General features: G+C 36.6%; 3 protein-coding genes across 6 annotated transcripts; 1 reads left to right on the top strand and 2 right to left on the bottom strand.

Annotated features, from left to right (window-relative positions):
• The first annotated feature begins 27633 nt into the window (after nucleotides 1–27633).
• On the top strand, nucleotides 27634–34083 carry LOC115977652 (UPF0481 protein At3g47200-like). 2 transcript variants are annotated; one of them, XM_031099660.1, is made up of 2 exons: nucleotides 27634–27747; nucleotides 32340–34082. In XM_031099660.1, the coding sequence occupies exon 2, from the start codon at nucleotides 32356–32358 to the stop codon at nucleotides 33724–33726; it is 1371 nt and encodes a 456-aa protein (XP_030955520.1). In that variant the 5' UTR covers nucleotides 27634–27747; nucleotides 32340–32355; the 3' UTR covers nucleotides 33727–34082. The 2 variants fall into 2 exon arrangements, with proteins under 2 accessions (XP_030955520.1, XP_030955521.1); XM_031099661.1 differs by lacking the exon at nucleotides 27634–27747 and adding an exon at nucleotides 31601–32196 and having other exon boundaries at nucleotides 32340–34083.
• A 13889-nt stretch (nucleotides 34084–47972) lies between these two features.
• Nucleotides 47973–49580, bottom strand: LOC115974107. Its single transcript, XM_031094321.1, has 3 exons — nucleotides 49476–49580; nucleotides 48719–48832; nucleotides 47973–48482 (listed from the first exon to the last, which is right to left on the bottom strand). Exons 1-3 carry the CDS (start codon nucleotides 49578–49580, stop codon nucleotides 47973–47975), a joined length of 729 nt encoding a protein of 242 aa, XP_030950181.1.
• A 2065-nt stretch (nucleotides 49581–51645) lies between these two features.
• LOC115977651 (cullin-associated NEDD8-dissociated protein 1) lies at nucleotides 51646–68484 on the bottom strand. 3 transcript variants are annotated; one of them, XM_031099657.1, is made up of 29 exons: nucleotides 68307–68484; nucleotides 67291–67384; nucleotides 66998–67167; nucleotides 65859–66069; nucleotides 64810–64975; nucleotides 63960–64089; nucleotides 63398–63512; nucleotides 62729–62886; nucleotides 62516–62639; nucleotides 62338–62388; nucleotides 62171–62253; nucleotides 61785–61869; nucleotides 61604–61705; nucleotides 61400–61498; nucleotides 59211–59321; nucleotides 59043–59126; nucleotides 58833–58973; nucleotides 57500–57592; nucleotides 57244–57365; nucleotides 56959–57121; nucleotides 56639–56878; nucleotides 55713–55961; nucleotides 55452–55628; nucleotides 55195–55341; nucleotides 54946–55062; nucleotides 53832–54000; nucleotides 53546–53623; nucleotides 53324–53462; nucleotides 51646–52172 (listed from the first exon to the last, which is right to left on the bottom strand). In XM_031099657.1, the coding sequence occupies exons 2-29, from the start codon at nucleotides 67327–67329 to the stop codon at nucleotides 52076–52078; spliced, it is 3660 nt and encodes a 1219-aa protein (XP_030955517.1). In that variant the 5' UTR covers nucleotides 67330–67384; nucleotides 68307–68484; the 3' UTR covers nucleotides 51646–52075. The 3 variants fall into 3 exon arrangements, with proteins under 3 accessions (XP_030955517.1, XP_030955518.1, XP_030955519.1); XM_031099658.1 differs by having other exon boundaries at nucleotides 67291–67366; XM_031099659.1 differs by having other exon boundaries at nucleotides 67291–67362.
• Between the last annotated feature and the right edge of the window lie 3605 nt (nucleotides 68485–72089).

The following is a 72089-nucleotide window of genomic DNA, read 5'->3' as shown; positions in this document are numbered from 1 at the left end:
CATTTCTTGCAAATCCTTCAATAATTTGTCAAAACATTTATCAACATGCTCATACATCATCTCTCTCTGTTGCAAGTGTGTTAATTTGAAGATATTTGCGACTCAAATGAGAAAGACGCTTTCCCACCAGCTCTTGAGCACTACCTTTAATATCAATGCCATCATAGTCCTTGATAGAATCAAACTTTGCATCTTGTGTCCCTCTTTTCAATACGTAATGGGCTTGAATTCTCTTAAAGTTTTTCTTGTCAAGAACTTTCAAAGCATGGGAATATAGAATTCCCAAAAAGCTAAACTTCATGCAACTACATTGGACTGTCGTTGTTGAGGCTTCGTATTTGACCAAGTGCTCTTGAGTTTTGTTTCGATATTTCACTTTGTATTTTGTGATAGAATCAAATTTACTAGCCTTATAAATAGTACAATCCACAATCTTCACATATTCATCTTGAAACATTTTGAATATTTATGGAGTGTACAACTTTGCAGCATGTCTCAATATCTCAAAATCAAATAGTAAAACTGGTGTTGTTTGCCTCATTTTGAACTCTACTTGTAGATCTTGACTTCACTTATCAAACGATACTCTAGAGTAATATCCAAAAAATTGCAAAAAACCATGTTTTGGCTTCAAATATTTATTCAACACATTATTCATTGACTCACTGCGTTGAGTGCTTTTCATATCAGCAGTGAACATATGTCGACCATATACCATACACCATTTCTCTTTCACATCAAATTTTTCCCACGACCATGGATTATCAATTAGATCATATGTCTCAAGCATGTTATTCCAAGCAACTATCCATTCATTTTTATCCTCAAAATCATACACACAATTACTAAGATCATTTCGAAATTGGCTTGATGAATTAAATATATGATGTAGACGCTTAGTAGCATTCTGATAAATATGCCACACACATAGAGGGTGATTTGATTCAGAAAACACATCTTCTATTGCATATTCCATTGCAGCAAATTGATTTGTAAATATAGTTCTTGGTTGTTTCCCTGACATTGCACTCAAAAATGTTTCAAACAACCATTTGAATGACATTATAATTTCATCATAAAGTAAAGCTACACCAAAGATAATTGATTGTTTATGATGATTAACCCCAATGAATGAAGCAAAGGGTCAACCATAAGAATTTGTTCGATAAGTGGTGTCAAATCATATAACATCCCCAAAGTGTCCATAATCAACTATAGATCTAGAATTAGCCCAAAATAAGATGGATCTTCTAATTGCATCCTTCTAAAGTGATCCATCACAACACAGCCATCTCCTCTCTTAAAGCCTCTCTACTCTTGGAATTTACATGATTTTTATAGTCAACATTCAAAAACCCAAGATTTTCATAACCCCCAACTTGCATGCTCAACAAATCTATGGCTTGATTTATTGATACCCCAGATTTTTCTGCATCATTCGCAAAAGCTTGTTGGGCATATGTAATTTTCCTATTTGATCTTAACATGTGTTTCATTGGAGAAGGAGAAAACTAATGATTATGTTGTTCGTGAAAAGAAACAACTTCTAACATACCATCCTTTTGAAGTTGACAAGTCATTTATGCTAAACAACCAATTCGTGAAATTGGGTGATGAAAAGATACCTATTCACAACATTTGTCAATAACTCATTCACCTTGTTTTGAATAGCAAAATGTTCTCCTCTTAACATGTCCAGCACTTCCTCGCCTAACATACTTTTCCTTACACTAAAGCCCATTCTATGAGTATATTGTTTGTAAAACTCATATGCACTATCATCACAATCAAATTTCATTCCAATCATTGGTGCCTTAATTTCCTTATTGTGTTTACTCGGAGTGTTTGGATTGCCATCTATAGGTTTGACTTGAGCTTTTTCCTAAATCCAAAAACCAATAAAAAGCAATAGTGTTGATAGTTTTTAGACCCCTTAAAAACACAATTGGATTAACCTAGGTAATTAGCCAAGTTGTTACTTAGTTCAAATTCCAAATCTAGGTTATCACAACCAAACAATCATATCATATATAACAGCGGAAATATAAATAACACAATGATATGATGACCCAGGAAACCACACCGGTAAAAACCTGGAGAGGATTTAACTTAGCTATTCTCAAGGTAAACCTGAATCCACTATGAAAGAATCAAAGTTTTACAATAGTGACTTAGACCACTAACCTCCTATTGCTACCCACCAGTAGAAACTTACTGACACGACCACGTGTAAGCTCCGAAACCACGGACTTCTTCTTTCTTGGATTCTCCAGCAAATACAAGTACACCCGCTTGTGTTTCTTTAAGTTCTTATGGCAACAACTGAATGATCATCAAGTTCTTGAACGAATCTCCTTCTTGATAATCCTAAGCTTGTGTAAAGAAAAGCTCCTCACGGATCTCACAAGAAATTTACACAAACAACAATATGAGCAACACTAAAACATGATTAGGGTTTGCCTTATATACCTAGGGCAAAAAGACAAAACCCTAAACATTTTAAATAAGCTAGGGCTGAGTTGGAATTCTACAGAAAACACATTCTGCCCGAATTTTGATTGATCGAGCCTAAGTTACGATCGATCAAACTAGGCCAAAATGCTTTATTAAATCTGCATCAACTTAAATCCAACTTTACATAAATGAACCAACTTTGAGCAAGTCTAAACACGACTAAACATCTTGTTTTGATCATGGTTTGCCAACAATACACATTAGAGTTCTAAATACATAAGATCCTAAGCCTTTAGAACCTAACAAATTCCCCCTTTGGAAATCTATAATAACACGCAACTAAAAGCTCAAAGTTTACAAAGAACAACCCTTTACATAAAAATGCTCATAAAAAACAAATACAATCCTAACTACTATCCATCAATTGCAAGTGTAGATAGCAGCTCTCACTCAATTCAACAGTCCCAAAAAGTGCCCCTCTGTCCAGGTAATCATATTTTTACCTATTAAAGATCAAATGGATCCAATAACTTCATGGTAAATTGGTAATGCTAGAAAAGAAATGCTTTGATTGGCAGATAAAACTCACTTGATCTGGTTTGGATTTAAACATTGTCCACACTCACTTAAAATGGAGAAAATCCATTCTCACCATGAATGGTTAGGTTTTTTTTTTTTTTTTTTTTTTTTTTTTGGTTAAGACATATGTGATTCACTTGTTAAGAACATATGTCACTATTTTATGTAATTGACTAATCCATTGATAAAACGCATTTTACTTGTATTTAGATAGATCTAGGATATGTTTAATACTTCAAGAAACCTTAATTCAAGTTCAAGTGTTAAAACCATGCAAGTCTGTCCAAGTATCAAGTGAGAAAGTGCTAAATTTTAAATCTCGATAGCTGCTCGACACCTCTCAACACCTGGCTTATTTGTTGAGCTCTTTAGTTGCTTCTTATCGCAATCTCGACACCTCTCAATAACTAGGTCGATCGATCAAGAAAATTTCTGTCCCCTCAACACCTGCTGGACACCTCCTTGATTGATCGAGAATTACTGAGCTTTATTTAATTCAGATTTCCAGATCTGATTTTCGGCCTATACTTTTGTATTTGTGTAGGGTTTCTTTTCTCACAACCCTAGACATATAAAAAGCTTATTTTAGAGGTCGTCACATAAGAGAATACAAAGAGAACATATGAAAAAGGTGACCGATACCTTATTCTCTCTGAAAGAAGCTACTGCGTCTTTGCGTCTTGGAGTTTTGTAACCAAGTACTTCTTGATCTTTATTGTTGATGAAGTGAAGAACTTTGCAGCCAACATTCTTCTTCTTTAAGTTGGTGAGTAAGTCACGTACTGGGATCCGTGTAACAAAAAGAGTGGCGTTCATATTTTGAAGAGTTCAGAGGTTCTGAAGGAGTAGAATGTTTCTGCTGTGAGTTCATCTACATGAATTGTAGAGTCTAGAGACAAATGTTTTGTACTAGATCTGAAATTCTCTTTACTATAGTGTATTGCTTTTCGGGAAAGTTTCCCCCCAGATTTTTTACTGTGAAACTAGTTTGTTTTATTGGTTTTCCTAGGTCATCATATCTTGTCTTATTTACTTTTCTGCTGCATTCATTATTAACATGATATTGATGTTTGTTTGTTTTAACAATTCATAATAAATCTAATTAACAACTTGGGTTTAAAACTTGTTAATTCTATCAACCGGAGTCTAATTTCCCCAACATTTTTTAATATAAAAAAATCCAATATTGTATTTGGTACTACATCATTTAAATTTTATATAATGTGACATCAAATTTTAATTTAATATAATGTAACATCAAATTTATAATCCAATACTATCTTTTTCTTTCAATTAAATCTTAGCTTTAGTTCGGTTGAAATGTTGACACATATGTCAACACCTTTCCCTTCTCTAGATTAGAATTAGATGGAACTTTTCGACTACTTTCCTCGGTATTCAATTAATTGAGAACACAATTTTTCATGTTACAGACGCAACAAATTTTACTCTAATATCTTTTTATCATATATATGAAATAGTAAACTATGATAAGCACAATACCATTTTCATTAAGGACATAGAACGGTGATGAAAGAGGACTTTTTTTCAAAGCAAAAGGAGAATGTTAGCTGTAAACAACTTATTAGACGTGTCTATCAGGGTCTTAACATTAATTAATTTTCCACTTTAAGTTCCTTAATTTTCTATTTATCTTTTTATTTAATTTTCTCCTTATTATCTCACTGATATAATCTCTTTTTATCCTAAATCTTCAATTATGCCAGCACCGTAAAACAATTATTTGGAATTAACATTAATCAGGCATGGTGTTCATTGACTGTATTTTAATTTGCAATCACCATGAATTTTATTTTCCCTGTTTTTGTCTCTTTTTTTTTTCTTTCAATTAATTTTTAGCGTGGGTTTGCTTTGGATTTTTTATACAAATATCACTGGTGAAAATCATCTGTCTCATTTATAGTATTTCACTATAAACTTTATCAACTATAATATGTCATGTGTTTGATTTGATTTGATTTTTTATTTTTCAAATTCTATACTTAGGATATTATCTACTGTAATTAGTGAAGCATAATTAAGTAGAATACTAATGGTAGAAAAGAAAAATTTTATGTCTACATGTATTCTATTCTTTGGGAAAGGCAATCTGAGATTAAATAACTGGAATTCCATTAATCTAGTTGTTACTTGTTAGGACAGCTCCTACAGAAAGTGAGGACAGGATTTGAATTTTACATCATTTAAATTTTACACGTGATAATTAAGTTCATCTTCCCTTCGTCTATCACGTGTATCCTCACACACTTTCACATTCCTATTCCTTCCTCTCCTTTCTTCACCACTGTGAGTGCCATCAGTGCCGGTTTTGTTCGGCAAAGCAAGGCCCAGCTTCAATCGAAGCGGCCACAAGTACAGAGTCCGATCCTACAGCTCCTACAGGTCCACCTTCTTCGACTCCGTCATCTTCCGCTCTTTCCTCTTCCGCAGCTGGTGGTGTGACCCTAAAGGCCATCATGGCACAACTTCAATGAATAGAGGCTAACTTTGGTAGTTGTCTTGACTATCTCACAGATGACATGTGTCAAATGAACACCCAAGTCAGTCGCATTGCATGCTGACAGGCTCACATTGGCGGTTTTGCTCCTTCTCCATCTCCTTCTCTAGTGGTCTCGGTTGATGAGGGTGATGATGAGGATGATGCTAGCTTTTCCAGTGATGACTAGATGACGACCTCTCAGTGACTTGCCCTTTGTCATTCGTGACAAAAAGAGGGAGTAATTTTGGGATTGAGAGTAGTCTTATATTTAGGGTGAGAGGTAGTATTTTGATAAGGGGAGTGTATATAGATATTAAGGGATGTAGTGAGGTTCATATGTACTTTTCTTTTCTTTCTGATAGGCCACAAACTGAATGACCCCTTTTGATAGAAATTAATTAATTAATTAGTCAAGTTATTAATTAATCAATTTATCATGCAAAAGCATGGTAGTACAAACAAATCACCAATAAACTAATTATACAACAGAAAATAAATAACACGGTGATTTGTTTACAAATAGAGAAAACCTAACGGCAAAAACCCCACCAGGTGATTTTCAGGTTACCACTCCCGAAACTCCACTATTATCACAACAAACGATTATAAGTAAAGGAATCCCAAGTGCCTTACAAATCTACAGTTGAATCCTTACCCCAATACCCAATTGGACTTGTTCTGTAGTGATAGTTCCCCTTTCTGATGCACAACTCCTAAGTACGTGACTAACCAATTGTGCGAATCCCTATACGCTTCTTCAATCACCAACTAAAAAGATTTTTGGTTGCAAAGTTTTTCAGTTCATCGACATGATGAAGATCTAGAAGATGCTTGGTCACAAAACCCTACGGTGCACATACACAATAACTTCTTCAAGAGAAAGAGATGAACTAGGGCAAAAACTTCGTCTCCGGTCACAATTAGCTTCAACAATGTTTGCTCAATGCTTGTATAACTTGTGAACTGTTTGACGGCCCTTAAAACAATCCTTTTATATGTCTAGGGTTAGGAAAAAAGAAAGCCCAAAGACATATTCACGGATCCCAAGAAAATTATATCAGAATTCTGAAATTCTTAAACCTCGATAGATAGGAGGTGTCAGGAAGCTATCGAGCAGGTGTCAAGCACACGAGGCTTTGAACAACTTTCTTAATCTCAATAGATGCAGTTGTCGAGCCAATTGTGGAGATTTAATGAATTTGCACTATCAACTTGTTTTCTTGGACAGACTTGAAGGCTTCAACACTTGATCTTGAAACATGGTTTCTTGAAGTATTTAAACACATCCTAAATCTACCCAAATACAATTAAAGTGCGTTTTGTCAAATGATAAGCCAACTACATAAAATAGTGACATATGTTCCTAACAAATAAAACACATATATCCTAACAATCTCCCCCTTTAGCAATCTGTGACAAAACCACAAAAAACAAATTAACATATGAGAGAAGTTATAAATCACTCAACTCATATTCACTTGTTGAATACAATAAAATCTATCCAAACACAAACTATTGAAAAACATTGCAAGAAGAGAGTTTATGGCAAGTAAACTTTGACAACCTGTATTTTTGAAACACTTTAGACAAAACTCATCAAGGCATCTTTGTGTGAAACAGAAATAATAAATTGCATACAAGTAATAAGAAGCATGTGTATAAAGGGAGAAAATAAACAACACATGAAGTGGTAGGTGAAAAAAAAACATACATCAATATAAATAGGAGTAAAGTACAATGTATGTCTATAAATGGTCATAAGACCTCATGTACAATAATAATGTATCTAAAAAGAAAAAAGAAAAAAAAATATACATATTATCCTCACTACATCCCTTAAAACATATCAACACTCTCCCTAACAAAATGGTCCTAAACTAACTCTCCCCCTAAGAATGACTACTCTCATATCCAAAACTACTCCCCCTTTTTGTCACGTGCGACAAAGGGTAAGAGTGTCAAGTAGACATCTCATCGGTAGAGCTAGCATCTCCATCAGCATCATCAGAAACATCATCGTCATCACCATCATCATCATCCTCATCCTCAGAATCAAAAGCCACAGGAGGAGGTGGTGGAGGAGAAGCCTCAGAAGCAAAACCACCCATGGACGCCTGTTGCCATGGAATACAACTGACACAAATGTTCACCTGATACAACTTCGTAGAGAGTGTTTCTAGGTGAGCATCCATGTGTTGTAGTTGCGCCATGATGTCTCCTAACGTTACATCGCCCAAAGAAGAGGAAAGAGCGGATGTGGATGGAGCAAAACAAGATGGAGCTAAACGGGAAGGAGAAGTTGCTGAATCTGACTGCCTCGATCGAAACTGGGCCTCGCTATGTTTAACGGTAGCGTAATCTATGGCACATATGATAGTGAAATGGTCGGAAGAGGGAAAAGGAACAGAAAAGTGGTGTAAGATCCTCGTGATAGCGGAAGGAAAGATGAGTTTATCACGGGACACTGAATCTAGATGAACATCTATATTAGAAAGAATGGAATGAGAAGGGAAATCTATAGTAAGATGCTCAAGAAGAGATAACAAAAATCGAGTACAAGGTTTTGCAATGGAGTTGTAGTGAGAGAGTGGATGCAAAACAAAGGTCATCACCATGTTCATGAATCTAGGACCTTTAGCAAAAGGTCTACATGGTGTAAACTGACGTTCACCCCAAACAGAAAGGCACTCACAGGAAGTAGACATGAGCTTATTTCTGGACACAGTCCTCAAATGCTCACAACTAAGATAGTCAGGAAACTCTATCCTAGGGACCTGAAGCACATTCGCAACAAGTTGCGGTGTGATAGGAATGCACGTACCTCAAACGCGAGTGAAGAAAAGAGGTACTGAATGATCAATCTTGTGCATGTTGGAGTAAAACTCCTGGATAAGTACGAGAGGACAAGTGACCGGGACGTCACACAGTGACTCCCATCCCCTACTGTGAATGACAGTGGGAAGGTCGTTGTCAGCAAATCCGACAAAATGACTTGGCGTTCCCAATGAATGCCTCGTCTAGAAAAGTTCTCTGAGAATGCCTTGAAGGCATCATCATCACGAAACTGAATATGAGACAGAGTAGGATCAGAGGATGAAGAAGGTCCGAAACAAAGAGGGTTTCGAGCTGGAGTGGATTTACGCTTAGGTGTCATAGACACGACTAACATTAACAGAAAGAGAGGGAAAGAAAGAAATACAATCAGAAAAGTCCCAAGCAATTTCAAATATAACAAGTATATTGAAAAAAGAGTACATATGCATGGGAAATGCATGAACATGTGACATGCAAAAGAAATTTCATCATGGGCTTAGCCCAATCCAAACCTATCAGCACACAAACAGATAGCACACATCTAAATGCATGACAATACTATTATAATGCTAATGTGATGCAATGTATGAGGTTTGAAACTCATTTAAGTGAAAACCCATCCCAAAATTTCAATAATAACTCATCAATTTCGAAAAACCCCAAAAGTTTTCAAAAACCCCAAAACCTAGGTTTCAAAACATGAAATGCATGAATATGAAAGGATTAGAAGCTTACCAAGTGAAGAAAATCTTGAAATAGCTTGAAGAAACCTTGAGGAACAAAGATTGGAGTGAGATGAGATAGTTTAGGAGAGAAATCAGAGATGTATCAAGAGAGAGATGAAGAGAAATGAGGGTCGGACCACACGAGGAAGCTTAAATAGACCAGCAGTAAATTTGGACAGATGAATGTGTCGAGAGGTGTCGAGACATCTGTCGAGGAAGGTGTCGAGAAAATGGTCATCGACAGTAGAAGGTATCGATGAGGTGTCGAGGAACAAACCAACATATACAAGAACTGAAGCTCGATCGATCCACCAAGTGTCGAGAAGCTATCGAGGTGGCAGAAACATTCTTGATCGATCCACTAGGTGTTGAGAAGTTGTCGAGATTGCTATAAGAAAAAGCTAAAGAAGCTTAACAGACAGCAAGGTATTTAGGAGGTATCAAGTTAGCTTTTAAAAATAGTTTTTCGAGATGTGAAAAACACAAACATGAATGCAATCCAACATGCAACTCAACCAATAATCCAATCAACATATTAAACTCTCAAAATCATCTCTCAATAAAAATTTTAAGCACATGCATCTTCAAAAACACACACACACATACTAAACAAGTCTAACCAATTTTATATTTCAAAAACAAGTCAAGACAGTTTAGTAAGCATACATTAACACATGTAAAACCTTGTGATGGCCAAATCACATTGTACCTACATGTGTATCAAGAATAGCAAAGAATATTGCGTGTTGTATGAGAAAATCATTTTAACTCACACACAATCATAACTGCTTGATGGGGACAATCACCTTCGAGGTACATCCTATAACTCTCACATCTCCTAGAATACACGCTTGCAATCATTTTTAAATCATTTTTGATCGTTTTGCCTTTGATTTTTCTTTTGCATATTTTTCTTTTAAGCATATCATGCATGGGCATATTTGAGAGAGAAAAAAAATACCCAATGATATTTGACATTCTAATTTTGCTATGCCTAAACACACAAATGTCATTGACACTACACTTTTACTATGCTGAAACATAAAAGTGTCATATTATGATTGGCGGGCAACAGTGATGAGATGGTTATTAATGCCTTTCTCTTAGGATTTTTTAGTCCTTCCCATCAAAAAGAGTGATACGAGTGTTAAGTATAAGAGATAACTTAATCTTACTAATCACTAACAAGAGCCACAAAGCTCACTTGCTTAGTTGTGCACAGAGATGCTCATATAAGCTACAAATGATACAAAGTTTAGAAGACATTGTTTCAATGGTCATTCAAGGTACACAAGTACCAATGTACACAAAACACACACTATTTTTGTATTTTTCTGATTTTTCAATTTTTTTATTTTATTTTTATATGAAAAACAAAACAAAGAAAAACTAAAAAATAACTAAACAAAAACATGTTAAACAACCAAAGTGAAAGTTCAAATATGTGTAAAAACACCCTTGAACATTTAGACCCCCAAATTACAACTTAACCAATTCAAGCATTATGTCAAACAACTAGTGTGCGGAAAATTAACATAAGCTATAATATGGAATTGGTAAAAATGTCTAAGCCAAATTAAAATCACAACCCACAGCAGATAATAAAAGGCAAAGATAAAAGGGAAGGAAGATGCAAACACAAAGACAACACGCGATGTATTATCGAAGAGGAAACTGAAGCCCTCGACGTAAAACCTCTCCGCCGCCCTCCAAGCGGTAAACAATCTACTAGAAAATATAGTTGGGATACATGGACAGCAATAGACCCTCCAAGCCTAATCTACCCAGTGCACCTAAGCCCTCCAAGCTTCTTGCTCCAACGAGGTTACGCCGAACCTTTTTCTTTTCTAGCTTCCTAGATTCCACTACTAGACCGTAGCATCAACCAATGAAGATTGGTTTCTTCCTAACTGCTTCCCAGAAATCCAAACAGCTCTCTCACAGTGATGAAGATGGTGAGAACAATTGAACAATCTTGTTTTTCTTTAGGGTTTCTCTCTCAAAATTCTCTCTGGAAGCTCTCTTACATTTGTGGGTAAAATGGGTATTTATACTGGAGTGAGAGAGGAATGTGAAACGTCAGGATTTACAAAACAGGGGTGGCTCGCGGCTTGACCTCGCAATTTGACTAAGTCGCGAGATCCAGTCGCGAGATAACCGTATGGCCAGTTGTCCTATTTTGTCCTGTAGTGCTCCAGCTAGCATGACTGTTCACCTTCCGGCATGCTTGGCACGTGTGCTGCGTCTGGCGGCTTGCAGCCATGAGTCACCCGCGAGGCCAAGCCGCGAGTCTCTGTTTTCTTGCACACTCTTGAGCAAACTTCACTTTATCTCACTCACTACCCTTACAACAAGCCCACGTAAATACAGGGTTACTAAATACTGAAATACAAGCAAATTTGGCACGGAATAAAGCCAATTAGATGGTTGAATAAATTCAACCTTACAATCTCCCCCTTTGGCTATTCCGTGACAAAACCCTAAAACAGACTCTAGACTTAACATGTGAGTTAGGAACAGTTGAACAAAACTCACTCACACCTAACTCTAGAAGCTGTGAAGCACTTGAATCATAAGAACATGAAACTCTTGAAACACAACAATACACCATGATCATTGTATGCAGAAAAACATGAAATGCATATGAAACAAGCTTAAGGTGATCAAGCAAAGATGAAGTGAAGATTCAAATCAAGGCTTGATCAACCAAGTAATCACCACAAGGTAGTGATCACAATGCTCATTCACACTTGGAATGAACACAAGGACATACAAGCTAACAAGCACAAGGCAAGATACTTGTATGCTCAACACTCAACCAATGCATAATACACAAAGTATATGCATCTAGGAACAATCCTACAAGGGCACAAGAGTGACAGTACATAAATCAAAATGCAAGACATTTAGATAGAAGTACTGATTTCAACATAGCATAAAAGACTGCATTAAGCAGGGTACAAACCATAAAGCCTACATAATATGCATAAAACATTAACCTTAAAAGCTTACATAAGCACATGGGTACAAAACAATATAACTGAACAACATCAACAATATATATAAAAGATTAAACCAAGATTGTAAGTTATGAGTTAGAAACAAGAATACACCAAAACCACAGTGTATCACACCCATATAAACACTAAAAGTCCAAAAACATAAACCTATAAGTTTAGAGGATAAGACTTAAAACAAAAGTATGACAAAAGTATGTGTGTACTCCCCTTATCACTATGCACACTTCCCTTTGAACTTTCTCCCCCTTACTGAATGCTCTCCCCCTTTTTGGCACGAATAGCTAAAGGCTGTCGTCCAACTTTTGTTGAATAGCGTCTAGCTGATTCTCCATAGTCTTGAGACGCATTTGAACATGGTTGTTTGTGGAGTAGAGAAGTGTCACAATCTCATCAATGCGTTTCTGAATCTGTTCAAGTAAACTGCCCACTCTATCAGTATGAGGATCAGTCTGTGCTTGCGGAATACTAGCTTGTGGAACTTCAGGAACAGCATGCGAAGTAGATGTGGTATGTGCAGGTGTCTCTGACTCAGGGGGCAGATGGAGTAACCGGAGAGATGTGTGCACTCTTTGGTGTTTTAAAGGAGTGACTTCTGCTAACTTGAAGAGTGTACATGGAAATAGGACGCTGACGGGTCAACATTTTTCCATTTGTGGGAGGAACAATGCCTTCACGAAGAATGAGCTTCATGATGAGACTGCAAAATGGAATAATTCCTCGAGCTGCAGTTCGAACCGCGGTCTTCCTCATGGTGTAAAAGATGTGAGCACATATATCAATGGGGGCTCCTGTAATAAGATCACAAAGGAATAGAGCTCTCCCAAGATTTATGAATGTAGTGTTGGACAGTGGGTAGAGATTAGTGAACATGATCAACTTCAGTGTGGTCAGCTCTGGTGCAAACTTTGCGGTGCTGATGGATGTTCCTGTATTGGATACTTCATGATCGGATCCTAAGATTTGTAGAATTTCTTGAATCTCTGGAGTTCGATCATCGTACGGAGTTAGATCCACATTTTGAGGTCTAGTGATGCCGAGAAGATCTGCGATGGAGTTTGGGGAAATCTCAAACTCTTCTCCTCTAACCCAGAAAATAAGTTCAGCTCCAAGATAACTTGCATTGGAGAAGCATTCTTTGACCAGTTCATCCATTGGATCGACAAAGTTCCCAAACAAGTTTGCCCAATCTCGTTGCTCAAAGATTCGAGGGATAAAAGTGGTCCCTAAGGTGTTAAACTCCACCACCCGTTCCACTATGGGAGTTGACTTGTCAAAGATGTTTGAGTAGATGTGTGAGGTAAGCAGAGTTCTGAACCTCTCCTCATTGGAGTCTTGAGATGCCTATGATGATAGTCGAGTCCTTTTAGCAACTGGTGTTGCTGGATCGTCAGCAACAATGTCTTTACCCTTGGAAGATCGACGAGACATCTGCAAGAGAATAGGCCTACAGCAAAGAACCAACAACAGTACCACACAAGATAAATATGAACATGATTCGATGCAAATAGAAGTGAAAAACAGAGATTTCAATACATAAATACAAACTTAAGACAGTGCAGACCCAAACAAACTTCCATCAATACTAAGGTGCACAATATGACAGGTGCAGCAAAATGGTGAGAGTGCAAAAGAGCATAGAGAGACAAATTCAAACAAAACTATCAATGAGACAATTTACCATAACCATGATATGCATACAAAGACAGCATTCGAACATTAAGAACGGATATCATAAAACATACCACATAAGATATGAACATGGAAAAAATTTCAAAATGAAGGATTAGCGCACCCAAACTAGAGCACATAGCTGTGAAACACAACATTCAGAAAAAGAAGTTGTTTTAAAGGAATACTTTCAAGATGCCAACATCCACACGTTATGTTAACATAAAAGCACAGTAAACCAATGCCGTAAACCAACATTGTAAGGTTGAATTTATTCAACCATCTAATTGGCTTTATTCCGTGCCAAATTTGCTTGTAATTCAGCATTTAGTAACCCTGTATTTAGGTGGGTTTGTTGTAAGGGTAGTGAGTGAGATAAAGTGAAGTTTGCTCAAGAGTGTGCAAGAAAACAAAGACTTGCGGCTTGGCCTCGCGGGTGACTCGCGGCTGCAAGCCGCCAAACGCAGCACACGTGCCAAGCATGCCAGAAGGTGAACAGTCATGCTAGCTGGAGCACTACAGGACAAAACAGGACAACTGACCATACGATTATCTCGCGACTTAGTCAAGCCGCGAGGTCAAGCCGCGAGCCACCCCTATTTTGTAAATCCTGACGTTTCACATTCCTCTCCCACTCCAGTATAAATACTCATTTTACCCACAAATGTAAGAGAGCTTCCAAAGAGAATTTTGAGAGAGAAACCCTAAAGAAAAACAAAATTGATTCACCCACAATCTGTACATTAGAATCTCTTCAAATTCCTCAACTCTCTTCCTTTCCATTGTCAAATCCTTGAGAGGCATTTTACCAAACCTTGTTCTCACTATTTTCATTACTGTGAGAGAGCTGTTTGGATTTCTGGGAAGCAGTTAGGAAGGAACCAATCTTCATTGATTGATGCTACGGTCTAGTAGCGGAATCGGGAAGCTAGAAAAGAAAAAGGTTCGGCGCAACCTCGTTGGAGCAAGAAGCTTGAAGGGCTTAGGTGCACTGGGTAGATTAGGCTTGGAGGGTCTATTGTTGTCCATGTATCCCAACTATATTTTCTAGTGGATTGTTTACCGCTTGGAGGGTGGCGGAGAGGTTTTACGCCGAGTGCTTCGGTTTCCTCTTCGATAACACATTGCGTGTTGTCTTTGTGTTTGCATCTTCCTTCCCTTCTATCTTTGTCTTTTTATTATCTGCTGTGGGTTGTGATGATTAATTTGGCTTAGATAGTTTATCCAATTCTATATTGTAGCTTATGTTCATTTTCCGCACACTAGTTGTTTGACATATTGCTTGAATTTGTTAAGTTGTAATTTGGGGGTCTAAACGTTCAAGGGTATTTATACACATATTTGAACTCTCAAACATCAACACACAAACAAGTGAAAGGAGCAAGTCATATAAATACCAAACCCATTTAACAAAAGATTTTCAGAATCAACAACAGGCAAATATCAGAACAATAAAAAAGCACATTGTAACCACTCAACATAAAAACGGATGAAATCAACAACAAACATAACAAGCCATACCCATCACACAAAGAGAGGAATGTTTCGAACACAATATCAATCCAAATGGTAAGAAAAACATCCATGAAATAGGGAAAATGAGATGAGGAAAACAAGACCCATACCTTTTCTTGATGATTTGGATAAGAAATGAAGCACCAATGAGGTTTGAAAATGGGTACACGAAGTGTTTGGGAAGGAGACAGTTGAGAGAGAAGATGAATAGTCACAAAAGTTCGAGGGAAAAACTGAAAAAGATTTAAAAAAACTGCCCCTATTTTTGCCAAACACGCGTTTTTCGCGACTGAAGAGAGTCGCCACAAAGTCGCCAGTTCAAGCCGCCAAAACACTCAAAGACAAAAGTTTGAAAAAATTTTCTAAGTGTTTTTCGCAACTGGAAGGTCTACCCGAGAGGGAGTCGCGAGCTGAGCCGCGAAAATCTCTGAGTAACCCTCGCAACTGGACCTTCCACTCGCGAACAAGTCGCCAAAAATGACCCGCGAAGACGCGACTGAGGCTCGCAACTTGACTTACCCGCGACTGAGTTGCCAAAACAGGGCAAAAATGGATTTTTGAAATTTTCAGATTTTTTAAACAAAATACTTTCTAAAAACACCTAAAACACTCAAAAATCTTTTTATGCTTGAATTAACAAAGATTGAGCATGTGAAAACACATTTCATCAAGTACAATCACACAAATGAATATGGCATTTATTGAACATAAACTTGTGTGTTGTGTGTGGATATAAACAATGAGATAGTCCTTAGTCTAATGTGAAGCTTCAATGATCAATTCAACCAAGGCATACACAATTAGCACTAGATCATGTGATCTATCTCAATTATAGAAATATGTATAAATGACCTCTCACAAAACTTGATAACATATCTTGGAGCTTTACATTTGACTCCATTTTCAATCCTAACATTTTATCTTTTTGATCTTTTGAGACAATTACCTCTCATTGTGAGAGTGTTATATGATATTTCACTTTAAAGAACTAGCCTTTGGCTTTTTGAATAAACATTCACTTTAATATAAGGTCGCTTACTCTTTTTCCTAATCGAATATTAGAATGTGCGACAAACTTTTGCAGCTCAATATCTCTTTTCATTTGGAGATTTACATTTGGTGAGCTCTTTTTAGAAAAAAAAAAAATAAAGAGTGGAAAGATATATAGACACAAGTCTATGCATGTCTCAAGATCATCAAAACCATTCACTAATCATTCATGACAAGTTTGAAGATCTATTTACAACAATCACATAGAGTTCAAGATTTTTCCCACAGTGATATGAGTGCAAAGAAACAAGTTATGCTTGAAAATGCACAAAGCCATTAGTACAAAGGTACAAGGCAAAACAAGTTTTAAGACAAAAACTCAACAATGTCAATCAAACTTTTTGATTTTCTAATTTTTATGTAATTTTTGGATTTTTTGACACAAGAAGAAACAGACTGATCAAAAAACAAAAGAAAATCAAAAGTATGCACAAGTAGACAAGCAAACAACCAACAGCAAAAACAACAAGCAGACAAACAAACATCGTCGCAAAGCATAGAAAGTATTAATGCATGGACATGTTGTAATGCTTATGCATAAGTACCCTTTTTCACCCACACGTCACTTGCGTTTGGGGTGATTTCCTTATAGGATTGGGTACGGGAGTTAGGGCTTTCAAACTTTCGTGAAAAGCTTTCCAAGCAGTTGGTGAATGTACCAATCATCTTCATCACGTTCATCATTCCGGGATCACCATTTTGATCTCTAGATTATTCACCTGCCCAATTTCTTCTATCATTTCTAGGTCCTCGTGACCTTTGAGGAGTTGCACTATTCTTTGCTCTCAACTTTTGGCAATTTGGTCGAGTATGCCCTTGAAGTCCGCAATGATGACACACATAAGTTGCTCTAGGACCTCTTTGTGGTCGTAGACGTGACTTGGCACGAGATTTAGACCTGCCCACAGATTGATTACGAGAATTCAACAACCATTGGTTCACCACATTCTTCTTCTCCTCCATCTTGAGCTTCTCATCAGTAAGGTCAACTTCAACTGGATCTTTAGCATTTACAAACTTCACTTCTTTAGTGACAGTTCCAGATGAGCTACTTCCCCCGGTATATCCCAATCCGGATTTGTCTAAAAATCTCTTTTGAGATAAAATAACATCATCTAGCTTCTTGGTGGTGACCCTCTCTATTTTAGCATTTGCTTGCACAACCTCTTACTCAAGAAATCTCACTTTTGTGTAAGCTTCTGACAGCTCACCATTCAGTATTTCTATCTCACATTTGGCCTCCCTATATCGGATTAGGAGATTTTTGTAATCCTCCTCTGCCTTCTTCATTTTTCTCACAGCAGTCTTGGCCACCCTTGTGTACTCACCCGACTTCTCTAGGAGTGAGTTATAATTCTCTTGAAGATTGGCTGTGCTTTCATCTTCTTTAGCATCTGATTCTTCAACAATTCCCAGTGATTCTTCGTCACTATGTTCTCCAAGGTCTTGTATAAGCAGATTCAACTCGTCTGAAGACTCAACATAAGCAATAGTCATAAAAGCTGAGTAGTTCCTCTCTCCATCACAGCTTTCTTCAGATTCTGAGTCGGATGAATCCGAGTCACTCAATGTTGTGGCATACACTTTGCCTTTCGATTTCAAGTAATTCGGACATTCTTTCTTAAAGTGTCCATGCCCGTTACATTCGAAACAAGTGACACCTTGTGTAGGTTGGGATTCTTTTCCATCTTTCTTTTTGAATTCCCTTTTCTCCCTTCCTGAACTTTGGAATTTTCCTTTATCACCAATTTTCCAGCTGATCTAGGTGATTCCATAGATTCCTGCAATCCTCAGTGGTATGCCCGTGGTCTTGATGATAATGACAATACAGGTTCTGGTTGCGCTTCGAGGGGTCTCTAGCCATTTTACCTGGCCATCTGAAGAAAGGTTCGTTCTTGACTTTCTCCAAAACTTGTTGTACTGGCTCTTTGAACACGGCATTAACCATTTGCATGTTAGTTTGTCTAGCCTGTCTCGAAAAATCCCTTCTCGGCTGGTTATTGCTGTATCGTTCCAACCTGTAATCATTCCCTTTGGGGGGAATGATCTTCTCCTTTCCTTTCCCTTGTAGCTGGTCTTCTTCCACCCTTTTGTACTTGTCAATCCTATCCATCAATTGATGAATGTTGGCAACGGGTTTACTAGTCAGAAATTTCCTTAAGCCGTGCTCGGTGGGGAGACCGCTTTTGAACATGCTAATGGCGACATCATCGTGGTTTTCATCCATCTCGTTATACATCTCCCAATACCTATCCGAATACGCCTTTAGGTTTTCTCCTTCATGCATAGATAAGGCTAATAAGGAACTTAGGGGTCGAGGGACTCTACTGTTTGTAATAAAGCGAGAACAATAAGCCTGAGTAAGCTGCTTATAGGAACCTATGGAATTTGTTTTCAAGCTGTTGAACCATCTCATCGCCACTGGTCCTAGGCTAGACGGGAAAAATTTGCACATCAGAACCTCATTCTGGGAGTAGATGGCTATTCTTTGGTTAAACTAGCTCACGTGCTACACTAGGTCTGCTAGGCCATTGTAGATGGCAAACGTAAGTTGATTGAAACGTCAAGGTAATTTAGTCACTTCTATCCTGTGCACAAAGGGTGATCTGGAGATCTGATTTAATGCCTTGTTCATGGCATCATTACCCAAATCCTTACTAGATGGGCTCTCATACCTCCGTTCAAGACACAACTCTTCCTCGTAAGAAAAGGTTTCACTTGGGGGAATTCTCAACCTCCATCTGTAACTGACATCCTCCTCCTCGTTAGAGGATGCATTTGAGCTGGAGGGGGATCGCTTTTGCTGTACACAGCGCAACTTTCTTTTCAGGTCATCTATCTCTTGCTGCATAGCCTGATGGTTGTTTCGCCTTTGGGATACGCGACTACCTATTTGGGTGTGGCTTTGGCTCGTCTAGGTAGTATGTACGCTTCCCTCATGATTCCTTCCATTGCCTGGATTTGTCCCCGGGTTGGGAGGATTATTTTGCTGCTAAGACCCAATATGTTATGTCTGCTGAAGGTCAGCTTGGTGGGGATTCTCTTGGTGTGGACCTGATCCTGCCATGCTTAACCGTCGTACTTACTAACACTTAAGTTCTTCCTACAGACGGTGCCAATTGTAGGGGAACAATTTGGTGGCCGAATCCTTATTAGTGTAAGCCTTGGTCCAAAAAGCCCAACACAATGAATGTTTGTAGAGTATGGATTGAAGAACCAGGTTTAGGTAAGTTAAACATAATATTGCATGGGATGAAGGAATACATGAACAAGAACAAAAGCCATTGTACTGGAAAGTCCCCTGAAATGATAGGGCTCAAAACTTGATTAATGGATAAAGTTAGTGCAATAGGATTCCTTTGCATGCTACCCTCTTTTTCCCCTTCTTCCTTTTTCCTCCCCTTTTTTATGGGAACTTCTACATATTATATAGGTCTTTTCTTATCATCTGGGCTTTACACTTGTCGGTCATCTAAACTCCCACTTGAGTACCTGTCCCATCAGACACCTCTTTCAGTTCTTTGTGAGTTGTGGTAGCCAAGGTAGCACTTTTCAGAGGTCTTCTCCATATTAATGCGGTCAGGAAAGTAGCTGTAGTGCATTCAATGTGGTGGTGATAGCCTTTGCTTAGATATTTTGTATTTCCTTCCTTTTCACGTATTTTGGAGAGGGACTTCAGTGGCTGGAATGCAATTTCGCTCCGGATTTTTAGTGTCCGAGGAGAAATTCCTCCTCGGACATGTTTTCTTTGTTCCCAGTGATGTATAATATGGCCTGCTTAAGCCACGTTAACTCCTCGGATGAGTTGGTGTCCTCGAACGGGTCCAAGGCCCAACCTGTTATTTTGGTCCATAGCCCCCACATCTACATACGCCATACTTTAAATGAAAATGGTGTTGTCATCACAAATGTATCTGAAGACCAAATTCCTCCTGGTAATAGTCACTTTAGTAATAATGTATCAAACATAGAACGTCATACTCTTTAAAATATTGTTAGCATGCCAAATTATTATTATTTTATAATTTATAACAATGCATATATAGAAATTTAATTCTTAGATTTTGCTAATAATTGTTTATTTAATAATATGTTTTGGGTGGATGAAATTACAACAAATTGTTTTCCTAATTGGTCTAATTAATCATTGTTAAGTTTTATTAATTTTCTTAGTTACATTTTTCGGTGAAAAAATAAGGTTTGAGAAATTTTGTTTAAAACTAAGAATAATTTCCAAATTTTATATTCTTTTTAATGATTCACAAAATGTTATAAATAACTTTTATTAAAAAATGAAAGATTTCATTAACTTGCCTTTTGAATTTTTGAGAAAAATTGTATTGTTTTCATTTTGGTACGACAAAATTTATATTTATGATATATGATTGTTCCTATAATAAATAAAATATGATTATGAAATACATTACTCTTTATTGAATTAGTTTAAATTGTAAAAAAAAATAATAATAAAACCACCATAAAATAATTATCACGCACAACGAGTGGGTTTGCAACTAATGCAAAATTATCACTGTGCATTCTTGGTGCGATGCTCATCACAAGACCAGTAAGTATAAGTGTTTGGAAGTATGGAGGGGGCAAGAGTCTAGATTCCAATTTATAGGAAGGTGCTTCACACACATATACACTTAAATTAGATTAGAGTAGAATTTCTATGTTGTATAAAAAAGAAAAAAAAGTAATGCAAAATTAATGTCACTTAGACCATAATAGCTAATATCAGTAATGGTGTGTGACTGTTTTCAACTACCAAATCGAACAGGCACGATTTTTAAATGATGAAATATGATATACTTTCTCCACTCTATAAGTATAAGTATTTGTGAGATGTGGAAAAAGTATATCAAGTCTACAAGAAGGAACTTCACACATATATAAACTTAAATTAGATTAGAATAAAATTTATATGATGTATAAAAAAAAATATAATGGAAAATTAATGTCACGTATACCATAACAGCTCATATCAGTAATGGTGTGTGACTGCTTTCAACTACCCGATCGAACGGGCACGATTTTTAAACGTTGAATTGAGTATAACATAAATACTAGTGGGCCTGAAAAAACACTACAACACAAAGAGGGCAGTTGAACAATAATGTTTATTATGTTCCTATACTAAAGGAACGTGAGGCAGTTGAACAATAATGTTTATTATGTTCCTATACTAAAGGAACGTGAAAGTTGCCTATGTTGTCCACTTCAATGTCACTACTTATTTATACCATATCAGAGGGCAGTTGAACAATAAAGTTTATTTTGTTCCTATACTAAAGGAACGTGAAAGTTGCCTATGTTGTCCACTTCAATGTCCCTACTTATTTATACCATATCAGAGGGCAGTTGAACAATAATGTTTATTATGTTCCTATACTAAAGGAACGTGAAAGTTGCCAATGTTGTCCACTTCAATGTCACTACTTATTTATACCATATCAGAGGGCAGTTGAACAATAAAGTTTATTTTGTTCCTACTTATTTGTACTATATCTTATTTTATGTGTACTATATATTTAAAAAAAGAAAAAGAAAAAGAGTTTTAGTGGTTTTGTTTTGCATTAATTTGGATGGTAGTTCCCATCAAAAAAATTTGGATGGTAGTTTTGTAGAGTCTTCTTGTTTTGTTACTTGGTTGATACCAACAAAAGTGTGTGGTGCAATAGGTTATGAAGTCACTTTTTTATATTTAAAAGCATTTATAAGTTACGTAAACTTAAGGTTTTTTGGTCTTTTCGTTTTGGTACTTCCTTTGAAAAAAGGGCATGGAAATGCTATGTTACCTCTCGTCTAGAGATACCGATGGGCTAAAAAAAAATTGTGAGGATCTTATAGTCTTTTTGTTCTCAATTATATTAGTTTAAAGTGTTTAACTACTCCTCCGCTAACGACTCCTAACCTCCGAGCCGCAATTGAAATTTAGAAAGAGTGATGCATCTTGAGTTCAACAAAACTTAATAAGTTTAAGGATTAATATTCTTTATACATTTCAGATCAAGTCTTTTATTAAATAAATTAAAAATTAAACAGTTAGAGTATATTAATAGTTTTAAAAATCACGAAACATATGAAAATTTATTTAGTTTTAACTAATTCAAATAATAAACTTCACTTTATATGCCTAAACATATACAAATCAATAAAATAAAAAATAACAATATCATAAACTAATGAAAAACCTTATTTTTCAAATATAACAAACACAATAAGGATCTCTAGCTAACTTCTAACCACAAAATCTACTATTTTGTCCTTTCTTCTAAAAATAAATAAATAATAAAAACATAGTGTTCACATCTCTAATTCTCCAAAAGAATTTTTTTTTTTTTAATTTTTAATTTTGCTTTCTGTTAAATAAAGAAGATTTCTATTAAAGAAATTTATTTATCTATTTCTAGGAATATATTTCTTGAATATTACGGTAAAGAGATATACTAATATTATAAGTGTAATAATAAATAAATAAATAATTTTATCTATTTTCGGAATATATGTATTGAATACATATGGATTATTTGAAGTTTTGAACTATTTATGATATAAGAGTAATAAAAGGAAAATAAAAACGTATGGTCATACAATTTTTTCCTAACATTTGAGGGGCCATGAATTAAATTATGAGAGATATTACGTCTACAATATTTCTATAACATTTTTACAACAAATCACATGTGGTTAGTGGTTAGTGGTTCAAATTTCAAACTAACGCTAAGATTACTTTTTTGCTCCAACAATAACAACTAGTAACAACTTGTTACTTAAGATTTGTTGTAAAAATGTTGTAGAAATGTTGTAGACATATTATTTCTCTTAAATTATATATATGTGTGTGTATTTTATAAAAATTAGTGGTGGGTAGGTAGATTACGATGGGTTTCAGTTCAATCAATTGGTAAAGTCTTTGATGGTTGAACAAAAGATTTGAGGTTTGATGTCTTGGTTTGTTAATAAATAGCGTAATCATTAAAAACAGATGTCATAGGTTGAAACTTTATAAATGCTCATATATATATATATATATATATATATTTGGACATAATTTGATCGTTGTGAAAACCATACATCGCTCCAGCCAAAAAAAAGAAAAAACAGAGAAACCATATATCGCTTCGTTTGTTAATAGTTTGCACTAACAGTTACAGGGCCATTATTTCTGTTTGAAATATAAGTCTCATCAGCACAGCTTGCACGTTGGCCTACTACTACAGACAAATTTAATTTAACTTACCCGTAAAAAATACATATAAAAATGACGTTAATTAAATCACGGCTTGTAATATATTAATTTTAAATTATATCATAAAAAATCCAATCTGAATTTTATCCGGCTTCTTTCAAGAAAGAGCTAAAGTAAAAGTTAAAGGACCCCTCTCCTAACTCAGTGGCGAGAATGACAGTGACAATGAGCAAAAAAAAGCTCAAATGCAGCGCATGGAAATCTAATCAATGGAATTCCTGGATCTGCTTTCAAGATTGATAAGACCAAAATGAATTTGATCCATTGAATTGACCATTGTTGACTAATTGTCAGCAATTCAGCAAAATGTGAGGCAATTCAAAAAGCACAATAATGTGAGTATGTGATGTCCAACAAGAAAGTGTGATATCCAATAATAATTTCTTGAGAAAAAGCCAAAAAGGATGTGACGAATAGCAATAATGTTATGATCGCATGTGATATGCAGCAATAATGTTCTGACAATTCATCTTAGGACAATTAGCACAGTGAATCATGTGAATTCTCTACCGACGCAAGAAGACAAGTGATCCTTTACAAGCACGTACAATGGCTCCTTCAAAGTCTCTCAGACTAGATAGATAATGAAAATTCTGTAAAACGTTATATATCAATAATTTGAATAACTAAGAAATTGGATACCACAAAAATCATTATCATTTTTGAAACACAAGTGAGATAAGCATGTACATGTTCTTCCAATAAAATTGTAATATCATATTCCATGAATGCAAACAAAAAATGTCCAACAAATTTATCATCCTCAAAATATTTTAATACTTTCTCAAAAAAAAAAAAAAAAATTTAATACATCTCTTTTGAGAATGTCAAACTCAATAAAATACTCAATCTTATGCAGAAGATCAGAAAAAGTTAGTTCCATTAAATTGTTCAAATTTACTTAATTGTTGATGCATGGTACTAACTATGATTAACTCAAGAAAAATTTTCAGAAATTAGTTTAAAATTTTAATTAAAATCCAAGTTTCTTATTCAAAGATAAAAGATTTATGATTTTATCATTTGAGTTAATTAGAACCGATGATAACACAATCATCATAGAGCATATATCATAAATTCAAATCTTATTGTATCTATTAAAAATATAAATAAAAATCTAAAGGGTCTGAAAATAATTTCCGGCCAGTAATTAATGGTAGAGTTACAAACTGTTGTGGCATGCGCCATATTATGTACTCTGAACTTGGATCCATAACAAAGAGTTGCCTGTTTTATTCGGGTTAGGGTTGACAAGTGCTTGTGAGGATCGATCTGTACAACACTGCAGGGTTAACATGTCATATCTTATTTTAAAACTTGTTTATGATTTATTTTTAGAACAAACTTGTTTATGATTTAAATAAAAATAAAAAACAAAAACACCTAAACTGAGAAAAAGAAAAGCCAACTCTATAGAACCTTTCATCTTTTCTCTACCTTCACCACTGGAGTAAGCTTGACCGCTGCCAACGAGAACCATGCCTCAACACTTAATTTAATAACTGGATTATAATTATAAAAAACTTAAAACCCCAAGACTAAAAAAGCGATTTGTATTTCTTTGGAAACCCACGTGGATCATGCAAGGGTTTAAAAAATAAATTGTTGACCATTGCATCCTGGTCACTCTATTCAACCGTCCCAAAAGATGCATGTCTAACTGTCGAGCTAATCATATTTTACCTTTTAAATATCAATTTGATCCAATAGCTTCAAGGAAGTGGTCGAACAGAAATGCTTTGATTGGCAGATAAAACTCACTTTCTTAGGCTTGGACTTCAGTAAACACCATCTACAAATTCACATAAAATGGAGAGATCATCCATTCTTAAGATTTAGTTTTTATATCTAATATTCTTACTTTATACCACTCCATTTCAAATTTTAAGTAATGTGACATCAAATCTATTTTTAGGTTTGTAATATTTAACCTAAACCATAAAATGGTTTTGTTCAAAATAGATCCTAATTCATCAAGAACTTGAAGTTTACTTCGGTCAATATGAGCACAAGCACGGCAACAGAAATTCTAGACCAAAGAAATAGCCAATGATAAAAATTGAGGTCAAATGATTTTTTTTTTTTTTGGGGGGGGGGGTTGTGTGGAGGGCGCTTCCTAAATTTCGGTGGTATAGAAATGACTCTTGAAATAATTTATGCCAAGGACCGTCCCATAAATGGTCTACAATCGGCTTCCCTAAGAAAATAATAAAACGTAAATAAGGATTCAAATGATAATTAATAGAACATGGACTGTCAAAGTAAACAAAATAAATTGTTAAGTTTATTAGAAAAGTACGTGGTACAAATTGTAAAGTTTATTTGGTTAGTTTTAAATAAATTCTTATTTAATTGTAGTTGATACAATGACTTTCTATTTGCATTTGAATAATATGTGTATTTTAGAAAGTCACATATTAATAAGACTTGATTTTAAATAAGAAGGAAGTCTGAATTTTTTTTTACTATTGAGCAAAATTTCATCGTGCAGATTGGTTTATCCGGAAGAAAACTAATTATTTTTCTGTTATATTTTTATTTTGTCCCTTTATACGATGCCATGTGTACCAGCCATTCGTATTTCACATTCATAATGTGTGGGTCAAGAGATTTGAATGACCGGTATTGTTTAGGTGTGTGAAATATAATGGCAATAAGGTGGTTGGTATTGTTTAGATGCATGAGACGTGTTGGTGGAAACACAATAATAATGAAAATAGCACAAAAGAAACTAAATAAATAATTCTGAATATTATTACTTTAAAGAAAATTTACATAATACTATTGGGAATGAGGTACGGCACTCGCTTTTTTTTTTAAAAGATTCAAACTTTCAGTTGGCTAATCTTTGTAACCAGTGCAAACTTATCTCCCCCATTATACAACAGCTTAACAAATGTCGTATGACTATAACAAACTCTGCACAAAGTATTCAAGCCCAAAGCTTCACTAGAAATAACACTCTTCTTTTATATTAACTTTCATATCTTTATATTTATGTTGTAATATTTATTCATTTTAATTAAATAATATTAAAATGCTACAACAAGATGTAATTTCAACTAATATTACTAGTTAGATTTGTCCTAAGTTTCCTTCTTCTTTTTTCTTGTTAGTAACATATGAAATATATAATTGAAATTAATTTCTCAAATGTAATTCTTATGGTATGCCACAAAATGGGCAGTATAGATGTGTCATATAGAGAACTTCTAACATATTGTTTTGTAATGGAACTATGATATGCCTTCACATCCCAAAGGGCATCAGCTAGTTTATCATCAAATATAAGGCCGACTTCTTTTATTTTTCATTCACTACCCTAGTTATGAATTATGATTCCAAATAATAGGTTTCAAATTGAACTGTTTTTGGTAAGTTATAACTGATTAACTAAGGGTCTATTTGGATAGAACTTATTTTGCTGAAACTGAAAACTGAAAACTGAAAACACTGTAGCAAAATAATTTTTAAATGTGTAAATAGTACCATGGGACCCATTTTTAATGAAAAAATTGATAAAAAGTGGAGTTTATGGGACTCGTAAACAATGCATTTATACACTGTTCATAAAAGACCGGTCAACAGTTGCGGCTGAATAAAAAAAAAAAAAAAAAAAAAAAAAGGCAGACGCAGCACTTAAACATGCTATCCAAACATACACTAAATCCACTTTTCAGCTTAAAAATTTAACCCCAAAAAAAAAAAAAAAAAAAACCACTTTTCACGCAAGTTTAACTGCACTTATTAATACGGCACCGTTTAATAGAGATCTTGCGCTTAGATTTTTTATAAGAAAAGTGTAATTGCATCCTCTTCTGGCTCTTATACTTTTCAACATAAGATTTCTAAACCGACCAAAAAAAAAAAAAAAAATCTCATTGGGGGATCCAAAGCGTGATAAAGTTTATAGTACAATAATAGAAAAAGAGATGACGTAATGATACTATAGAAATATTGACATCATATATTATGAGATATGGTTGCAGTTGCAGCACTCATATTTTTTTTGTTATATATATCCTTATCGGGTAGTTCATTTGATCACTGCGAGCTAGAACCACATCAGAGAGTTGAGTTGATACTTGAGATAGTTTTCACTTACAGACACAGTTACAGGCTCAATATTGTTTCAGCTGTTACGTACCTACACAATTGATAACTGAGGTACGCTTTCTTCATAACATTTCCCATATTCAAGTTCCTTTGTCCATCTATATATATTTATGTTCTCGCTATAATTAGCAACTGAAATAATCTTTTTTATCCTAAATTTTTAATATTGCAAGCACCATCCAACTATATATAGTTGGTGAACTTAATGCGCAATATAGCATGTCTTGCCTCTCACAAACTAGATAATAGATCCTGAGATTTTCAATCAATATAATATTAACCATTGCTTTCATGAACTCTATTTGAGTATTTCAATTTGTAATAATTTTTTTTCCAGTGCATTAGCTATCTTTTACAATTCTTTGAATTAATTTTTAGCTTTGGATTGGTTAAGAATTAATTTCTGAATTTCTACCAATATTTATTGACGGACAAGAATATGTCTTTTCGCTCACAAACATTATAATAGAGGTTGAGATTCTCAATTAAAATAATAATTCTCATATGACACACTTTCACATTGTAAATAGTTGTTTGTTATTATCATATAAATCCACTATTTTTCTTCACCACTAATAATTTGTCACATAAAACCATTATGACAAAGCATGTGAAAATATGTGTTATTAAAATTATTCTTTCACTTTTTATTTTTATAGGAAGTATTATTCTTTCAGTTAATATAAGGCATAGCATTTCTTGACTATCTTTTAATAATTTGCAACTTCTATTATATTCTTTTACCCAGTGTTTGTCTTATTCTTCCAATAAATTCTTTGCTTGGGTTTGCATTATGTTAATACTAATACCAAAGATGAAAATCAGTTGTTGGGAACTTGGGCCAACTCTTGCACAATGAGAAAGTTAGGATTTGATTTTAGGAAAGACAAAATTATTGTTTATCTATTATAGGTTTTTTACACATGAAAGAGTTATTTTATGATATATATTTTTTTAAAGTCAAGTACAGCTTATATGAATTATGATATTCTGGTTAATATAAATTCATAAAATGAAAAATTATGAAATTATTAAAATTATATTGTGTATATATATTGTGTGTGTCTATATATATATATATATATATATAATTGAAACTTGATAGTAACTAAACTTTTGAGTTTATTATGTAATCATTCATATGTTTATCATTTATATACATATCTAAATGTTAAAGAATAAATTACTACATTTAGAATTTGTACTTCGTTTATTAGTTTTTATCGCTTTTGAAAGGCAATGATAATTTTTTTTTTATTACTAAAATTCTTGCTACTTTATTTTCTTTCAATATTTTTTCCTTTAATAGCTTTTGAACCTTTAAAAGACATTTATAAATATTTTCTTTACCTTTTCCAAATGAGCTTTGGCATTTAAAAGAAGTTAATAATAATAATCTATAATAATCATATAAATAAAATAACGAATTATATAGAGAAAAAACCATTTAAAAATATTTAAAAATCAAATTTTAAGATGAGAAAGGGGTTGTTGGGGGGGGGGGGGTTGGGAGGATTACCCTCATTGATCCCCTAGCTTTTCCTTTTCTTCTGCTTTGTGGTTTTATTGGTAATTGTCTAGGACATGCATGCAACTAATGGCCCTATTGCTTCTACATCTTTCTGTTTTTCTCTCTCCAATTTAAACAATTTAACCTGTTTAACTTATTAGAATTGGGTTAACTTGTTTGAATTTGGTGGGCGGACCACTTATATGTATTATTGAAACTTGATCCTCAAATTTTGAGTTTATTATGTAATCATTTTTATATTTATCATTTATATACATATCTAAATGTTAAAGAATAAATTTCTACATTTAGAATTTGTACTCTGATTGTTAGGTTTTATCACTTTTGAAAGGAAATGATAATTTTTTCTATTTTTTAAATTAAAATTCTTGCTACTTTATTTTTCTTTTAATTTTTTTTTCCTTTAACAAGTTTTGAACCTGTAAAAGAAATTGAAAAATATTTTATTTTCCTTTTCCAAGTGAACTTTGGCATAAATAATAGTAATCTATTAATTATCATATAAATAAAATAATGAATTACATTGAGAAAAAATCCATTAAAAATATTGCCCCCATTGATCCCCTAGCTTTTCCTTTGCTTCTACAGTTCTACTTATGATCGAAGGTGAAATTTGTGGTTTTATTGGCAATTGCACCGGACATGCATGCAATTAATGACGGCCTTGCTTCTAAATCTTTTTGTTTTTCTTTCTACAATTTAAACAATTTAACCCAAGTAACTTGTTAGAATTGGGTTAACTTGTTTGAATTGGGTGGGCAGACCACTTAAAACCTTTACATGTCAAAATACACTTCCAAGTAATTTTAAAATATAAAATAATATACTAGACCGCACATTTTTGATATAATGGTCACTCCACAAGTATATAAGTTCTTGTGAAATAAATGTAGTAAAGGCTAGAGTTCAAATTTCAAAGTGGAAGCTTTATACACATATGCTTAGATTAGCCTCGTTACTCCATTTAAATACATATAAGTAAAGTTTAAAAGTTGAGTGTTATTAATCCTTCCTTAAATAAGTTTAGGGACCAATAATATAAGTTTGTCTTCTAACTCTTATGCACAACAAATAGCCGCAGTGTCATTCTTAATTTTTGGGACAATCATTTACGTATGATTTTATATTCCTTTCCTTATATTTGAGCTATTGCAACTTCTTGCTAATATATTTAAGATCAATATTAGATTTCAAAATCAACAAAAATATAATCTATTATATATTATATATGATGGTCTCGATTTAGAATGGGCCAATCCAGGGATGGATCCAGTGGGACCCCTTTGGCCCAAATTTGTTTTGTTTTGTTTTTTTGTTTTTTACTTATTATATATATATATATATATATATATATTTTTTTTTTTTTTTGGTAGTTGAGCCCTCCTTTCTAAATCCTTAGGTCCCCCTCCTCTCTAATCAACCTAGTTAGCCTAACCCAACTAGCAATTGTTCAACCAAAAACCTTAAACAAAAACAATAAAAATATTCACAATAGTGATTTTATTTTAGCAAAAAAACTTTTTTACCACAAACAAACTAAAAAACCATGTGTTATTGGAGAAGCTAAAATTAAATTTTTTGCAATTACAGTAAATTGGTATAAATACTAATTGACTGTAATAAGTTGTTCAAAATAAAATACAATATTTTATTAAGATTATCTCTCTTCCTTCAATTAAAAAACTCAAATTTTCTCTCTTCCTTTATTATTTTAATGAGTTGTTTATATTAGGGTAAAATACTATTTTTGTCCTTAAATTTTACTAAAAGTTTTTTTTTTCATCCCTAAACTTTAAGAAGTTCATTTTTCGTCCTTAAACTATTGAAAAGTTCATATTTCGTTCCTAAATTATTGAAAATGTTTTATTTAGATCCTTAAATTTTACTAAAAGTTTGTTTTTTTATCCTTAAACTATTGAAAAAGTTCTTTTTTCATTCTTATTTTTGTCTCTATACTATTCAAAAAACTCTTTACAAAGTTTAGGGATGAAAAAAGAACCTTTTAAAGTTTAGAGATAAAAAAACAAACTTTTAGTAAAGTTTAAGGACCAAAATAGTATTTTACCCTTTATATTATTTTAAATGAAGTGGTAAAAAAATTAGAACATTTGATATTTGGTATATTGTAAAATGAGGTGGTAAAATAAATAAGATAGCTTTTCAAGGTCCTAAAAGCTAAATTTTTTAGCACCATTAATTACTATGAATGTTCTAACTTCAAAAAATAAAATAAAAATTCTAACAAGCTTAGTATTAAAAAACAACATTAAAAAATTAACAATAATTTTGTCTATTTATAATTTGTTAATACTATATGGATACATTTTTTAATTTTTTTTTTTTTTTTTTTTGTTGTCTATACCTTGACCCCCTTTAGCTTAAAATCCTAGGTCCATCTCTGAGCCATTCCGTTATTTATTTGCAAAGATACTTAACAACCGAGCTATTCTTTTCAATGATATCAAGCATATCATAATGGCCGAGCTATTCTTTTCAATTATAAACATGCAAATGCAATACGTAGATCTGTTCAGAGAAAGCTGTTGCACCTATCTTGCTTTTGTACTTCTGAACATAAGAATTCAAAACAAAACAAAAGGAAAATACCTCCATATCCATCCTCTCGTTGGCCAATCCATCATTTATATGCAACGGTTAAGGTCCGTAACGTCAGTAGATAAGAGTATAAGACTTCATTGCACCTTCTTGCTCTTATACTTTTCGAAACCAACCAAAAAATAAAAAATCTTTATTCGTTTTGTCTCTTTGGCAGGATCCAGAACTTTTTTTTTTTTTTTTTGTCTAAATTGGCCGGATCCAAAACTGGACCACATTTGCCCAACCTACTTAATAAAGTTTATAGTTGGAATAGTCTTATCTATATGGGCTTAATTTGATCGCTATGAACCTGTGACAATCATACATGCCACGACTTGTTGATAGTTTCAGCTGCTACACAATTAACTTTGGTAGGTTCCATAACATTTCATATTTAAGTTTCTTTAAGCTGCGATTAGGCTATTTTAATTTTAAAGGTAGTAACCTTTATTAAGTGGGTCATCAGCTATTGTTTCTAATTCTGGGACTCGTGTTTTTTATCATGAAATTTTAGGAACACAACTTGATAGATGGAGAATTCAGAGAGTGGGCAAATTCCGCAAGAAACAAATTCTTCAATAGAAAATGAAAATGAAAATACCGAAATTCCAGAGGAATCAAGAACTTCAAGTGGAAATGAAAATCCAAATGAACAGTCGGTAATTAACATTGAAAAACTGGGGAAAGAGTTACTAGTGTTGTTTGACGGCCGTATCTACAGGGTTCCATATCACCTTCGCAAATGGAATCCGGAGGCCTACACTCCTCAGGTTATTTCAATTGGTCCCTATCACCACGGCAAAAAAAAATTTCAAACCATGGAAAAGGTTAAAGAAAGATACTTTGATTGTTTCATGAAACGGGAAAGGGCTGCTGGGGAAGATTTAGTAACAACTATAACGAATATGGAAGATAGAATTCGATGTTGCTATGTGGAGACTGTTCAGCTTGGAAGTGTCGAATTTGTGAGAATGATCAGGTTGGATGCAAGCTTCATTCTTGAGCTATTCTTGAGATGTAATGATCCGCGAAGTTGGGAAATTGATGATCCTATGTTGGTGGAAGGATGGCTAATAACTACGGTGTGGCATGAGTTATTATTACTTGAAAATCAAGTTCCATTCTTTGTTATTGAGGAAATATACCACCTAGCATTGCCCTCTAGATCAAACTCTCTTTCTTTAATTCAGCTTACTTTCAACTTCTTCGAGAGCTTGAACATTCATAAAAAAGACCCAAATGTTAAAATACAAAACTTCACTGATCTGCTTAGACTCTTTCAACTACCCAACGAAGACAAGCTACCGAAAAGACAACGTGAAATGATTTTTCCGAAGTACTCTGCAACCCAGCTGCGTGAGGCAGGAGTAAAATTCAAGGTGGTTTCAAGTAAATGCGTAGAGAATCCTCAACAAAAAAGAAAAAGTAATTGCGTACTGGACCTAAATTTCAGAAACGGAGTGTTGAAAATTCCACACCTAGTTTTCGAGGATAATACGGAAGCTTGTGTTCGAAACATTATGGCGTTAGAGCAATGTGATCCAAGAAAAGAATTATACTACACGGATTTCTTTTTAATATTGGATCGCCTTGTCAATACTACCAAAGACGTGGATATACTTTGTGATAAGGGAATCATTGTTAATTCCCTCGGTGACAACAATGTTGTGACATCTATTATCAACAATCTTAATAGAGGAATCGGCAGAGATGATATGAACGAGGATTACTGTCGTCTCTGTGACGCATTGAATAAATTCTATGAGGGACGCTGGCACAGATGGAAGGCTTTGTTAAGACATCAATATTTTAGCAGTCCTTGGAGAACAGCTTCTACCATCGCCGCTATAGTTCTTCTGGTGCTCACTTTGATACAAACAATATTCTCTATCATCAAGTAGTATAGATTCTATGTCTATGTATTTTGGATGGTTGTTTGATTGTTGATGTAGTGACATAATGGATATGTAATTTCCAAGTGAGCATTCGAAAAGAAGTCATTGAAGATTTAAAGTTGCTTCGAAGTGAGATCTTGCTTAAGTAGTCTTTAGCTTGAAAATAAGCTTTGGAGTTATCAAGTCATATTATGTGTGTCTTGTTTATCTTTTATATTGTTTTTTTAAATGTTGGAAGTTATGGTCGTTATGGTGGTTGTATCTTAAGACTATATTTATAGTAGAAATTTGAGATTCCAAATAAAGCCTCTTGTATTAATCTTATATTCAATGTTATCGTTAGGTTGAGAATACTTCCTCTGAAAAAATGGGATGGAAATACCCTGTTACCTCTAGTCTAGAGATATTGATGGGCTAAAAAATAAAAAATTGTGAGGATCTTATAGTCTTTTTGTTCTCAATTATATTAGTTTAAAGTGTTTAACTACTCCTCCACTAAACACTCCTAATCTCTGAGCCGCAATTGAAATTTTTAACGAGTGATGCATTTTGAGTTCAACAAAAATTAAAATTAAAAGATAGGGTTGGGTTTTACCAAGGTATTTTAACTTTTAATATTTAATGTTGTTTTGCTCAATTTATTTTGTAGACGTATGTTTAAATTTTAAAATGAGAACTTACCACCGCATATCCTTGGTGCGGTGATCACTCTATAAGTATAAGTACTTATGGGGTGTAAGGGATAAGAGCCGAGGTTCAAGTCTTCAGGACGGAGCTTCACACACATATACATTTAGATTAGTCTAGAATAGAATTCTATCTTATATCCAAAAAAAAATTTTAATGAGAACTTAGGGTATAAGATGTAAGGTACTGTATTTAAGTTTTGTCACTGGTTTTATTGTAAATAATAATCACTTCAATGTATCTATTTAATATTAAGTTGTGGGCCCAATAAATCCAAGTGGCACAAGTGGAAAATCAATATATATTGCTTGAATTTAAGGTCTGTTTAGATACCACTTATTGTTGAAAACTAAAAATACTGTAGCAAAATAATTTTTAAATGTATGAATAGTACCATGAGACCCAGTTTTAAATAAAAATTTGCTAAAATCCATACTTACGGTCTCGTGAACAATACACGGGACCCACACAAAAAGGTCCAACACAGCTGAAAACACTTTTCAGCTCTATCCAAACTTACACTTACAACTAATTTACTTGAATTTAAACATTGCTAGCAATAATGTGATAAAACTAACATTTGTTTATATTTTGACATTCGGAAGTGTTCCCTTTAATTCTATCAAAATTGATAAATCTGTTATGTTTGTCTTTGTTTTTATTATTTTATCTTGGTGGAATTATATAGCTTTTTATACTCTGAAAGAAAATTTTACAGTTAATATAAACAATTTCTGACAAATACTTCATTTAATGCCTTTTGGTCTATGATTCTATTCTATGATTTTGAAATTTATTTTAGTTAGTTTTTTGGTGGGTGATTTCGTTTTAGTTGCAAGATGTTGTCGATATTTTGTAGCATAGTATGCTTGCATGTTTTCTTATTATGTTTCAGAGAGTGAGAGGAAAAAGATTAATATAAAAATCCAACATAAAATAGTTCACCTGAAGTCTTGAAATGTTTAAATATGCCGTCAGTATCTTGGATCTTGTTTATTATGAATCTTCTTTCATAATGTTTTTCACATGCCTTGATCGAGCACTAAAACTAGTGGAACTATTTAAGCATGTTTCATCAATCAAACATAGATAAACATATATACTCTTTCATTTTCCTTAATGTCTTACAATGTATTAATAACTAAATGAATAATATTTAACAAAAACAAGTAAACTAAACAAAGATCGTGCAAGGTTTTATACCAAAAGTTTTGACCATTTCATCTTGGCCACTCAACTGAACTGTCCCAAAAGGTGCATGGCTGTCTAGGTAATCATTTTCTACCTGTTAAAGATCAATTTTATCCGATAACTTCAAGGAAATGGTATGAAAGAAATGGTTTGATTGGCAGATAAAACACACTGGCTTAGGTTTAGACTTAGGGTTCGTTTGGATGGAAGAGTGGAAAAGTGAGAGGATGGAAAATATTTAGTTTTCCCTCTTGTGTCTTTGGTTGGAGGGGTGGAAAACTCTTTTGTTTAGTTGGAGAGAAAAAGAGAAGGATGAAAAATGTAATTTATATAAATTGACTATTATACCCTCGTTACATAATATGTAAAAAATTGATTTATTTGTACTTATTACATAATATTAAATTTATCACATCATATATATATATATATATATTTTTTATATATTATTATTTTTATTATTATAATGTAAAAATTAGATCAGGTCATATTGAAAAAAGAAAGAAAAAAACGTTCAGGTCACGTTGAAAAAAAAAAAAGAACGTTCAGGTCACGTGAAAAAAAAAAAAAAAAAAAAAAAAAAAAAAAGGAGAGAGAGAGAGAGGGCATTACCGTAAAACTGCCTCAATGCAGTTTTCCCCCCATTACTTTTCCTCCCGATTTGGGAGGAAAAAATTTGTGGGCCCAGGGAGAAAATTTTCTCCTTGGTTTTCCACTCCCCCTGTTTTCTTCTTATTCCTAAACAGAGAAAAACTCAGTTTTCCACTGCATTTTCCTTCTTACATTTTCCATCCCTCCTAAAATCCACCCAACCAAACACAGTGTTAAGCAAACATTGTCCAAAATTTCACATAAAATAGAGAAAATCCATTCTCACCATGAATGGTTAATTTTTTTTTTTTTTAATCCAACATTGTATCTGGTCCTATATCATTTAAATTTTAAATAATGGAACATCAAAATTACCTTTAAATTTGTAATATGTAACTTGAATCATGAAATTGATTCATTCGAAATGGAAAGGGTCCTAATTAATCAAAAACAAAACATTGATTGTCAAAGTAAATATAATAAATTTGTTGAAATAGGTCAAATCAAATTAATTAAAATACGTATGGTAAGTTGTAATTGGTGAAGAATAAAATAAAACACTCAAAATGAGACAAAAGATTTTTTTTTTTTCCACTTTTAGTCGTTTGATTAGCCTCTTCTGGGTTTTGTACCTCTTTTTAAAAATAATTCTGAAAGTTCAAATAGTGTAGAACACTATAGCTTGTTTAGACTCCCAATTTTAAAAACACGGCTTAATTGTTTTTAATTTAACTTATCTAAATGCGGAATAAGAGTAAATGATACGCAATAACCAAAACTATTTTCTAAGCCATAACCACAAGCAAGTAACAGTAAATATAAAGCATAAAGAGTAAGGGAAGAGAGATGCAAATACAAGATAACACCGAGACATGTTATAAAAGAGGAAATCAAAGAACTTAGCAAAAAGTCTCTCTGCAACCCTTCATGTTAAAATCGATCCACTAGTGAATAAGTTGGAGTACAAGGATATCAAAAAAAAAAAAAAAAAAAACCCTCCAAGCCTAATCTATCCAAAGTACTTGAGCCCTCTAAGCTCTAGCTACCAATGTCTTCTTGGAGTATTGTCTTCACTAGTTATCTAGATCCCGCAATACCGTTCGATTGTATCGCCAAGCCTCACCAGCTTCTTTTTAGCAAATCCCTAATGCTTCTCAAGCTCCAAAACATTCTCTACATTCTGAATATGTGTGGGTTGTGTTTGGGTACAAATTTCCTCTCAAGGTATAACAAGAGGAGATGAAAGAAGAAGAGACTACAAGGATTTCTCACTTAAGAATGAGTAGCTCTCTCTCTAAAAGGTGGCTGTGTTGTAGAAACATCTCTAGGGTTTTCTTCTAAATAGTCTCCTTAACCAATTGACAAGATAATGATTAAATATCTTCCATCATAGCCAACTAAAAAAATTTCTTGCCAACTAAAATATTTTAGAGAGAAAGGGTACCCAAAATACTTGGGTTTTTTTTTAACAATATTCAAAATCTCAAACTAAAAAACAGTTTCGAAGTGGATCTTTTCTACTCTTTTTTCTTTGGCATAGCTCAATTGCATAAGTTATTGATAACAAATGTTGACATGTTGTTGTGCAATAGGAGAATTCATCACTTTTCTCCTTCCTTAGTCATAACTTCAACTGCATCATCCATATATTGTGCACCAACACCAGTAGCTCTATCCCTCCCACACAAGATCTCAATGTCCTTCAATTGTCAATAACTTTGTTTTTATATCACATGCTTTTGTATTTTTCTAAGGAGAAAAAAAAGAAGCAATGAGTTAACTTAAATAAAATAAATTGGACAATAAAACAAAGGAAAGGGGAAAAAATAAAATAAAAAGCAAAGCAGTATAAGGGAGATGGAAGATAGCATTCGGCATTGCTATGTAGAGACTGTTCATCTTAAAATTGATGATTTTGTGAAACCGATCAGATTGGATGCAAGCTTCATTCTTGAGCTATTCTTGAGATATTATTAGGAAAAATGAGAAGTTGACGATCCTATGTTCATGGAAGCATGGCTATTAGAGGTGGTGTGGCATGAATTGTTTGAAAACCAGCTTCCATTCTTTGTTTTTGAGAAACTGTACCAACTTGCCTTTCCCAATAACTCAAACTCCCCCCCATCTTTAAATGGACTTACTTTTAACTTCTTTAATTCCCTGAACACTCAGAAGAAAAACACTAATGTGGAAATCCAACACTTCACCGATTTGCTTAGATTCTTTCATCTACCTCCATCCAACAAGCTACCAACCATATAGAGACACTAAACTGACTTTTCCTAAGTACTCTGCAACACAGCTGCGTGAGGCAGGAGTAATGTTTAAGGTGGCTTCAAGAAAATGTGCTCTGAACTTAGATTTCCAAAATGGAATGCTGGAAATTCCCCTTTTAAAATTCCAGGATACTACGGAAGCTCTTATTTGAAACATTATGCAATAGAGCAATGTGATTAAAGAAGACCGGCATACATTACGGATTTCTATTTAATGTTGGATCATCTTATCAACACTAGCAAAGATGTGGATTTACTTAGCGATGAGGGAATCATTGATAATAGGCTAGGTGATAGCAATGCAGCGACACCTATGATTAACAATCTTATAAAGGAATCTTCAGGAGAGATATGAACTCTGATTACTACAATCTTCGTAAAGAGTTGAATGTATTCTATGAGAAACTGATGAGGATAAAATAGAGATTACTCACAATAGGATAAGCTGACGGTTAAAAAATAGACGGATACAATTGAACCCGTCAGCTATCATTTGAAGACTATCGACGGAAGTCATTTGTAGGGAGAAGCACCGACAAGGCATCCCATAAGGCTGATAGGGTCATGAAGCTGACAGGACCATAAAGCTAAAGGGATCCTGAAGCAGACGGGATTAAGACTGAAGGCATAGAGTAAGCTGACGACATTAGTAAAAGATTGCTTGCCAATCACGGTTGTGTATATAAGGAAATGTCTTGCTTTCCACATTTTGAGATACCTAAGAGGGATTCCTATATGGAAAGGATTCTGCAAAATATGCCCAATAAGACTCCTATAAGGAAAAGACTTCTACTCCAAGGAAAAGAGGTCAACCCCTTACTACTATAAAAACTCAAGCACTCTCACAAACCAAGGTACGCATAATTTACCCTCTCTAGCACTCTAGAGTTATGAGAATAGTTTTAACTTGACCTTCGAAGGATTCTGCAAAATATGCCCAATAAGACTCCTATAAGGAAAAGACTTCTGCTCCAAGGAAAAGAGGTCAACCCCTTTCTACTATAAAAACTCAAGCACTCTCACAAACCAAGGTACGCATAATTTACCCTCTCTAGCACTCTAGAGTTATGAGAATAGTTCTAACTTGACCTTCGAAGGGTACTTGGCCGGCACCACACCGGTGCTCTCCGTTTGGTCTTCTCTTTTTGTTGTGCAGGTGTTGTTTCGAGCGTGCAAGGACCATGTGGCTTATTGGTAATTTTTTCCGCATCATCAGTTGGTGCCGTCTGTGGGAAGTCGTAGTATAAGTCATATTACCGCTTCCTGGACAAAAAGTTGCATTACGCTCACTCGCTCAATGGTAACTACTAACGACATTCAAGAAGAAGAACCACCCACGACCACCCTCGAGAGACAAGTTAAAACTCTCACTGCTGCGTGTAATGCCTCACCAAACAAAATCGCGACCTGGAAGAGCAACTGCGCCAGAAAAACGCAGCACCGGACAACCAAGGAGCAGACCAAGAAAGGACCAGCACTGATAGAAGGAACCAAGAGGGACCCCAGGCTAGTAACGCCCTAAGCAGACCAAAGCGATAGAACATGAGCCTCCCTTCCCTCGCAGATACGGCTCCGCCACCTATTGTCGTAGAGATGCAGGCGATGAAGGAACATATGGAAGTTATGATGAACGCTCTCAAGGGACGAGTGTTTAGCGATCTTGACAACCTTGTTAACAAAACTAACTCGCCGTTCACTGCCCCCGTCAACTCCTTCCCCCTGCCGAGTAAGTTCCGCATGCCACAGATAGATAGTTATGATGGGGTCAGGGACCCTCTGCACCACCTAGAGACCTTTAAGACCCTGATGCACCTTCAAGGAGTAGCGGACGTGATCATGTGTAAGGCCTTCCCTACAACGCTGAAGGGTGCGGCAAGAATTTGGTTCAGCCGGCTGACACCCGACTCCATCAGCACCTTCAAGGAGCTAAGTGCTTAATTTACTACGCACTTCATCGGAGGACATCGATACAAGAAGTCTACGGCTTGCTTGATGAGTATCAAGCAACAAAAGAAGGAAACATTGAGGGCCTACATAGCCCGTTTCAATAAGGAGGCACTCTCGATTGACGAAACCGACGACAAGATACTTATAGCAGCATTCACGAATGGGCTGAAGAAGGGTAAGTTTTTGTTCTCCCTGTACAAAAAAGACCCGAAGACCATGTCAAAAGTGCTTTACAGGACCACGAAGTATATGAACGCTAAAGACGCACTGTTGGCCCAAGAAGAAAGACCCAAGAAAAGAGAAAGGTAAGAAGACAACCGCCATGACCAAGGCCGGAAGAAAGCAAGGACAGGAGACAGAAGAGATGAAAGATGCCCTAAGCCCCTGGGGGGAAGATTCACAAGCTTCACCCCACTGACCACCCCGATAGATCAAGTCCTAATGCAAATCAAGGACGAGGGGGCTCTGATGTTCCCTGGAAAGCTGAAGAGTGATCCCAACAAACGGTCTAAGGACAAATATTGCTGCTTCCACCGTGACCATGGTCACGACATGGCCGATTACTATAACCTAAAACAGCAAATTGAGGCCCTTATTAGACAAGGAAAACTGCAGAAGTTCGTTAACAAGGAGAGGACGGATCCACTCCCAAAAGACCAGCACCCCCGACGGGATAATGAGTAACCGAGACCCCCCATTGGCGACATAAGGATGATCGTAGGAAGGATGGCCGCCGCTGGGTCGACCAAAAAGGCCCGCAAAACAAACCTTGGATGGTACAAAATGTTCAGCTGACGGGAGCTGTGCCAAAGATAACACGGAGAGAAAGCCCTATTATTGGGTTCTCAGAAGAAGATACGCGGCGCCTTCACCACCCACATCACGATGCGCTTGTTGTCAGCTTACGGGTAGGGGACTACAACATGCACCAGGTGTTGGTCGACAACAGCAGTTCAGTGGATATCCTATACTACCCCGCATTCCAGCAGATGAGGATCGACAAGGAATGATTGATTCTGACAAATGCCCCACTCGTTGGTTTTAGGGGGAGCCGGGTATTCCCTTTGGGTGCGGTCAAATTATTCGTTATGGTAGGCGATTACCCCCGGCAGATCATCAAGGACGTAACATTCCTAGAAGTCGATTACTCGTCTGCCTACAATGCTATCCTCGAACGACCCACTCTCAATTCATGGAAGGCTGTAACTTCAACCTATCACCTGATGATTAAGTTCCCTACCAACTATAGAGTGGGAGAGCTGCGCGGAAGTCAGATGGCCGCGCGTGAATGCTATGTAGCTATGATGGAAATGGAGATTCAGGCCCAAGCTTTGAATATAGAAAAGCACCTTACGGTGACAGAACTGATAGAGAAACTTGAAAAGATACCCCTTAACAATTCCGATCCTGACCGAACGACCAAAATTGGAACCCTCACTAGCCCCGCAATCTGTCAAGAGCTCATCACCTTTCTCAGAGGCAATCAAGATATATTCGCCTAGAGCCATGAGGACATGCCAGGAATAGAACCTTCAATCATGGTAAACAGATTGAATGTATCGCCTTCCTTTCCACCTGTCCGACAGAAGAAGTGAGTGTTCGCCCCCAAATGAGATCGGGCCATAGCAGAAGAAGTCCACAAACTATAGGAGGAGAGCTTCATTAGGGAGGTTTATTACCCCGACTGGCTGGCAAACATGGTGATGGTTAAGAAAGCTAGCGGGAAGTGGAGAATGTGCGTGGATTTCACTGACCTGAACAAAGCCTGCCCTAAGGACAGCTATCCCCTCCCACGAGTCGATGTTCTTGTGGACTCTTCAGCTCAGCATCAGCTGTTAAGCTTCATGGACGCTTTCTTAGGTTACAACCAGATCCAAATGCATGAAGATGATCAGGAGAAAACTTCTTTCGTAACCAGCCAAGGCCTTTTCTGTTATAAGGTGATGCCCTTTGGCTTAAAAAATGCAGGCGCAACGTATTCGAGGCTTATGAACAAGATGTTCGCACAGCAAATCGGGAGAAATTTTCAAGTCTATGTTGATGACATGCTGGTAAAAAGTCGAAGGGAGAAAGATCACTTGGAAGACCTTAGAGAAACATTCAACACCCTTCGCTCCTACAATATGAAGCTCGATCCGGGAAAGTGCGCATTCGGAGTAACGGCGGGAAAATTCCTAGGATTTATGGTGCCTCAAAGGGGGATTGAGGCCAACTCGGACAAGATCCGGGCCATTATGGAGATGGCACCGTCGAGAAATGTGAAGGAAGTGCAAAGCCTCAACGGGAAAATAACAGCACTAAATAGGTTCGTATTGAGGGCAACGGATAAATGTTTTCCTTTCTTCCGCACACTGAAGAGATCATTTGAGTGGACAGCTAAATGTCAACAAGCATTCGTGGAGTTGAAGGCCTATCTCTCCTCCCCACCGCTGCTAAGTCCATCACAGCCAGGAGAAGAGTTTTTCCTCTACCTGGCCGTTTCCCCCACAGCCGTCAGCGCCGCCTTAGTCAGAGAAGAAGAAAGAGTGCAAAAGCCTGTGTACTACATGAGCTGAGTGCTTCGCGGTGCCAAAGAAATATACCCACCTATGGAGAAACTCGTCTTTGCATTAGTAACGACAGCTCGCAAACTCAAGTCATACTTTCAAGCCCATACAATCAACGTTCTGACCGACAAACCCTTGCGACGGGCGATGAGCAATCCTGAAGCCGCGAGTCGGCTAGCGCTATGGGCTATAGAGTTAAGCGAGTTCGATATCCAATATCGCCAACAGACTGCCATCAAAGGACAGGTCGTCGCGGACTTCATAGTAGAATTCACTCACGACGAAGACAAGGGGGTAGAAGAGTCCCCTCATTGGAGCATATATACGAACGGATCATCCAACAGACAAGCCGGAGGGACCGGCATCGTACTACTATCGCCCAAAGGAGATATAGTTGAATGTATGGTCCGTCTCGACTTCCCCACTACCAACAATGAATCAGAGTATGAAGCGTTAGTAGCAGGCCTCGACCTCGCCAAAGCAGCAGGAGCCGCGAATATGGTCGTTTACTGCGACTCTCATGTCATTGCTAACCAAGTAAATGGAGACTATGAGTGCAAGGACGAGAGGATGAAGAGATACCTTGATCAAGTAAGGGTAAGAGTAGACAACCTAGAGGCCAAAATCGTCTAAATCCCCAGAGGAGAGAATGAGTGAGCCAATCGCCTTGCAAAGGCCACTTCAGTAGAACATATGATCATCCTTAGTAACGTACTCTCTTTTGTTCAGCTTTCTCCACTAATAGATTCCAGCAACGTACAGGAAGTAAGCTCTGAAAGTAACTGGACCGCACCATTAATTTCATACTTAAAGAACGGGGCCTTACTAGATGAAAGAGAGGCTGCAAGAAAGCTGAAGGTTCGGGCAGCGAGATTCGTCTTGATAAGAGACGTCCTGTACAAAAGAGGCTTCTCCCACCCATATCTGAGATGTTTGGGTATGGAAGAGGCAGATTATGTCATGAGGGAGATACACGAGGGGATCTGCAGAAACCATTCAGGGTCAAGATCATTAGTGCACAAGCTTGTGCGAGCAGGGTACTATTGGCCCACCATGCAGAAGGACACTGAGGCTTACATTAAGACCTGTGACAAATGCCAAAGATTCAGCAATGTTATTAGACAACCAACCGAAGGGCTGACCCCAATGACAGCCCCATGGCCATTCGCTCAGTGGGGATTAGATATCATGGGACCATTCCTTACAGTAGTGCGGCAGCTGAAGTTCCTGGTAGTAGGCATCAACTACTTTACAAAGTGGGTGGAAGCTGAAGCTTTAGCTACCATTACGGAGAAGAACATACGAAGTTTTGTCTGGAGATGCATCATATGCCGGTTTGGCATTCCTAAAGTCTTTGTCTCAGATAACAGGAGGCAATTCGACAACGACTCTTTCCGAGATTTTTGCTCACAGTTAGGGATAAAGAACCACTACTCCTCCCTTGCCCAGCCTCAGGCTAATAGCCAGGTCAAAGTCACAAACTGATCATTGCTCAAGATTATCAAGACTTGGCTTTAGGGGGCAAAGGGTATATGGCCTGAAGAGTTGCCAAGCATACTATGGGCATACAGGACGACGGCAAGGATGCCCACAAGAGAGATACCATTTCGGCTAATGTATGAGAGTGAAGCGGTCATACCAACTGAGGTCAGACTTACAAACTACAAGGTGCATAACCATGATGACAGTAAAAACGAAGAGGCCATACGTCTACAGCTTGACCTAGTGGATGAAGGCAGAACAAAGGCTAACACAATACCAGGACCGTATGGCTAAGCACTACAACTCACAGGTCCGACGCAGAGACTTCCAAATTGGAGATCTCGTACTAAGAAGAGTCATGGGCGCTGCTAAAGACCCCACCCAAGGAAAGCTCGGCCCCAATTGGGAAGGCCCTTACCAGATCACGTCATGGCAAAGGAAAGGCACTTATCATCTAGAGACTTTAGATGGACCGAAGTTGCCGCATCTATGGAACACCGAGCACCTGCGGAAGTATTACCAATAGAGATGGCAACATGAAGACCAACCCTTTCTTTTTACAGTTTATCGTAGTTAATTTTTATACTCCTCAACTCTATCATTTACTTTAGTTTTTGCTACAATATCTTTTTAAAAGCCCAAAGGGCATGATCTTTTTCTTTTTCCTTCTTTAAGAGCTACTTTTTCTATGAATGAATAAGAGGAGTTTATTCAGAATTAATCGAGGTTTCTTTCTACAAGCTAATAGTCCACGCAAAGTGGACGACTTTAAGTCTGCACAAAGTGGACAGTTCTAAGTCCATAAAGTGGACGACCTTAAGTCCATAAAATGAACAGTTCTAAGTCCATAAGGTGGACGACCTTAAGTCCGCACAAAGAAGACGGTCCTAAGTCCATAAAGTGGACAGTTCTAAGTCCATAAAGTGAACGGCCTTAAATCCGCTCAAAGCGTATGGTCCTAAGTCCATAAAATGGACGACCTTAAGTCCATAAAGTGGACGGTTCAAAGTCCATAGAGTGGACGACCTTAAAGTCCCTCAAAAAGAGAAAATTATAAAAGTGGCGAGTTCATCAAGACCATAGCATGAGAGCTAAAAGCTTACGGTCTCACCAAGTGGATGAGACCATCACCAAACCGACAAACCTACAAAAAATGGAAGGTCATTAAGTCCACAGTATAGACAGAAGCCAAAAGCTAGCAGTCCCACCAAATGAATGAGACCATTGTAAAACTAATAGGCTTACAGTAAGTCCATAAAATGACTGAAAATTAGAAAGCCGACAGTCACATTAGAGTAAGTAAAATTGTTAATGTGGTGACAATTGATGGGCGAGGCTGTAAAGCCGACGGGCTACCAAAAGCAATGGAATCACTAAACATGACATAGATAAAACTACAAAGCCGACAGGCCTAGAAAAATAACGTTCCTTACAAGACAAGGTCATAAAATTAGCAACATAATCAAATACCCAAGGGCAAAAAAACTGACGAGGCTATCTACCTCAAAAGGATAAGATGGATGGGCTCACAAGTCGCACAAAGTCCATACCAACGGAGTTTTCAAACTAGTTCAAAAACTGATGGGATTCCCAAAACAGACGGGAAGGCTTACCAGGACTTCACCTAGCACAATCACTGATTAAAAAATATGAAGATGACGGAATAACATGCCACGTAGCAAATGCAAATAAAAGCCCAAAAAACAAAGGGGCACTTAAACAATTGTTTGAAAAGTAATTGAAATACACATTAAACGATTGTTTGCAAAATGATTGAAATACATAATTGAAGTACAAATAAACTAAGGAGCAGGAGCATCAGCGGGATTCCCGTCAGCTTCTTGATTTTCAACATGTACGATCACAGCCAGAGAGTTGGAAGCAGGAGTGGGAGGAGGATTTGCAGCAAGCTGAGCAAGCACGACAGCACTGTCATCCTTTGAAGGAGGGTTGGGCTCGGGGGAGTCGTCGCCTTCATCGTCCATTGTAATTCCAGATAAGTCTTAGCTCCGGGAAAGCTGACACCACATGTTTAAAGCAATCATCAAACCCAGTGCCATAATACTCGGCACAAAAGTCAATGAATGATTGCCATGCTTTAAAGTTCCGAATGGCGTCAGCACCAGCCGTCTCCGCCCCTTTACTCAGGTCCGTCACCTTCTTCAACTCATTGTTCAACGTACGGACGGCCTCCTTGTATTGTCCCTGTTCATTCATCAAATTAGTATTATGTTTCCAGACACGGGTGACGACCCCCTCCTTGGCGACACAACGGTCCTGAAGGGCCTTGACGCGTACCAAAACTTAAGGAAAGAACACAGGTGTCAGTCAGAGTTAATCGAAACGAAATAAAACCAATTTGACCAAAAAGGCAGCAAGCATACCCTGGTGAGATCAAAAAGGGCTGACGCTCCTAAATCCTCCGTCCCCAGCAAGTCACAAGGCCCTATGTCCGTCGGTTTTATGAAGGACCCAACCTCCCCGACAACATAGTCCTTATAGGTCAGGAGGCAGCAAAGGCCCTCGTTGACGGGACTTGAGGAAGTTATTACCCCCTTGCCCGCACCATGGCTTGGCTTCAAGGGGGATTTTCCCTGAGAAACATTATCCCCAGGAGTGACGGCGGCCTTTTTGGATGGATGGTCATCACTCTCATCGAGTTTCCTCTTTGCAGGCTTAACGACGGTCTTAGCGGTTGACAAGATTTCCCCCCTGCCTCCTTTGCCTTCTTGTTGTGGGCTGCAACAGCCCTCACCCTCTTTTTAGCAAATTCCATCTCTACGCAAGGTAAATAATAATTAGAACAACATATGGGAGAGGAAACTAATGGAATAAGTAAAGAATTTACTCACGACGGTGAGAGAAATCATCCAATCTACAGGCTTCAGCTGACGATTCTAGACCCTCGCAATATAAATGAATAGTGTCAAGGGCGATCAAGTCCCTACACTTTCGTTCCTCCAAAGAAATTTCAAGAACCCGACGGATGAACTCCTCCTGTTTGTCAGTTATGTAGGGGCGGGTATTAGCTGAAAAGAAAAAAAAAAAGAAAGAATGTTAGTAGCGTCACCTCAAAACAAAAGAAAAATGGTTGACGGGATTAACCTGAATCCCTGACGAAAGCCCAAATATTGTCAAAATAACCATGAGGCATTGTCGCCCATTCCTACTGACGGCAAACCCAATCTGTCCCCTCAACAAAGAAATATCTACTTTTCCAGTTTCTATTGGAATCTGGCATATCTGATACTAGCCTTAAACCCTTCTCTCGGGCATTAAAATGGTATGTCCCCTTAGAAGATGCAATGTGATGGGGTCTGTAGCAATAAAAGAATTCATCCAGGGTAAGCTGACGGTTTCCTCCACTAAGACGACCCCACAGGATTTCAGCACCTATGAAAGTTCTCCAGGCATTCGGGGCAATTTGAGTGACGAACAGGCCCAAAAAATCAGCTAACTGACAGTGAAAGGCCGTCAGCGGCAATCTTAGACCCGCAGCAAACATGGCATCATACATGCCAACGTCAGCAGTTCAACATCTCTCGTTCTCTCTAGGGAGACGAATCGAGATATGGTCTGGAATCTGGTAATAGGCACACAACTCCCTAAAAACCTTATTACTCATCATAGGTAAAAACTTGTTGACGGCCCAGTCCTCAGGAAGAATGAAAGGACGGTTATCCCCGGGACCCTCTGAGGACCCTTCACTAGATTCCTCATCACCGTCACCATCATCCCTGTCAACATCAACATCATCCCCGTCAACATTAACGTCGTCCCCGTCACTTCCACTTTCCTTTCTTCCCTCTTCTACTTCATCCTCTCCTCCATGTTCCGCCTCCTCACCCCCCTCAGTATAACTCTCATCACCATAGGGAGATTGGGCCAACGTCTCTCTCTCTGACGAAGGTGAGAAGTCTTCTGACTCATCACCAAAACCAAAGGCCTCGTCGTAGCCCGCTCCTTCGCAAACTGATGACTCCTCACACAACGCGTCACTTGATATCTTACTACCTACAAGTGACGGATCCAATCTAAGTACCTAAGCTGACGTCCTCACTAAGGAATTATTCAGGCATAAGCAAAAATGAAAGAGAAGAGGAAGTGGAACTTACTGGTAAGTTGACTTTTTGAAGAAGAACGACTTCAAGGGCAGCAATGGACAAACTGACAGAAGTAAGGAATGAAGGGCGACAGTCTCTCTCTTTCGAAGATCAGCAAGGATGAAATAGAGGAAATAAGGAGGAAGCGCCATTTATATATAGAGTGAAAGTGCACGGAAGACGAAGTGATGCCCTCGTCAGAAGCAGAGCTAATAAAAATGCGCCATTTATCCAGAGCATTAAATGCACGGCGGCTCGAGGAGTTCCTCGTAAATGATTTTCCAGAACCCTTAAAGAATATAACAATAATCAGTCAACAAAAACATAACTCCATAACCCGTTAGTATAGAAAGTGACAAGAATATGGAGTAGGGGGTAATTGATGAGGATAAAATAGAGATTACTCACAATAAGATAAGCTGACGGTTAAAAAATGGACGGATACAACTGAACCCGTCAGCCTTCATTTGAAGACTATCGACGAAAGTCATTTGTAGGGAGAAGCACCGTTAAGACATACCATAAGGCTGACGGGGTCATGAAGCTGATGGGGTCATGAAGCTAACGGGACCATAAAGCTAAAGGGATCCTGAAGCTGACGGGATTAAGACTGAAGATATAGAGTAAGCTGACGACATTAGTAAAAGACTGCTTGCTAATCACAATTGCGTATATAAGGAAATGTCTTACTCTCCACATTTTGAGATACCTAAGAGGGATTCCTATATGGAAAGGATCCTGCAAAATACGCCCAAGAAGACTCCTATAAGGAAAAGACTTCTGCTCCAAGGAAAAGAGGTCAACCCCCTACTACTATAAAAACCCAAGCACTCTCACAAACCAAGGTACGCATAATTTACCCTCTCTAGCACTCTAGAGTTGTGAGAATAGTTCTAACTTGACCTTCGAAGGGTACTTGGTCGGCACCACACCAGTGCTCTCTGTTTGGTCTTCTCTTTTTGCTGTGCAGGTGTTGTTTCGAGCGTGCGAGGACCATGTGGCTTATTGGTGATTTTTTCCGCATCATCAGAAACCATGGCACAGATGGAAGGCAACGTTAAAACATGAATATTTTAGCACTCCTTGGGGAACGGCTTCAACTGTCGCTGCTATCTTTCTTTTGGTGCTCACTTTAATACAGAAAATATGCTCAATCATCCAAGTAGTTTAGGTTCAATTCCTATGTAATTCGAATGGTTGTTTGATTGTTGATGTAGTGCTATAATTGATATGTAATTTCCAAGTAAGCATTCAAGAGCAGCCATTGGAAGATTAAAGTCACTTGGAAATATGTGGTATTAGTCTTTTACCTTGAAAATCAACTTTGTAGGTATTAAGTATTGTTATGTGTGTCTTGTAATTTTTGTGTCTTGTGAGTTGTTTTTCAGCTGTCGGAAGTTATAGTCACTCTGTGGGTTGTTGTTTCTTAAGATTATATATATGGTAGAAATGTGGGATTCCAAATCAAGCCTTTTGTATTATATATTTGGTTGAGTATAGCTCTCAGTTATCTATCATTTTCTCTTGTTCTGCCTCTGGATTTCCAAATTCTCTCTTCCTTCCGCTTCCAACTGCATCAATTGCTTAGTGATAAAACTTTTATTCCTTTGATCTTGCATGTGTAAAATACTCATATAACGTTACAAGGTTTTACTCTAATATCATTTGTAAAAGCACAAGTCCTTCAAGCCCAATGTGTTACTTCAATGTCATTATCACAACTCAAAAAAAGCATTAGCCACGTATCTGTTAATAGCTCAATATGACTAATTAAGTTGCAATTAGAACACCTTGTAATCGCTTAAATAGCCCGATTCGACCTACTAAATACAATGGTGAAGAAGTGCCCAAGAGTTATAAATTTCTCTATCTCTCCCTCACTGGTCAATATATAACACAAACATGCTTCCGCACACATGCGCCCTCACAAGCATTAGCCACAACCATCGTTGGCAACAATGAAGGTGCTTCCTCCTACCATGAGGCACGGGAGGGGTAGACATGTAGTACCATGCCCCTTTCCATAAGCATGATTACTTGTGACATGGTTGTCTGTGTGGACCAGGGGCATAAGGGCAGCAAGTTTGGATTTATTTCCATAATTAAAAGTTTTACAAGTAGAAGAAAATATTTAAAATAATGCATTAAAAAAAAAATTTTTAACTAAAAAACAATTATGCAGGTATTATTTACAAAATTTTATTGACAATACTTATTATCATTATTTCTGTACATTTTTTATAAAATAAAATTGATAAAACTCAACCTAGAATTTTTTTTTTTTTTTTTTTTTGAGAAACAACCTAGAATTGACTATGGCACAAGAAATATTGATTGGATTAGCATGAGAAAGAGGTTTTTAGCAAAACTTGAAAACAATAGGTGAATTAATAATTTGCATATATCAAAACATATATATATATATATATATATATAAACAGAATATATGAATAGGTATTTAGATATAAGAAAATGTCTCACTTAAAATTACTAATTTAAACCTCAGTTTATATTAATTTACCATATTCCTTCCTACAAAACTCATATTTCTTCAAAATTCCATTCCATTTATTAATTTCCCCTCAAATAAGTTGTCATGGTCACTCCTATACGGATATCCATTCCATTTAGGGTAGTTGCACTTTGCACTCATATACCCTGTACTGCCAAATTTAGCCCAATTACTACCTAAACTTTAACCATATACCAGATAGCCCCTTACCAGAAGAAGCTGCAATTTTTATAACAAACTGGGCCTAGAGAAATGGGCTGTCAGGCAGACCTCATCCACGACTAAGTTGGGCAATGGTTGATAATAGAACCAGAGGCCCCATTACGTTTTCTCAGTTAAGTATAGCCCAGCATAATTACAACAGTTTGATATATTTATTAGCTGTGTATTTTGGTTGCAATTAGTTCCTCGTAATTTAATTTTTGCTGACTTATTTACTTAAATGGACATGTTGAATAATATATAAATCCAATATGCTGCTCGGTGAGTGCTAAAAAAGCAGCACAAACTGCTTTCTCATTAAAAAAATAATGGTAGAGCAGTGCAAATTAAGAAATGAACCAAACTTGGAGAAGCTGATAGCAACAACATAAGAGAAGGGGCTAGAAGTTCATTCATTATAGCTGCAAATGACAATAATCATATGTAAGTTGACACAATCAAGCTCAAGAGACAAAAATATCTATTGGATTGCATTTCCATATCTGTTCATCAATACAAGTAATTGTATACTCAACTTTACTCTGCCTCAAATGCAAACAAATATTCTGCATTTTTCAACCCAAATCATGGGCTGAGGGAAGAGTAATGGTCATACCATCATATAACCAAATGACAGATGCATAGCCTATACATGTCGTCTTCCCCACAAGAACATGGTGACATGATCCTTACCACTTCAACCTTTTTCTGACCAAAATAGCTTATCTTCTATGCATCATCGGAGCAATTTTCTATTCCATCATTCCTTGCAGGGAAACTCCGATATAACACTATGACAGCTAGGTCTTGATATGTCCATCACTCATTCTTAATGGAATAGTACTTGTCCCATAGCGTAGGAGATTTTGATATTTCAGTCATAAGGTTCTTGAACTTAAGGCTGCAATCTCCTCCACTGCAGAATAAAAGAATATGGTAGAGCGTTAGAAGAGATTCATTCATAAGACACTCAATATTCAGGGGCATAAACAAGAGAGAGAAGGTGTAGGCAAAAGAAGGAAGGCCTGCTCTGTTCATTGATGTCAAATAACAAAAGTTAAATTAACTCCATCCACAAGTTTAAGGATGAGACGGGCTACTCAAAGTGGAGTCTCAATTCTCACTTCCCAACATACTGTTGCATCAAATGTTTTTTTATTTATTTGACTGATAAAGTTTCACACGCACCAAGAGAGTCATGAACCCATAACCTCACCCTCCAATCAATTGTTATGGAAGAAGGCTCATTGGCCTTGCATCCAAGCAATGTAATAGCCAACTTAACCACAAATTTTATTACAGACCCAGCTACTTACACTAATGCAATATCTAGATTGTCAACTGATTCTCCCTAAGGCACTACAGCATGGTGCAAAGTCCAATTCACAAGTTGAAAAAAGTCACTTAGGTAATGTATTAAAAAGACACCCCCGGGAGGGGGAGAGGTGGGTTCTTCAGGAGGATGAAATCTCCAGTAAACATGATGGAAAGTATGTATATTAAGCTTCTTGGATAAAGTGGCAAGAGAAAACAGCCCCCAAAAAATCTTCCCAAAAAAAGGATGAAATAAAGGAGAAAAGACAAATCAAAGCATTAGATAAATCAGTATTGCAAAACCCTGCCCCCCAAAAAATAATAATAATAAAGAAGAAAGACAAATCAAGTGTATGAGCCTGTAAGACAGGTCCAAGTTATCAATAAAAGACATTCTTGAGCTTTATTTCAAAAAAGCTTTTCTCTAAACTTGTCTATATGGTAGAAATCTTAATTCAAGCAGTGTGAAAATTACAAACAAATCAGCACTCTGTGAAAGGGATCAATTGAGGCAAATATATTGACTAAACAACCCTTTCCTCCTTAGGCTCAGAATTTTGGCCTACAAAGCTGAGTTTGAACAAGATTCTAGTTCACACGGCCTCTATGACCACCCCCAATCTTTAAAATAAAGGACAGTATTACCTAATCATGATAAGGGGTTAAACTACCTGAAAAATTAGAAATGGATAAGAAAACCACACAACAAATTGGACACCAAATTAAGTAACCCGATAAAGTAAAGAACTAAACCTTATGCGATTCAACGATGCAATTGCTCTAAGAGCACTGCGAATCATGTCTTCATTACGATCTACTTCTTGCTTGACAGCATCTTGCTTTGGCTTAAAATTGATGGTCTTCTGCAGAGGATCCACCAGTGAATCCAACACTGAAGAGTACAAAACTAACATTAGATAGAATGTCCAAAGCTCAGCTAAATCTTAGTTAAGCAAAATCAATGAAATCACTAACCTGCCAATACAGCAGATGGACACTTATCTGCAAGTTTTGAAAGGATAAGGTGGCAAGGCATTTTGACATCATAATGATCTGAAAGAGAATCCAAATTAGTTGTTGAAGCAACAAAAACAATGAACACCATTACGTTACCAATCACAGCATTTAATTTGAAAGATAAAATTTAAAAGCATTAGAAAGTTGAATCGAACATCACTGTCCAACACAAGTCTAACTGAATACGAAAGGTACACTAAGTGAGAATAAAAAAGTACAGGCAGGAGAAAAAAAACCAACTCACCATCCAGACCAGATTTCAGGTATGGAACAATAAAAGAAGAAGGATTCACTTGGTCAAGACAACTATCAAGCAATGTGTCCACACATTCAAAAGCAGCCTTTCTCAACTCAAGTCCATCATCCACAATGTGCTTGAAAGGACCAAGATCAACTGTCCTTATTAATTCTTGCTGCGCCAGAAATTTAAAAACAGAACATCATTACAATACATCAATATATCACTGGTGAACAATAGATAAAGATACAAACGAGTAAGAAAGAAAGAGAGAGGAACACAGACTAATTGGAAATAAAAATAAAAAAGGAACAAAATGTCCAAGCCACATTAATACGATCATTCATAGGCCTACACATGAAAGCCGAATAATAAATCACAATAAAATGGAAGTACAACAGTTAAGCGAACTAAAACATCAGTATAGCCAAAGCATTTTTAATGGAATGAAGATTGTGTACTAACTGCACCAAATAAGTTCCAAATACTAATCCAGCGAGCAACCTATGAAGCATGGGTGCGTTTCGGGACTCGGGTGCGGGTGCGGGACTCGGCAATTTTTGAAAAAGTAGGGTGCGGGTGCAGCAGGACTCGGCGATTAAAAAATTTATTAAAAATATTTTTATTTTTATTTTCTATATATTTTTACTATTAAAATATTCTTAAAAAACACATTAATATACCTTGATTCACAAAACAAAGAAATAAGAAGGCAAGAAACACATCTGAGGTCAGAATTTCGGCTGCTCCGGCGAGTTTCAAGGCCAATTTCGGCCTGTTTCGGCCGTTTCCGGCCAATTTCGGCCATTTCGGTCGCCAGCCGATACGGCCCGATTCTGGCCGAATCAGCCCGGTTCGGCGCAAATCGAGCCGAGTCGGCGCGAATCCAAGAAAAAAAAAAAAAAAAACTCAGACGCGGCACCGACGCGCGGTCAACCGCGTCAGACTCGGGTGTGGCACCCTCCCAGCCGCGTCCGTGCTTTCTAGCGAGCAACTAACAAGTCAATAATAAATAAAATCATTTACCCCAAATCATATGCACAGGCATTATCAATAACATACTACTTCAGATTACGGAAAAGAATCATTTAACATGAACAATGTCAAAATCTGAAGTTACCTTAACAATTGTCTGATCATAAAGAAGCGGCAATAATTCCGGAAGAAGCCCCTTGATTAGGTTTGGCTTATTGTGAGCAAACGTACTTAAAGCCAACACTGCTGCACGCCTAACATGCTGCACACCCATGAAAAATCAGTAATTATATGGTTCAAAGCCCAAACCAACCCACTACTACCCAAAGAGAATGAAGGAAAGCTATAAGATATTTCAAAGAGGAATGATGAGATGCCAAGGTATGAGACTCACCCGGTCATGATCCTTTATAAGCATCAAGAATGATGAGATCTCAGGGTATATAATCTCGTCTATCTTCTCAGGCCTCTCAACTATAGAATATTTTACAGCAATGACAACCGTAGCTCTAGTGAATGCAGTTGGACTGGTTGTTCGTACCTATAGGAAATTAAGAGTATAAAACAAACACACACAACCCCATCAAATGTAAAAATAAAGAATTCATCAAAAGCTTGAGGAGAAGTCAACAAATTGATTTGATCAAATACCTTAAGTGCTGGAACAAGTTTTGAAGGTTCGATAAGTGCAATTTTCCCCAGACACTCAGCTACAACATTACGAACACCCTCTTCATCACTTTCACAGTGGTTGAATAGTAATTTAAGAATCTTCTCAACACTAGAATCCTGGAATTCTGCTTTATCTACGGATTGTCGTACAATTACCTACAACATGAGATAAACACAAATTAGAACAATGTATAGGAAGATATCCAGCTCCAAGCTATACTGGTAATTTAGGGCACACACCTCCTTCAAGGAATGAAGCAAAAGATATTGTTTCTTCTGCTGATTATCAATTTGGTCCAAGATAAAAGGCAGATACTTGGACAGATTACCAACAGCAATATTTCCAAGAGCATAGGAGGCTGCAGACTTTATCTCTTCAAAAGGAGATTGAAACGATTCAATAACAATATTCTCAATATGTGCATGTGAGCTTAGATCTTTCCTTCTCCCAATTTCACCAAGACATAGCAAGGCAAGGTGCTGCTTAGCCTAAAAAGGAATAACAACAGTGATTGTAATTGGCAGAATACTGTAGTAAAATCAGAATATGAAAGAAAGCCGGGGGGGGCGCGCACTAGGGAGGAGGCAGGAGAAAATGAAAGATTTTTTCAGAGTTTATTACTTGACTACAGTCTTCATTGTATTACAAAGGGTTGCATGCACATGCACCAAACACAAGCCATCTGTCATTCCAACGCATTTTAAAAACTGAAATCTTGAAAATGTGATCAAATCTCATAGAACCAGGCAAACATGATGCACAAGTCTGGTACTAAAAATGAGATAAAAGAATCCAGCATTCCATTTGATTTCGATACATGTGTGTTTGTGTACATGCATGCGCATATGCATAAATGTATGGATTGCGGAATTACAAAGATAAAACCAGCCTACCCAATAAACCGCATTGTATTTTACACATTAATTCTTTTAAAAAAATTTCATTATCATTAATACATCTTTACATTTCTATCTAATCAAACATCACATGAACTCCATAAACTTCAAGCAACCACAACAGAAGACTGACTCAGTCAAAAAAAAATCTTGAACAGAGAATCTATAATGGAATAATCATCAGTCAAAATCTAACATCCAACAATGAAGTCATTTCAGGTATAACATTGACATACAAATGATGCCAACACCTAGAAAAAAGAACTTACTGAATTGGAACTGCTGTCATCTTTCAGGATTTCAGTAAGCATTTCAACAGTCGATGAGCATTTCTGATCACCAGCAGCAAGGCAGAGAACAGCCACACATTGCGCAATTGAATACAAAGCCTGTTTTGCAACGCCTCCCGACTGTGGAGATGGTTTAGCGCTTGAAAGAAGAGATTCTAGTAAGACATCAAAACTAGTGTTTGCTGAATAAACTAATGCAGCAAAAAAGCTTTGCAAAGCCTGCAATTACAACAAAGAAGGGTTTTAACAAGCACATATTCTAGATCAAAATGCAAGTCCAAGAATGCAGATTGACATACCGAAAGGGCTTGCCCCTGCAGCAATGAGCTTTTGATTAATGTTAGTGCTTGTGGAAGAACTTTGTTTCTAACAGCCAAACCAACACTTGGGCTTGACCTCCTGTCAGCCATCAGGGTGCAACATAGTTCCAGGGCAAGAGCCGTCATATGCAAGTCCGAATCACTGGAATATAGATTATTGAGAACCACCAGGATTAGAATGTAATCAACATGGGCACGAACCATACCTGACTTTGAAATAAAGAGAGGGGGGGGCGCTAAAAAGGTGAAGCAACAAGAGAAAACCTTATCAGAGATGAAAGTTCCACAATGATAATTTCATAAGCAGATGGACCAATTTTATCACCGTAAGCAACTATCAGGGAATTAAGGGTTCCCAATGTAGCCTGCCTCAAAGCCCGATTAGCCTGTTTTCCAAAACAAACAAAAAAGTTCAGAAATTCATTCAGCAGATGTTGAGTGATTCTTAAAAATCATTGCAAGAAATTGAGCATCATTAAAAATATCATTAAGAAGACAGCAAACAAAATAATCTTCATACCTTCCGTAGAAATGCCGTCAATTCTGCAATTACATGCTCCAAAACACATGACAAATCTATTTGAAGTGGAGAGGCAGCAATGACAGCAAATGCCTGGATACAGAACACATCAAGTCTTTAGATTACCATAATCCAGTGACGGGCATGTGCACACACACAAACATGAACCACACAGCCACATATACTATAAATGACTACCTAGAGTGATGCACAGATCTGATAATCAACTATATAGATAGAAATACTGTTCAGTTGAACATTTGAGTCTGATAAATAGATTGCTCAGACAGCTTCCCATATTCAGCCCCAATCCCACTGACACGCGCACACACAAATGGTAGTCAGAACATAGGACATGGAATTTTTGCTCCTTTTCCAACTTGACTCCAATTCTAACATTATTTAGCACAACAACCGTTCAGAAGTTTAGGCATAACTACATTTCTTTCTTCTTTTTTTATCAGTAGCATAACACTTACTTTTCTAACATTTAAATAGTGCATCTAATAGATGCAAATGAAGTTGACCAACAAATACGAACTCATTACATATTGTGGGCAGTTAGAAATGTCAAGGAAATGCATCCAACTATAGATTCTGAGCTCATTTGGGACAAAAAAGGCTTCATTATATACCCCCCCCCCCCCCGGAACACACAGATACAAAGGTTGCGGATTGGTGTTATATGTGCAAGTGTAATAGTGAAACTGTTGACAATCTCTTCCTTCATTGTCCGGTTGCTATAAATCTGTGGGCTATGAGTCTAAGTTTATTTGGAGTATGTTGGATTATGCCAAAGTCTGTTGTTGAGCTTCTTGCTTCCTGGCAAGGTCAGTTTGGTCGCCATCATAATGGATATGTATCGATTGTTGTTCCTCATTGTTTGGTGTGGTGTATTTGGAAGGAAAGAGATAGTAGGTGCTTTGAAGATAATGAGCATTCTCTGCCTAATCTCAAGTTATTCTTTTTCAGAACCTTAATGGACTGGTTGTCAGTGTGGAGAAATCAATCCTTTTCTTCAATTTTGGATTTACATGATTTATGTAATTTTTGTATTTGATCTGTACCCATGTACACTTGGGTGTCTCTTTTTTGATATCAATAAATCTTTATTACTTATCAAAATAAAAAATAATAATAATAAAAAGGTTGTCTACCAACCACTTCAAATTGCCTAGACTCACAAAAGCAAGAGCCTGGTGCATTGGGTACAACCTTTTTAGACAATAAAGCTCAAACAAGTGACATTGACATAGACAAGTAACTGCACATGCACATGCACAAAATCCAGCTAAAAGACCTTAAATACGTACAACATATGCAACAAACCAACCTTCACAGCTGTAAGCCGGGTTATCTCATTTCCCATCCGATCAACAAGTACAGGAAGGCATGCAGGCAACTCTGCACTGAGGTTATCACCAAATGTTGCCACAACAAGTCCCATGCAAGAGATAGCACACTCCTTAACCTCCTGGAAAAGAAGACACATGAGACACAATCGAAACATTCAAGGAGAGCTTCTATTAGAATTTCCACTGACCTGATCTTGATCTTGGTTTGTCAAGCGTGACATTATAGCATTGTAAATGGGATGAACATATGCTTTAAAATCAAAACCGAAACCCTACATAAAAAAATAAAAAACCATTCAAAGATTAGAAGATGACCAAACAAGATCTCAAAGTGTAAGAGTGAATAATAAAGTCACCTCAATATCTGGCCGCACAACACGGACAAGTTCCCCACATACTTTTAATGCCTCAGCTGTAACTTTATAATAACGCTCACCAACAGCAGATAAAACAGGACCAGAAAGAGCCTGCAATAACATAGTTTAAGACGTAAATGAACCAGACAGTACAATCACGGTGTTTTCTATTTTTGTGTACTCATCAAGACGATACACATAACAGTGGTCATACTGATTGCTTGAAACATGTTAACAGAGAATTACTCAAGAAACATGTTACAGGAAAGTGTATTCTAACATAGCAAAAAACACTAACACCACTACAAGTAAGAATATGACACATACGATAGAAAAGGTAATCAAGTGTCTCAAACTGATCAAGGACTGCATGACATAGCATAACCCTTTCACTTTCTTCAAAGCACTGACTTCCAAAGGAAACCAAATTGCATATATTCTTCATTGTGAATCTCCCCTATGTACAAAGAGGATTCCTAGAATGAAGATGGCCCTTCTTTTTTTTACACAAGTGCAATGAAGGTTAAGATATATGTCATACTACATGAACATGGACTGAGATGGGGCCTCCTTTTTGAAATTAAAATTGCAGCTTCAGGGGGGACTCAAGGTTTTCTAATTAATAGCAAAGTTTCACTTTGGTTTGCGAACAAAACCTCTTCTACAAATGATACACTAGCAAGTAAGAAGGTCTACATACAATGGAAAAGATAATCAAGTGGCTCAAACTGAGACGACTACTAAAAAAACAAACAGGGCAAATTGTAAACAAATGTAGGGATTATTTTTCCATAAATTCTAAATGCAATTGAATTAAAGACATTGATCACGCATTGATCATCCTGTGTGCAAGCAGGATACCTAGAATGAAGATGATGTAGGGGTTATTACAAAAATATAGATTGAGATCGGCCTCTCTTAGAAAAAGATGGAACTTTGTTTTGAACAACAATTTGGACTTTGGCTAGCAAAATCTCCAATGAGGTCACCAGAAAATATAAACACAAATATTGTATCTGTACAATGGAGAGTAACTTATGGCAGGAAATCATCAAATCAAACATAGATCTCCGATTTGGAAAAATGTTGTGGAGGCAGTAAAAATTATATTGTCTTACCACAAAAAATCAAAATTCAATGATTGGACAAATAAGTAATATTGTTCTTAAGCCATATGATACTCAAACCCCACCAAACACACTTAAGCATCAACTACTGATTAAATCTAGAATGAAGATGTAGGGAGGGCCTATTACAAGAACATGGACTGAAATCATTCTCTTTTTTAAAAAGATAAACTTTGATTTGAGGAATCAACACATACATTTTGGACTTCAGCTAGCAAATCTCTACTAACATTACCAGAAAATAGGTTCACAAAAAATTGTAGCCGGACAATGGGTAGTAAGTAGTAACTTCTGGCAGAAAATCATCAAATCCAACATCAATCTCTGATTTTGATAGATATCTAAAAAAGATAAACTTTGATTTGAGGAATCAACACATACAGTTTAAACTTTGGCCATCAAATTCTCTAATAAGGTCACCAGAAAATACGTTCGCTAAGATTGTAGCCAGAAATATGTTCAGAAAATCATCACATCATACATAGATCTCCAATTTTGACAGATGTTACAGAGGCAGTAAAAATCATATTATATTATCCTAAAAAATCAAATTTCAATGGTTGGCCAAATGAGGAATATTGCTCTGAAACCATAACATACTCAAACCCCACCAAACAACACCCTTAAAGCATCAACTACTGATTAAACCCTTTTCTTTCCAGTGGGGGGTGGATTTTGATTTCTAAATACTGTTTACATTTCAGACAATGTACCCAAAAATTGAATAGGCCCACATTATTAACTCTTGCCCTGAGAACACGCAAGTAAGTAGAGAGGGAGAGGCAAAAAAATAGGTCTTCATTGTGTAGCATTGACCTACCAAGTCTCAGTCGAGTCAGTCCATCCTAGCCCCTTAAAATAATACAGAACAGAGGCAAAAAAAAAAAGGTCTTCATTGTGTAGCATTGACCTACCAAGTCTCAGTCAAATCTGTCCATCTTAGGCCTTTAAAATAATACAGAATAGAATCACCTCTATTCAACATCAGAATACAGGAAAAGATATGATTCTTTTCTCATGCTCACGTAAGATAGTTAAAACACACACGACAAGTGCTAATACCTTAATGTGAGGGTGGAACACAGGAGGAGAATGTGAAGCTAACACCAATCGAGTAAATATAAGAGCTTCAATCTTCAAATTCGAGGTAGAGGATTTATCCTGGAAATGAATAAAGAAGAAACATTAGGGAAATGGAAAATTTCAGTATCAAGGAGAAAAATAGACGAGTTTCAATACGCTTTCAATGGCAGGCTATTTACTCACACTTAATGCTTTTTCAATTCCGGGAATTAGTGATCCAATGTGCTCAGCAAGGCAGTCTGGCAAGACAACCACAAGTTCCTTCAAAACAGAAAATGCCCCAACCTGCAAACAGACAAAATGAATGCTATCAAGACTAATGGGTCCATTACCTATGATCCACAATGATATCAACAATTTCTACCTTTGTCTTGATGGATTTCTCACGTAACTGCCTATTTATAGATTTAACAATCTTTGGCACTTCCTGCTTCAATAACCATCTTGGACTGGACAAAATTTCAAAATTTAGCATTAGTTTTTTATTGATAACATTTGCAGTAATGCTAGCAAGTAAAAGCAACTACCACAAACAGCAATCAAACAAGTATTGAAGAAAAAAAATGCCAATAGCTTAAAAAAAACACAACCACTAAATGAACTAGGCCTTCAACATAAAAATCTAAAATATTTAATTATTTTCTCTACATCAGAGAATTTAAATAAATAGAAGAAGACGCCAGTGAGCAATATGAAAAGGCTGGAAGTGGTTCGTTAACATTTGACACTAGAACATAAAAATTAACTTGCCTCAATTCATTCATGTCATTCTGCCCTTTTGTCACATTTCCAGTTTGACGCAACAGCTCAATGAATGTATTGAAGACATCCATCTGCAACATTACAATTTACAATATTAGATAACCAACAACATAATTAGTAATTAAATATCCAAAAATAATTCATTGAAGCTATACCTTCACATTTTCTTCCCTCTCTTTAAATCTATCAATCAATTTTGGACAAGCCTGCACAAAAAAGAATCAAATGTATTATGAATTATGACTAACAAGACTCAAAACTATATAAGAAATTATGATCAAAATGATGAATGATTTCCTCCACTTCTTAACAAATTTAGAATTTTAAAGATACCTCCTCATATAGCTTTGAGAGCAGTTCAGGACGAGATACAATTAATGCTGCTAAGCATTTGGCTGCTGCTCGTCGGACTTTCCAGCTGACATCCTCATCATCTGTGTATTCATTTGCACTCTCGCTACAACAAATATAGTGACCACACAAAATTAAACAAGTCTATCCATAAAATGTAATGTATTAACTCACATAAATCAGAGCAAAACATACTCATCTTCCTCCTCCTCATGGCTCTCATCATCAGTATCCTCCTCCATGTTATCAGTGAAGTTTGGATCATAACTTAGATACTCCAGGGAAAGGCGAAGAATTTCATCACAATACGAAGAAATATCCCTAGGACACCTAAGCAAAAAACTTTCCAGTGCCTGCAATCAAAATTCAACATATATGAGAAGAATCACAGGAGGAAAATATCAAAAACAAATATACCTTCTGTCCTGATTCAAATGCCTTGCTTTCTTTTGGGATGTCCAAAAAATAGTTGAACACTTTCTAAAAATAAAATTTCCTACTTCAATTTCCTATAGTACCCTTACCTTCTCTTGAAAAGCAAACAATATTTTCATTTGAAGTCATGCCAACTCTAATTAGACATTTTAGAAAAATAATATTTTACCTTCTATAAAAAAAAATGGTGTTTTTTTCCTTTTTGGGCAAGTTTGTTTTAGCAAGGAGTGGAGGAAGGGAGGAGAATAATATTGCAATTTCAAGCCAAGGCATTTAAACAGGGAGGTACCAAACAAGATCATACACTCTACATACTTATCAAAAAAACAAAAAACAAAAAAAAAAGATCATACACTCTACAAGTATTGCAGTAATCTAAACAAAATGAAAAATCTCAAAAGAGAGATAAACAAAAAAATATCACAGCACCTGCAAGCTATACTCACGAAGCTCCTCATCATTCTCCGATGCACTTGTGCAGTAGTTAATCAGCACTGGAACAGTGTCAACAAGATGGGGTCCAAAACGATATCCGACAGCACGACTGAGACACCATGGTTGATTAATAACACATCAGAAAAAGATCATTTTTCATAAGTAATGTGAGAAACATAATAATAATAATAATAATGAGGTGGAAGGCTAAATAAAGAGTTCCATTTTTATTTCAAAGGAGAGTGAGACATGGCACACATGTAGGCTAATGCAGCCAAGGTTCGTGCTTTCATATATAATATATAATTATGATTTTAAGGAATTTCAAAAAAGAATATACTTCATTACTCCATATAGGGAATTGTGGCCCATCCCAATATCATAAGTATCTTGTCAATTTTTTTTTACCCCCCATATTGCAACTTTGAAGCAAAGAAACAAACAGTTGACATGCCATAAGTACTGAGCCTGCAACTGACTAAGGAAAACAGCAAAAAAAAATTCCTTTTTAATTTTTTGGAAAATAATTATGCAGAGAACACATTATAAAGCTCACCTCAAAGCACCGATCATCTGAATGTTTGTACGGGTCAGTTCTGATTTTGTGCCCTTATTTCTCAAGTTCCGAACAACTTCATCTGTAGCCTTAGCCAACAAATCCTCTGACAGACTAGAAGCAAGAGATGCTGAAGACAAAAAAATGTTGCATGAAATCTTTTGTACCCTTTGGGGAAAAAATTGTCACAAATCCAAATATATTAAGTTTTTTCAAAGGGAATGGACTGGACTGGCATCACATTAGTCCTACACAATTCTAGGCTATTCCAACATAGTCAAAAGAAATAGCTATTATATGCCCTGAGTATTATCTTTGTAAATAGGACAATATCGTATGTTAATATGTTGTATTGTTTGCCTGCATACCTACAAATCTTTAACTCCTTTAGCTTTAGAAGGAATTGACAATAGGAATAATATGCTGTTCACAGTTCATTTAAAATACAAACACACACCCAAAAAAAAGATATGAGAATGGATTTCAAACAAAGGTGTACCATTTCTACTTTCCACTTTCCATAATAGAGTGAAAAGGGAACTTTCCACATTAAAGGTCACAAATTGCAACAGCCACAATATCTCCAATTGAATATTCTAGTGGCACTCCATCAAATCAAAAGCCATGTTCAATTGCATTTTCAGACTCCAGACACAATGGAAATCAAAACTACAAAACCTATTTTCTAAAATTGACCAAAATAACCAGCTGAGTTATGACTGGTGAGAAAGGTTTAAGTCCAGACACAGTCTTCAATATAAAGCAACAGAAAAATGAAAACATTGAACAAACACCACCTCAAAGTAAAATTTAATACACACAATCAATGGAACTAATTAATAAAGCTTACCAATACAAGACACAGTCTTCTTTCTGACACTGGCTTGATTTGAATTCAACTGGGACAAAAGAGCACTTAAAAGCAGCCCATGGTCAGCTGCCATTAGATTACCAAATTTATGGAGAACATCACATAAAATATCAAGACATTCACATTTGATCTCAGTGCTTTTTCCCTAAAAAGATGGAATCACAAAATTAGCAGGAAGCCTACAATTTATCAATGAAAATGATACAGAAATAAATAAATAAAATACCAAAATGATAGCATAGGAGATAGAACATAAAATCAATCATACATTGCCTTTGGGGAGCCATATTATATAACCAAACCAAACCAAAAAGATAGAAAATGGGGAAGCCAAGATGTTATCCCAATTCAATTTTCTCTTCATTTCAATGCTTTCAACTACTTTCCTTTTTCTGAGTTTTTAATGTTGGCATACTCTGTTCTATTGAGTAATGCGTTCTTATCTTCTTTTCAAGTTACACTGTTTGTTAATACGCACAAGATCTGCTGACCAACTAAGCACATTAAAATTATTTAAGTCTTTTCAGATGCATTCCTTTTTTTTTTTTTGATAAGTAGATGCATTCCTTTTTGTTAGGTAAATAAATTCATTAAAAAAGAAGTGCAATCCCAATACACAGGATGTGTACTAAAACAGCACAAGGATGCATTCCTTTTTCTGAGTTTGTAGTGTTGTCATACTCTTCAATGTTATTCCTGAGTAAAGTGTTCAAATCTTATTTTCAAGTTTCACTATTTTTTAACATGTATACGATCTGCTGGCTTACCTAAGCATATTATTCTTGGTATATGTTATTTCATTTCCTAATTAAAATTACTTGATTCCCTTTGTGAAGGGTATTCACCTTGTTTTTATTGATAAGTAACACATGTATTCAGTGGGTCTTGAACCCACAACAGGAGAATGAGCCATTTGAACTAGAGCTATTGGCATAAAAGGTTATTCAGCAGATAAGAACAAATTTTTCATTTCAAATCCAAAATCTCCCATGTGATAAGGAAGTGACATTTAAATTTTAGTTACTCACTGGACCAGTAATTCCTTTTATCAATTGTGGAGTAACTGCAATAAGAATAGACTGTGCAAGAGATTGTGTAGAAACTTCAGCAACTATTGTCTTCAAAGCTATGCTGGCAATGTCACGATGCTGATCCTTCCCATTTAGCAGTTTATCACAGAGTTTATTAGCTATCTCCACAACTTGATCCTCGCTGACCTTCTTGACCAATGGAGCAAGACTACAACACCACACACCAACAAGAAATATATATCAAGTAAAGAAATGAGCAACAGAAGTACCGATGTTATTGCATCTCTTTACGCAACTCTTTTTCTTCATATTTTACCGCCACTTGCAAACAATTTTTTTGCTAGGTAAATAGGGAAAGGGGGCCAGTGGTATTCAAACCCTAGTGCCCAGGCACCACAAGAGGTGCTGGGACCACTTGGTTATCCCTCAAAACCTTTCACTTGCATACACTTTACACATAATCAGTCAGACTAATAACATAATTCCTACTAAGGTTTTTATTATGCATGCCTTCCTTGAAAAAATAAAGAATTAATTTCATGACAAAATTGGAAACCCCACAATTGCACCCAATCACCGGAATACCACTGTAGAACTTCATAGAAAATGAATTGTGGCTATCTACAATTACAATTCTACAGATTTTTAAATCAAAACTGTTGCATATTTAAAATACTGCAGTGAATACCACCATCTTTCTTAACAAAAAAAAAAAAGTGAATACCACCATCTTCAACTGAGTACATGCATCAACACGTGGCAACAATAATAGTTCGGCAGGTTAAATTCATCAATTTCATCAAAACTAACAAATACTCTTCATGCAAAGCAATATTAATGAAATGGGTACATGGTTCCCTTTCGGCACATTGTAATTCTAACACAAGGAGACAGAAACTAGGATGTTAAGAAACCTATCATCACCCTTGCACTTTAGTACAAAAAAGAAACACACCACCAATAGAAACACTGAATATGACGGTCAAAGAAGAGATGCTACCATTTTATTTTTTGATAAGTGAAAAAATAATAATGATACTATCATTAAAATATAGAATTATTGAAACAAAAATCATGTAGCCAAGCAAAAGCATCTCTGATCAAGTAAAAGGGGGTTGCAGCAACAAGTCCAATACCATTTCACAGCCAATCCTGAAACATCGCCAGCCGCATCATCAAGCTGTTGGATGATTATATTTGACAATTTTATCTCCAGATCAGCATCTGCTTTAAAACTCGGTTTGTTTAACTCATTTAGCAAATCAGATGTTGCCATGTATCTATAATCTTTATCCTTTCCCGTCATCTGCAAATGAACACAAAGCAAGTAAAATACTTGGCCCACATATGTTTTCCCTTGCACAAGTAATTAACTCAAATGAGTCATCACACAAAGAACTACAAAAACAGAAGCTCAAAAACATCATACCTTTTCTAGTATACTGGTCATCACTAAATTCGTCGCCATCTCGGCGCGACAAAATTAAGGCCTTGTATGCACCTAACTGACAAATACCAAATCTCTGAGAGGGAAACAGAAAATAGGAAACCAGCAATCACAAAATGAAATATGCATATGCAAAATAAAGTTCAAAAGTTGAAACGAAATATCTTCAAGAATTCCTGAACTCTAAAAGAAGGAAATCCATTAAAAAAAAACAGCAATAAAAAATATCAAATTCAAAAATAACAAAAATCTATATATAACATACACTCATGGTTGAATCAGTGGCACGCAAACAGAATATCATATAATGTACACTCATGGTTGTATCAGCTACAAAACTTTTATTTTCTTCAAATCTTTAATTCACAAATGCCAAGAAGAGGAACAAACATAAGCTAAATCATCAAACTAAAGCCCAAACCATACATCATCTGATGCATACATAGTTATATATACACACACATACATATCATCAACTGCAAGGTAAAACTAGACAAACAATGTGAGAATCTACAATTCTACAATAGATTAAACCCTAAAGAACCTTCGATTTTTTCAAATACTATCAGAAACCCCAGAGAATTCAAAACAAACCCTACACCAACCAATACATACACACATATATAACGTATCATCAAGTACAACGTAAATTCAAAATTATAAAACCAAAAAATAAAAATAAAAATAAAAAAATTAGACGATCCTAAATCCAACTCAAACAATGTGAGAATCTATATTAGATTAAACACCGAAAACCTAAATGAAAATCGTACATAGCTTTTCACAACAAAAACCCTAAGAAACTTTCGTTGATTTTGCAATTACGATAAAGTTAAGAGTGAATTGCAGTATTATGAACTCTAAAAATCAAAGAAGGAACGAAACGCAGAGAAAAATGAAGCGATTCGAATCGGAGACTTCAAAGACATTGAAGAACAAGAAAAAAAAGAAAAAAAAGTTGAGGAGAGAAATGGAGTTTGAAATCGAATGCGATGTACCTGAGATTGTAGCAGTCAGAGACTGTGAAAATCACACGCAGAGAGATACAGACTCTCTCTCTCTCTCTTTCTCTCACTCTCGCTCTCGCTCTCTGTCTCTGGCTGTGGGTGTTTGGGTTTGAGTGGTAATAGTGATAAGAAAGAAAAGAGAAAAGGTGAAACGGAGTAAAGGAGAAGCTAAAACCCTATATTTATATTAAGGTGTTTCGTGTAACATAGGAAACTTATCTAATATCTATGTCTAATTGCCGATGTCACCCAAACCCGTTAGAGTGAGTAATAAGGTTACCTTAAAGATTATATAAAAATAAAAGGCTATCTTTATTAAAATAAATATATAAATAATAATAATAATAAGTAATAAGGTTACCATATACTATTGAAGCTCATTGGTGGAGTGGTATTAACTCAAATTTCTCATTATAAACAAGTGAGTTTGGCAAGTTTAAGCTCGGGATTTAAAATATCTTTATGTCTAATCCACGTGTGGAGATGCTCACACAACCGCATAGGAAACGCACCATTTTTCCTCAACAAATTTAAAAAAATAAAATAAATTAAAATAGTATGTGAGCAAGCACAGTTGGCTTATCATGGACTGCCTTCAATTCACTCTTCTTTGGAATTGGAGGTAGGGCATAGCATATTCTCATGTACTTTGCATGTGTATTTAATTTGGGCTTATATTTTTTATATTTTGTAAGGAAACATATCATTTAATTGAGAAATTTTTTTTTTTTTTTTTGTGAATTTAGATGTTCGTGAATAAGGCCAGATAGATTTTTAAGCAAAAATAAACTAATGAAAATAACTTATCAATCCACGTAAACATCTCTATTATTATAAGCATCTTGTCAATCACTTGACTACTGTGGGGCCCAAATGATCTATGGGCCAGGCCCATCTACCCAGGGAGAATCCGGAGGCCCAAGCCGAGGAGGGCTATGGCCCAAGCTCGACAAAATAGCCTTTGGATACCGCCGAGGACAGCTCAATCCTCGGCAGACCCAAAGTCCCCCCAAAGAAGAAATAAGGGTAAAGACGGTATAGGACTGAAACTTGGAAGAAAGATCTAAAATATCAAGGGAAAGCTGCTGTTACTGCCATTTAATGCTCTGAAACTGACAGAGCCGCAGTCTTTAGCTTTTACAACCACCCCCAACGACTTTGAATATGGGCTGATGGGACAAGTATCAATTTTGGAAAGATTGACCCTATACGTGGACGAAGGACAATGAACGCAGGCGAATATAAAAGGAAAAAGAAGTAACCTAAAAGAGGGGGTTGGGAAAAATGGCCAGAAACCAGAGCCTCCCAGCCCACCTCCAGGAGAAAGACTCCAGGGGTGAAGGAAAACCGAAACTTGTATGAATACCACGAAAAGCCCACCGCCTGTCAACCAAGGCCTAGCCTTCCAAACCCACGCTCTACAAATGATATTGTTAGGGGCCTTTTCACGCGCGAACCCGACACTGTTACGGTCCGCCACGAAACGTGTCCTTACAATTGGCGCCGTCTGTGGGAAGGGCTTGTGTGTTGGTATAGGAAGTGGGTCGGTAGAGTTTCTTCCTTATATCTAACCGCTGGTTATAAAATTCTAGTATAAAGTTCCGTTAGGAACTACGTTTCTTGATTAGGGGCTTGGTTGAGGAGCTAACTCCCTTAAGGCCAAGATCCCCCGTAAAGAGCAAACTAGGCACTTTGTAACGTTAACCGTATGGATAAACTCTAGGGGCTTGGCTGAGGAGCTAACTCCCCTAAGGTCAAGATCCCGTACAAAGAGAAAACTAGGTTTTGGACAGAACCAAGGCATTGCATAGTCCACCGGACTCAAGCCTCTGGGGAAACCAACTACCTGGATGACGAAAACTAGGTTTTGGACAGAACCAGGGCATTGCATGGTCCTCGGACCCAAGCCTCTGGGGAAACCAACTACCTGGATGTAATGAAAACTAGGTTTTGGACAGAACCAAGGCATTGCATGGTCCTCGGACTCAAGCCTCTGGGGAAACCAACTACTTGGATGATGGAAAACTAGGTTTTGGACAGAACCAAGGCATTGCATGGTCCACCGGACTCGAGCCTCTGGGGAAACCAACTACCTGGATGATGGAAAACTAGGTTTTGGACAGAACCAGGGCATTGCAAAGTCCTCGGACACAAGCCTATGGGGAAACCAACTACCTGGATGATGGAAAACTAGGTTTTGGACAGAACCAGGGCATTGCATGGTCCTCGGACCCAAGCCTCTGGGGAAACCAACTACCTGGATGTGGAAAACTAGGTTTTGGACAGAACCAAGGCATTGCATAGTCCTCGGACTCAAGCCTCTGGGGAAACCAACTACTTGGATGAGGAACCAACTATTTAAAGAAAAAACTATGGCCCGTAAACCTCGAAATCCCTCCGAAGAGAACTCCGCGTTAGCAGACGGGTTAATACCTTGATTGCGCGGATTCCTCGGTCTACCCTCGGATCCCCAGTATCAAAGGGGTTGATGCGATACGGCGCAACATATTACCCCAAAAGCACAACCAAAGTCCCTCGCTACTTAGCTACCCTTTCAGACGAATTATTTAGAGATTATCGTTCTCAGACATCGGTCTAGCATGCATCGCGTAGTACTCAGCGCTTATCCCGGTTAGTTCCAAGAATTTAATTTATTGAAAGTTACCATTGTTATACTTGATAATATTTGTGAGTTTAAATTAGTAGGAACCTGTGTTAAAGCATTTTTTCTGCCTGGAATATCCTTAAGGGCAAGCTTGCATTTAATATTCATGCATAAAGTAGTTGTTACGGAGAAGAAAGATATGTATGGAGAAATAGACACATATTTTATTAAGACAAGGGAACAGTACAGTGTACAATGAAAAGCTGAAACAAGCTTACACTAAAGCTGACTACATAAGTAAAGGAAAATACAAGCGAGTGGAGATAAGGCCGTGGGGACAGCTCAGAGGAGAGGTTGGCTACTGCGCCAAGTTATTGTCTAAGGAAACTATTCCTCGACACTTCTGCATGCCCATAACTCAGGCAGCCAAAGAACCTAACCTCAGGCTAACACCATCTACAGAAAAGGTGCTAGGAGCTTGAGGTTGGGAAGCCCCCACAAAAATTTGCCTGCTACAAGGCAGACAGTGCTGATGGTGGAAATTCCTTCCTTGGACATACCGAAAAACTGGCATGACCAGAACCTGCTTCGGATTTTGACTAAAAGAGGGAAAAAGACCCTCTCCCCTATGACGAAATGGAATGCTCCCTTGAACTTGCACCTCCTTGGCCCGTACCTCCCTACTCTGAGTCTCGGGGGGACATGACGCCTTTGTGGCGGAGGGAGCTCCTTTTTCCCAAGCTCTGCCTCAAGCATGATGAACTAAGGGAGGAATCTGAAGGATTTGTGTGTGGATAGAGCAATTTTCTCTCCTATTTATGTTAAAAGATAAGGTGGTGGCATTTAATTCACGCAGCGTCTCAAGGAACGCTACAGACAAAACGTCTCTGGCACGATTTCCAATGTCGTCTGCAGCCCTGAAGATAAAGGAGTCTCGAGAAGGAGCACCTCGAACACCGGGACGCCCGAAAAATACCGTGTGACCTAAAATTACGAAAATACCCCCTAATTTGTGGGCCCAATAGATTCGCGGCCCAAGCCCGGTTCAGCACAGGGGCCCAGGGACGGAACCAAGGCATTGCATGGTCCTCGGACTCAAGCCTATGGGGGAACCAAGTACAAAAAATAAAAGTTACAAGTGTCGGACAGTACCAAGGCCGTGTATGGTC

Source organism: Quercus lobata, chromosome 2 (genome assembly GCF_001633185.2).
Source record: "Quercus lobata isolate SW786 chromosome 2, ValleyOak3.0 Primary Assembly, whole genome shotgun sequence".
Taxonomy (NCBI): domain Eukaryota; kingdom Viridiplantae; phylum Streptophyta; class Magnoliopsida; order Fagales; family Fagaceae; genus Quercus; species Quercus lobata.
The sequence above is the reverse complement of the archived record's forward strand: the minus strand, read 5'-3'. Positions and strand labels throughout refer to the sequence as shown.

Bases quoted from the DNA above. Each gene is read 5' to 3' on its own strand.
- LOC115974107 (XM_031094321.1), bottom strand. From the start codon at position 49,580: ATGGTTTCTGATGATGCGGAAAAAATCACCAATAAGCCACATGGTCCT. The intron at 48,833-49,475 runs GTGTGGTGCCGA...ATATTCTTTAAG, and splicing joins AGACCAAACAGAGAGCACTG to GGTTCTGGAAAATCATTTAC. The intron at 48,483-48,718 runs GTGCACTTTCAC...ACGTCAGCTTAG, and splicing joins AGGGCATCACTTCGTCTTCC to GTACTTAGATTGGATCCGTC.
- LOC115977651 (XM_031099657.1), bottom strand. From the start codon at position 67,329: ATGGCGACGAATTTAGTGATGACCAGTATACTAGAAAAG. The intron at 64,976-65,858 runs GTGAGTAACTAA...CCATCTTTTTAG, and splicing joins TAAAAGGAATTACTGGTCCA to GGAAAAAGCACTGAGATCAA. The intron at 62,640-62,728 runs GTATGTTTTGCT...TATTTGTTGTAG, and splicing joins CATGAGGAGGAGGAAGATGA to CGAGAGTGCAAATGAATACA.
- LOC115977652 (XM_031099661.1), top strand. From the start codon at position 32,356: ATGGAGAATTCAGAGAGTGGGCAAATTCCGCAAGAAACAAATTCTTCA.